The 71,604-nt window shown below is 45.8% G+C and overlaps 1 pseudogene across 1 annotated transcript; it reads left to right on the top strand.

Moving 5' to 3' along the window:
• The first annotated feature begins 13,874 nt into the window (after nucleotides 1-13,874).
• Nucleotides 13,875-52,009, top strand: LOC309585210 (3'-5' RNA helicase YTHDC2-like; annotated as a pseudogene). The gene is made up of 29 exons: nucleotides 13,875-13,935; nucleotides 14,632-14,722; nucleotides 15,083-15,279; nucleotides 16,882-17,081; nucleotides 17,687-17,853; nucleotides 20,304-20,406; nucleotides 21,604-21,760; nucleotides 33,530-33,637; nucleotides 34,736-34,884; nucleotides 35,263-35,398; nucleotides 35,750-35,876; nucleotides 36,887-36,952; nucleotides 37,719-37,907; nucleotides 38,078-38,174; nucleotides 38,251-38,338; nucleotides 38,440-38,520; nucleotides 39,465-39,547; nucleotides 40,857-40,962; nucleotides 41,097-41,216; nucleotides 41,564-41,836; nucleotides 42,357-42,483; nucleotides 42,965-43,170; nucleotides 43,885-44,080; nucleotides 45,203-45,312; nucleotides 46,759-47,048; nucleotides 47,451-47,628; nucleotides 48,634-48,837; nucleotides 50,668-50,850; nucleotides 51,920-52,009. The product of its transcript is annotated as a 3'-5' RNA helicase YTHDC2-like (transcript).
• The last annotated feature ends 19,595 nt before the right edge of the window (nucleotides 52,010-71,604 follow it).

The following is a 71,604-nucleotide window of genomic DNA, read 5'->3' as shown; positions in this document are numbered from 1 at the left end:
GCTATTTGTCCCCTAGCAACATGCATATGGGAGAAAATTCCTTTAACAGGAAAAAAACCTAAGACTAAACTAAAACCCCAACATTATCCACCCCGAATTTTTTCCCATACTAACATGTTACATGAAACTTAACTTTTTTTCTTAACCATATAAATCTATGCATTACCCAAATTATATACAAATATACATGCTGATAGTGATACAAGTACAGAGCCATGGGTAGTTCACCCTAAAACAAGGTCCCCTTGAGGTAAGCATCGGGTCTCTCCATCCTTTTGCATCACCCACCAGGTGCAACCTGGTCCCTGAGCAAAAACGACCCCACGGATGGGTTTGTCTTTGCTCAAGGCAGACTTTACCCAAACAGTTTTTCCAAGCATACCTCTCATGTGCACCACTGGAACCTTATCCCCGTCTGTTGTTTGTAGGGGTTCGGATTGGGCAGGGCTTGCTCGGCTGGTGGAGCCTCGGGTGTTAACTAACCAGGTGGCTCTTGCTAAATGCATCTCCCAGTTTTTGAAAGTCCCCCCACCCAGTGCCTTCAAGGTGGTTTTAAGCAATCCATTACACCGCTCAACCTTCCCAGCTGCTGGTGCATGATAGGGGATGTGGTACACCCACTCTATGCCATGTTCTCTAGCCCAGGTGTTTATAAGGCTGTTCTTGAAATGAGTCCCATTGTCAGACTCGATTCTCTCAGGGGTGCCATGCCTCCAAAGGACTTGCTTTTCCAGGCCCAGGATGGTGTTCCGGGCAGTAGCATGAGGCACAGGATAGGTCTCCAGCCGTCCAGTGGTGGCTTCTACCATTGTGAGCACATAGCGCTTGCCTTGGCGGGTTTGAGGCAGTGTGATGTAATCAATCTGCCAGGCCTCCCCATACTTGTATTTGGACCATCGCCCACCGTACCACAGAGGCTTCACCTGCTTGGCCTGCTTGATCGCAGCGCATGTCTCACAATCATGAATAACCTGGGAGATACTGTCCATGGTTAGATCCACCCCTCGGTCTTGTGCCCACTTATAGGTGGCATCTCTGCCCTGATGACCTGAGGCATCATGGGCCTATCAAGCTAAAAACAGTTCTCCTTTATGTTGCCAATCCAAGTCTATCTGGGACACCTCTATTTTCGCAGCCTGATCTACCTGTTTGTTGTTACGATGTTCTTCATTAGCCCGGCTCTTGGGGATGTGAGCATCTACATGACGGGCCTTCACGGATAGCTTCTCTACCCGAGTGGCAATGTCTTTCCACTCTTCAGCAGCCCAGATTGGTTTTCCTCTGTGCTGCCAGTTTGCCTTATTCCACCTTTCCAGCCAACCCCACAGAGCATTGGCTACCATCCATGAATCAGTGTAGAGGTAGAGCTTTGGCCACTTCTCTCTTTCAGCTATGTCCAGAGCTAATTGGACAGCTTTGAGCTCAGCAAATTGGCTCGATCCACCTTCTCCTTCAGCAGCCTGTGCAACTTGTCGTGTGGGGCTCCATACAGTGGCTTTCCATTTCCGGCTAGCACCTACAATTCGGCAGGAACCATCAGTGAAGAGGGCGTATTGTCTTTCACTCTCTGGTAGCTCGTTATATGGTGGGGCTTCTTCAGCACGTGTCACCTGCTCCTCTTCTTCTTCAGAAGATAACCCAAAAGTCTCACCTTCCGGCCAGTTTGTAATTATTTCCAAGATCCCAGGGCGACTTGGGTTTCCAATTCGGGCGCGCTGCGTGATGAGGGCAATCCATTTGCTCCAAGTAGCGTCGGTGGCGTGATGCGTGGAGGGAACCTTTCCTTTGAACATCCACCCCAGCACCAGTAGTCGGGGTGCCAGGAGGAGTTGTGCCTCTGTGCCGATTACTTCTGAGGCAGCCTGGACTCCTTCATAAGCTGCCAGAATTTCCTTCTCTTTGGGAGTGTAGTTGGCTTCAGACCCTCTGTAGCTTCGGCTCCAGAATCCCAGTGGTCGGCCCCGAGTCTCACCAGGCACCTTCTGCCAGAGGCTCCAGGACAGACCATTGTTCCCGGCTGCAGAGTAGAGCACGTTCTTCACCTCTGGTCCTGTTCTGACTGGGCCAAGGGCTACGGCGTGAGCAATTTCCTGTTTGATCTGGGTGAAGGCTTGCTGCTGTTCAGGGCCCCAGTGGAAATCATTCTTCTTGCGGGTAACCAGGTAGAGAGGGCTCACGATCTGGCTGTACTCGGGAATGTGCATCCTCCAGAAACCTATAGTGCCTAGGAAAGCTTGTGTTTCCTTCTTGTTGGTCGGTGGAGACATTGCTGTGATCTTATTGATGACCTCAGTGGGAATCTGATGTCGTCCATCTTGCCACTTTACTCCCAGGAACTGGATCTCTCGGGCAGGTCCCTTGACCTTGCTCTTCTTGATGGCAAAACCAGCTTGCAGGAGAATTTGAATTATTCTCTCTCCTTTCTCAAACACTTCGGTTGCGGTGTTCCCCCACACAATGATGTCATCAATGTACTGCAGATGTTCTGGAGCCTCACCCTTTTCTAGTGCAGTCTGGATCAGTCCATGACAGATGGTGCGACTGTGCTTCCACCCCTGGGGCAGTCGGTTCCAGGTGTACTGCACGCCCCTCCATGTGAAGGCAAACTGAGGCCTGCACTCTGCTGCCAGAGGAATAGAGAAGAATGCATTGGCAATGTCAATAGTGGCATACCACTTCGCTGCTTTGGACTCCAGCTCGTACTGGAGCTCGAACATGTCCGGCACGGCAGCGCTCAGCGGTGGAGTCACTTCATTCAGGGCACGATAGTCCACAGTCAATCTCCATTCCCCATCAGACTTGCGCACAGGCCAGATGGGGCTGTTGAAGGGTGAGTGGGTCTTGCTGACCACCCCTTGACTCTCCAGCTCACGGATCATCTTGTGGATGAGGATCACAGCATCTCGATTTGTCCGATACTGCCGGCGGTGCACTGTCAAGGTGGCAATTGGCACTCGTTGCTCTTCCACTTTCAGGAGCCCAACTGCAGAAGGATTCTCAGATAGTCCAGGCAGGGTGTTCAATTGCCTAATGCCCTCTGCCTCCACAGCAGCAATCCCAAATGCCCACCTGAGTCCTTTTGGGTCTTTGTAATAGCCATTCCGGAGGAAGCCTATGCCCAGAATACATGGGGCCTCTGGGCCGGTCACAATCAGATGCTTTTGCCACTCCTTCCCAGTCAGGCTCACCTCAGCTTCCAAAAGGGTCAACTGCTGTGATCCCCCGGTCACCCCAGCGATGGATACAGGTTCTGCCCCCACATGTCTTGATGGCATTAAAGTACACTGTGCCCCAGTATCAACCAATGCATCATATTTTTGTGGCTCTGATGTGCCAGGCCATCGGATCCACACCGTCCAGAAAACTCGGTTCTCCCGTGCCTCTTCCTGGCTAGAGGCAGGGCCCCTCTAGCCCTGGTTATCATTCTTCCCCTGGGTGTACATGCTCGAGGTACCTTCAAGGGGATCCGACATATCATCCTCCCTTCTGAAATACCTGGCAGCTCGGTCACGGGAGGCTGAGGCTACCTTCACCTTAGCGGAACCCCCTCGGTTAGTGCCTCCCTCCTTGAGTTCACGCACCCACGCTGCCAGGACAGAGGTGGGTTTCCCATCCCACCTTCTCACGTCTTCCCCATGCTCACACAGGAAAAACCACAGCTCAGCTCGTGGGGTGTACCCTCTCTCTCTAGCAGGGGGACGACGGGCTCTGACTTGGGGGCCTGTGACTCGCACTGGTGCCACACTGACCCTCCTCATCTCCTCCCTCATCTCCTCCCTCATCTCCTCCCTCATTTCCTTCCTCATCTCCTTCATCTCCTCTTTGAGGTCCTGGACCACAGCAGAGACATGAGCTTTCAGGGGGCCATTGATCATGCTGTCATAATGCCTGAGCTTGTTGGCAACAGAGCCCACGGTTTCTCGGCTATTGTCAGCATCAATCGTTGCAATGAAGGTGGTGTATTGCGATGGCCCCAGCCTTGCCAGGTTCCACATCATCTGTCCTGTGCACCTGACCTTATCGGGGTCATTATCATGCTGTCCATCCCTCCCAAAGAGTACCTCTAATATTGCCACCTCTCTTAGCTGTTGGATCCCTTGCTCGAGTGTCTTCCACTGCATTCTATGATGATACTCCTGCATTCTTTCTTTGTGAATGAACCTTTCTCTCACACTCGTTAAGAGCCACTCCCAGAGAGAGAGAGGGGCCCTGGATCCCTCACAAATATCTGGTCCACACCTGGGTCCTGGGTCAATGATCCCAGATACCTTGCCTCACCACTATCCAGTTGCACACTTGTGCCCATAAGGTCCCAAACCCGAAGCAGCCAGGTGGTAAAAGGCTCACGCCCCCTTCGCGCAATGTCGTTTCGCATAGTGCGGAGACTGTCGTACGACAGGGACTCAGTGATGATTTCTGGCTCTGGCTCTCCTGCTGGTTGTGAGGGCCCTGGTTGCCCATCAACATTAACTGGTCGTACTGATTTGGTCTTACACTTCCTCCTTTGCACAGGGGCGACTGCTGCTGGCTGTGGTTGTCCTTGTGGTTCAGCTGAAGCCTGGACGGTTGTAACATCCGTGGGTTCTACTGCTGCACCATCGGACTCACCCTCTTTGGGGCAGGGAGAGGGTTTTTCACTAGCTGAGGAGGTGTATTCCCTTAGCAATTGGCATATCTCCTGGCGCACCTGGCCCATCTCCTGGCATATCCCCTGGCACACCTGGCCCATCTCCTGGCATATCCCCTGGCGCACCTGACCCATCTCTTGGCACATCTCTTGCATCCCTTTTGCCAGTACCCCCACCCAGTTTGGGTAGTCCATTTCTGAGGTGGACTGTTGGGCGGTATCAGTCTGTGGGGCGGGGTCTCTAGTGTCTGGGGCCGTGCCAGGTTCTGGGGCAGGATCAGGCTCTGGGGTAGGAACTCTACTCTCTGGGGCCATGTCAGGTTCTGGGGCAGGATCTCTAGTCTCTGGGGCTGGTGTCCGGGTAGATATCCAAGCCAATCTCAACTTATCCTTGAGTGCTAAATAAAGTAGGCCTATCAGCAGCAGATGGTTAATATTCAGAGGGAATTTAAACCCTTCGAAAATTGATGGGGTGGGCCTGAAGAACTGGTTGAGGGGTTGGGGGAAAACTTCCCCTGGTGTCATTTCCTCACAGAAGGTACCATTGTTAACATAACCCCAAAAACATGTGCTCAGTGTGTGATAGCCGTTTATCCATGTGCCCACATTCCAGAGGAAGCTAAAAACCCATGAATTCCTCACCTTCTCGACCCATAACGCAAGCTGGATAACAGCAATGGTAGCCTTAGTCAGAGGACCCATATTCAAGTAAGGAGCTGCAAAGGGGAAGAATATAGCCACGGCCACATGCTACCCGAACCAGGGTAAACTAGACCACATAGTGCAGCCTAACAAGGTTCCTATATCTGGCACACAAAATAAAGTTATCCAAGAACTGTTATTCCTTTTTTTCACCGCTCTCTCTTAATGCCCTCAGGCCCCACATTGGGCGCCAAGATCTGTCTCGGTTTTGAAAGACAGGTGTCTGCTAAGGAAGGCAGAAGCCCCCCTTGAAGAGGCAGATATAACCCTTTTTCCCTCCAAGTTATTATAGTTTGAAATCAAGGGCCTTTAGGCAAAGATGTGGGAAATAGGAATAACAGTTCTTTACTATATATATATATATATGTATATGTATATAACCAGTCAAACAAAACAACAACAACTATGGCAGTAACAGCACACACAAACCCAGTGCCAGCCCTCTCGGCTGTCGGGCCCTTTCCCCTCGGGTGCAGTTCCGCTCGCAGCCGGCAGGGGCGCTGGCGGCTCCCGGTGAGCAGGGCAGGTGCGATGGTTCCCCCGCGGCTGCAGGGGGCGCTCCGGAGCGAGCTCGGGGAGCACGCGGCAATGGCGCCCTGGAATCCCGGGAAGGGAAGGAACAAAGGCTTCGCAAACCCCTGGGCAGCCGATCCCGGACTCTCAGGAACAGCAGGCTGGAAATGGCAGGCGGGAACAGCAGGCTAAAGCGGCAGGCTAGAGCGGCAGGGACGAACGCAAATCCCGGGTGGCAGGCGAGATGTATCCAGATGGGAGAACCCCACGGATGCCCAGGCAGGCAGGGCGAGCAGGGCTACAGCGTAGCGAAAGCTCGAAGCAGCAGCAGCGGGGCAGGGCAGCCACAGCTCGGCCTCCAGCAGGGCAGGGAAAGCGGCTTTTGGGGTCCCGGCATTGTTTCCAGCAGGAAGAGAAGAACGGCCAAAAAGAAAGGAACAGCAGCTCCTTTCTCTGCAGCTTCTCTCTCCGGATGCTCAGAGCGAACTGCCCCCACACCCAGGTGTAGACAAAAAAAGTAGCCAGGCCCGCCCCACTCCCTTTTTTTGTCTTTCTTAAGTACAGCTATTTGTCCCCTAGCAACATGCATATGGGAGAAAATTCCTTTAACAGAAAAAAAACCTAAGACTAAACTAAAACCCCAACAGTTTCTTACTCCATCACTCTGTGATTAATGTGGGACAACTAATTTTTTTTTCCTAACCTGTTTCTGTATTTGAAAAAAAAGACCCTGTTATTTAAGGACATGCGTTTCTCTCACAGTATCAGGTATTATCCTTCTCCTATTAATTAAGTCTTTGAAGACATCCAGTTCATGCCACAAAACATCTTCCTTGTTGCTGAGAGGGATTAATGAATATATAAATTCAGCAAAGTTATCACACTTGTTGCACAGGCCCTTTCAAGTACGCTAACTGATGGCAACAGTTTTAATTGTTAATATTTATTGTACCTTGATTAAGTAAGTCATTACAAGGTAAAGAGTCCCTCTGGCATTTTATTAACTAGAGCTGCTTGCAAGTGCAAGCACGCATACACTCACTCTCGGATTCTCTCGGTGTCTGCAGATTTCCAAATTGGGTTGCTCACATTAGTTCTTGCTGGATGACCAGGGCACTGTGGTATGGAGCCAACACACTTCCACACTCTTTCAAGGCACCGAGACCAGAGAATACTGGAACTACCCTTTCAGATGTTCCATCTTCTGACCTACAGTGGTCTGACTCTTAGTCTTAGCGCACGCTTTTTCTCAGTCCCAGGTAGGATGTTGCTGATGTGTGATACCAGCTGATTACTGCAGCTACTGGAGAAGATGTGAAGTCACAACACCACTTTGTTCAGCCAGACCCCATAGACCAGCTGTTCAATACCACAGACAAGAATCCGTGCACACATTCTGCAAACACAGTAACTGCTTCTTACTAAGAATGAAAATTCTTAACCACAGGGAGCTGGACGCGATGTATTCGTCTGCGTCCCTGTCATCTTGTGATATTCTTTGATTCTGTGATTCTTTACAGAGTCCTGAAACAGTGTTTCCTGACAAGGCCACCAATATCAATGGAGCAAGATCGGGTCCAAAATACAGCAATGAGAATCTCCAAGAACAACCTCTCTCCATCCTGACGCTATCTGCTAAGCCTCTCAGTTGGCCAGTTCTCAGCTTTTTTTAAACTAGTCTCCCACTTCTCCTCTAATCTAGATAACACTTCATCTTTTGTTCTCATCTTAGCTGCATGCTTCACACAGTAGCTTTCTCTGTGGATGAGGAATTCACCCATTCCTTATCTTCCCCCTGCTCACTGTGAATAATTTCTGAGTTGGTTGAATTGAATTTTTCCTGCTATCTTTTTCGTTTCTGGGGATCAGCTGTAGTTAATTTTTTTGCATTTGCACCAGTCCCAGGCAAACCTGGTGCAGTGGGTTCTGACTTCCCCTGATAACAAATCCCCCATACCAGTTCCTCCTTGCTGATAGGGACAGCTGATATCCTAGCTGTGGTACGGCATGCAAGACTGTAAAACCAGCTGAGCTTACTGGCTTGTACCGTGATGCCCATCTAGTTTTTTAAAAAGATGCATCACATCAGTTGGAAAGCAATGCCCTAAGCTGCAGTTCGCCACATTCCTGTGCCTGCTGTGATTTATGTGGCAGTTCACTCCTACAGCCAAGAATGTGAACTTCAAATGGCAAAACCCCCACATTTAAAACACAGACTGTGCTGTGCAGCAGAAAGTACAATTCTTCCTGAAGTGTCCCTGCTGTGAGGGGTGTGTGGTGCCTAGAAAGTTAGGAAGAGAGAACAAGGAAGGAGGGCAAGGAGTAAGACTTCCAAACTGCTGTGAGTAGCAAAATAGGCTTGATATTTCTCAAAAGAAATTTTTGAAAAGTTTGTATGTTTTCTATTTAAGACTGTGGATTTTAACAGTCAATCCACTGGGTATTTGTTTGTTTGTCTTTTCATATAAGTTAAATGGATCTGTAATTTTTCAATATTAATCTATATTCTACAATATAAATGTTCCATAATGCCCTGATTTCCAAATGCAAATAAACACATACCAGACAGTCGATGCAAACGGTGATAACAATGCTGGAGCACTACTAGCTGCACTTTTTCTCCAACATTTATAGACCCAAAATCTGACATCTCTGAAAGATGGGCAGGAGGCACCCTATTCCCAGAGATGCTGGACTTCTCTGACTTTCCACCAAATCAACAGGACACTTAAGTTCATGTGATCTCCGAAAGTCAAGTCTGCCTCAAATTAGGTGTTGAACAATAGAAAAAGAAAAGCACTGTAAACCTCTCAAAATTTAACTATAAATGCTTTTGCAGTAGAAAACAGCTTAAGTCACTCTGCGTAAAAGCTGCCAAATGACCAAAATCAATCGACCAAAAAAAGAGAAAAATTTCCTTCTAGATAGCATTCAGCCATAGCACTTTTCAATTAACCTCTTTCAAAACCCACCAACAAAACAAACAGTATCTTAATTTGCAAGCAGGAAGTTTTAATTTAGTAATATTCCTTTGAGCAAGATAGCCAGGGTGTGCAATACAGGACTTTCAACTTCCTAGATACTGCATCAGCCCTTTTCACACACTTGCTAAAAAGTTCCCTGTTGCTCCATGAGGTTCTTGGTGAACAGACACTGTTATCTGAGTGACACTGTCACCCAACACAGACGGGGTCTCTTAGGGATATTGGCAGAGTGACGATGGCACTAAACCAGAGGTACAACTAAAGCTTTGCTTTCCTAACAGGATGTTATGATTGACATAGAAGAGAATTTATTATTAGAATGGCACGGGATTTCTACAAGCAGAGTCAGCCTAGTACAGTCTGTAAGTAGCATGGTAGGGAATTTATAATACAATTTAACTTCTAATTTCTAATCCCTTGGACCCTCTGCAGATCAGGTCAGATCCCAATCCATGGTTGCGGGGACTGCCTGGGAAGGCATGGCAGGGCCTGGCAGCCAGGACCCACCCAGCCATCCCAGCCAGGTCAGCCCAGGGTATCAGACACCTCCCTGGGGACAACAAAGGCCAGCCTGGGACATGGGACCAGGGTGGAGCTGGCTTGGCCACTAGGTACTCTCACATCACATGACTTTGCACACGTATACCAAGGTACTAAGATGCGGATGATATGCCCAGACCTAAATCTGTGCCTAGCCTATATAAACCATGCCCAGGCAATATAAGGGCTAAGTAAAAGTTATTTCCTTTTTTTTTTTTTTTAATTAGGGAAGTGAAACTAAAAACCTACTTTATTTTCTATGATGTAACTTAGAAAATGCATACTTCTGATGTTGCTGTAGGGCAGACAGGGGAATTAACTATTCTAATTGCTGCCACTGCTTAGGTATTCGGACTGGAGACTTTGACGTAGGCGATGATCAAAAGCAACGCCTGGTGGTATCAAAGGAGAGATTATCCTGTATTTCAGTCGGCTTCAGATGAAGACCATCTCTGTCTATTGATCTTCACGGTAACAAAATTTAAAGTAACAGACATCTAATGTCAGTTCAAATGAATGTTATTTAAATAACATCATTGTGTACAGCCAACTGCATCTGCTGCTAACAGAGCCATGGGTTAGCTAGGAAATTGCTAGTTCAATTCTCATCAAAATCTTGTGTCTGAAGTCACTGTCTTACCTCCTTCACATTACTTTGTTTAGATCCACTTCACATCACAGACCTGTGATTTAAAGCTCCATCTAGAAATCTAAGTCTTGTGCGGCCTCTACCATGGGATTCTCAGCAAGTAGAGCTGTTTGAAAACTCTTAAAACAGTATATTCAAAAGAAAATAAGAAAATACTTTTTTTTCTTTTTTTGTGAGGCCAATTTTTCTGATTTTTCTCCTCCTGCTCCAAGAGTGATCTGCAAAACTGAGATGTTTTAGTTAGGATTGAAAATATTTTAGATAGAATATGAATTTCTAAATAGACTATTGGTGCCTCTTTTGAGAAGCTTCCTACTCATTCTTCACCTTCATAAATGCTCAACCGCCTCGTAAAGCTGTCCTAAAAAGTGCAACCTTTTTGTGATGATGAATATAAATGAGAACAGGTTTGCCCCTTTTTCCAAAAATATCCTAAACCGCCCTCCTATTCAAACAGGTTGCTACTCCTGGATCTTACATACGGATCCACAATTCGGATACAGAAAGTAAGAAGTTCATTTTCCTTCATTAATTTCTTCTATATAGGTGTAAATAAAGATACTGAATATTTTCACTATCTGTTATTGAGTCTATCATTTGAAGGTGTATCTCTGTTAACAAAATACTACTTTGATCGAAAAAAGTGGGGGCACTTGTAAAGATAACTGGTCTTTTTGTAGACTGTGACCATGAGGTAACCTCAGTAACCTTTTTCTGCAGGCCGCTGATGACTGCGATAGTTAAATGTGTTCTGTGCTCCAGAAAATTTCTGCAACATAGGTATTATTTTAGTCAAAGTATTTCAGTGAAACGGTATTCTAACAGGAAATTACATTCTGGATAAATAAATCTCCCTGGGAAGCACATCAGTTCCACGCAGTTCCAGTTTCAGCAGAGACAAGCACATGAATCACAGGTATGAAATCCTTCTGCCTTCAGTCTATCCCTCAGGCTCACAAGACATGGGATCCCTGCAGTTTTCATGCTGCCTTTGTAACATGTTCTAGACACAGGAAGATCTGTTAGCACAGGATCATTGCACTCTCCCTCCTGGCCTCTGTCATTTGCTCACCCTGGAAACTACAGTTTCTCAATTTAGGAGTGAGGAGTAGTGGAGACAACTGTGGGAAGAACTGGGGTATATTTGACCCTGTTGGGAATCATGCTCTTTCCAGCCTTCATTCTGGAGACATTGCCAAACTCTGTGCATGCCTTGAGCTGCACTGAAGGCTTGCAGTTTTCCCCTGGAAGTTCAACAGCCCAAGCTCTGGACTGCTGCAAGTGAGAACCTGAGAGAGGTTGTTTTACAAGGACAGAACTGATCGAAAGGCTTTTTTTCCTTGATGTCTCAAAAAGAAATTAAAATGGCAGTGAATAAGGGAAGTGGAAAGACAGATAAATAAGAAATGATCTGTCAGTAGATGATAGGAGAGGTTACAGAAATGGGGCAGAGGCAATCACCCACATCGAGCCCACATCAGCAGCCAGAGTTCTGGGGAACTACCAGTGTATACAGTAGTGTGCAGTAAAGCAAGAGATGCCCATTTTCACTGCAGTTCATTTATTAAACAAGTATTGCTCCTTATAATTTGACATTAGTCTTACTTCCCTAAGTGTGTGTAAATACATAACTTATTTGATGGGATCACTAATAATCATAGCAGCCAACAGCTATCTGGTTACAAATTTACTATGATGCTTAAAACCCCCACATACTGCAATACCTTTTACTTTTTGTAGTCAAGGAACTGAAAAGAGAAATAAATCTTCTGCTCTTTCATTAACTTGATCTTAAAGAATAGTATTAGCTCACCAGTAATCCTTGCATCATATTTCAAGAGCTAACAAGCCTTACAACGCTTAAAATCTGTAAAATATCCCAAACAAACAAAACCCAAAAAGACGACCTATTTTGCAGTCAAATCTGACACTATCTAACACAGTATGTAATAGATAATATTGTTTCATAAACTTCCTTTGCAGTTCTTTTTCTCTTCGATCTGACATCTTTTGTGGAATATAGGAGTGTTTGCGAGAGAGGAAATATCCCTCAAACTAAAAAGTCAGCAAAACCTGCTACATAATAGAAGTGCCTCCAGGGAGGGTAAAATAAGGATGCCTAATTGTATTTAAACACGCAGATGTGTTTTTGCACAAAACTGTGCTGCCTCTTAATTCTTCTTATTAAAAAAAATACATGGGCATTTAGCTATATGTTAATAGAAGGAAATAATTCTTATTCCAGGAGTTATTTGTTTTGAGTAAACATTAGAAGGTATTTCTGAGGCCAATCACAAAAACTGAATTTTTAAAGACTTACAGCTTGTTAATTCTAATAAGAAAATCCACAGCTAGTCATTTTTATTAAGAGAATACGTATAAAGAGTCTATATAAACCTCCATGTCTAAGAGCTTGGGCAAGCACAATTCTGTCTTTGCTCATGTTTCTTCATATGCTGAAGTGCAGACTGCAGTTCAGTCTTTAGCAGGAGGGCTGCAGCAGGCAATGCATGGGTGACTACATGCTCCCATTTTTTCACCCTCTGATAGCATCAGGGAGTCAAAAAAGCAGTGAGAGAAGCAAGGCATGTATGAAGAACTTTGTTATGCAGGATGCACTCAGGCTTCACCCCACTCTTAGCCGTATAAATGGACGCTAACCCAACAGACAGTTACCTCTGTGCCCTGCTGTATTTACAGGATTGCAAATTGAGAGCAGAACTGGGCTTGAGGAGTCATTTTTCAGGATCATGGGGGTTTCTTCTGTAGGAAGGCAAGATGATGCTGTTAAGAGGCAGAAACTGGTAACAGGTCTGGGTTCATAATTAAAGATTTCTGATGTGACTCCTTCAAATGAGCTATGAGCTCTCCTTTATTACTGTTGATACCAAAGATGGTAAGAGGAATCCTCCTCTTAGTCAGCTGTTTAATTTTCCGTAATAACTGTGATGTGCTCTGAGGTGACAGAGCACATCAAATGTGCTCTGAATGTCACAGGAGCAGCTATGAGGAGCTAGCATTATGTACTTTGGTTGAAGATGCATTGGCAGATACCTGAACTGGAAAACTGAAAAAAAATTTAAAATAACCTTATAATAGATTGATTGTTCAGCTCCAGTGCGACCTCTCAGTGCAGAATTACGCTGAAGTGAGCCTTGCACACAGCTTTGGTAGACGTCTTTTAAGAGCTATTTTTCAGCCAGCTCCATCAGACAGTGGGTGTTTATTTTCTATTCATTTAATTCTCCAGTTCACAACTGAGGAGTAGTTTGTTCTTCTTCAAAGTACTCTCCCTCTGACTTAATGATGTTTCTAAAGCAGCAGCCTTCAATACCGAGCCCTGTGTCATGCCCAAGAGGTTTGGGTTTCGTTTCTATCTCATGTCAAAGGACAGCAGGAGAAGACGATCCAAAATCGAGGGCGAGTAGCACTGTACAGCATGAGGAGGCTGAGGGCCGAGATGACCCTCGCCACAGCTACGTTCAATGCCATTCAATTAGATCACGTAATTTATGACCAGACAGGGTACCAGTGCCACTTTTTGGTCACCGCCATGCACAGGCCTCGGCACATGGGCGGGCTTCAACACCCAACGGGGGGGGAAAGACCCGATTTCCTTCCGTTCGGGGCCGATTCCGGCTGTGGATACCCCACGCACGCCCGGCCCCGCCCTGCCGCCAGCGTCGCCCCCCGGGCCCGGGAGCAGCGCCCGCCGATCCGTGCCGGTGTCGCGGCGCTGTCGGGGCCGTGTGGCGGCGCTGTCGGGGCCATGTCGCGACACAGGCGGGTCGCGCGGCGGCAGCCCGGCGGGGCCGCGGGGGGCGCCCGGGCCGAGGCCCTCAGGGAGCTCGGCGTGGACGAGGAGGTGGAGATGGCGGTGCAGCTCGCCCTGGAGCGGTTCCGGAGCGGGGACGAGGCGGGTGCGCGGCCCGGCCCGGGGCGACCCTGCGGGTGTCGGGAGGGCGCTGGCAGCGGGTCAGGGAGGGGATCCTGCCCCCCTGCCCTGCCCTAGTGAGGCACAGCTGGGGTGCTGTGTCCAGCTCTGGGCTCCTCAGCACAGAGACAGGGAGCACGGTCAGGGTCCAGCAAAGGCCACAGACGAGATGAGATGAGATATGAGATGATGAGAGGTCTGGAGCATCTCTTCTGTGAGGAGAGTTGTGGGACCTGGACCTGTTTAGCCTAGAGGAGACTGAGTATAAATACGTATAAATATACGTATTGATACGAATGCGTATAGATATCTCCAAGATGAGTCCCAGGAGTGTGGTGCCAGACTTTCTGGTGACAGAACAAGGAGCAGTGGCCATAAACTAAAACCCAGGAAGTTGCACCTCAGCATGAGAAAGACCTTTTAGCCGTGAGGGTGGCAGAGAACTGGAACAGCTGCCCAGGGAGGACGTGGAGTCTCCCCCTCTGGAGACATCCCAAACCCACCTGGGCGTGCTCCTGTGTCACCTGCTCCAGGTGACTCTGCCTTGGCAGGGGGTTGCTCTGGGTGATCTCCGGAGGTCCCTTCCAATCCTAACAATTCTTTGATTCTGTAACACCAAGATAACATGTCAAGAATGCCTGTTGCATTGTTACTGGTTTTTTACTATTATTTATCATTCTAGAGATGGAATTTCCTTCTAGTTTCACTAGTACTGAAAGCACGTTTGTTCACCGGCTCTGTCAGTCTCTTGGACTGGTGTCTAAAAGCAAAGGGTAAGTTGGGGTACAATTTTCATTTCTTGGGTGCAGATGAATGGAATTTCATGACTGATGATAGAGTGATTGATGTTTCCAACATAGCCAACTCTGCTGCAAGGAATAGTATTAAAGAAAAAAGTGTAAAAGTAGGCATAGAAATAAGTATCTTTGTTTGTTTGGAAGAACTTGGGGCATGCTTTTTGAGATGGCTTGCTTTTATACTTCATGGGTTTCACGTGTCCATAAAAGAGGCTTCTCACCATGATCTCTGCTTTTTTAAAAGGTTTTGCATAGAACCTCATACCTTGACAGATAAAAGTTTAACCTAGACTAGGTCACTTATTCCTACGATATGTTTTCTTTTCCCTCCGACAGAAAAGGAGCAAATCGATACCTGACTGTAAGGAAGAAGGATGTCTCAGAACTGACACACGCAGTCATGGCTTGCGACTTGGCTCTCCGTACGAAACACGCCGTTCGGAGCCTCATTCAGAGCTTTCCCGTCACAAACAAGGAACGCACGGAACTCTTGCCAAGGACAGAGCGAGGAAGTGCCCGTGCTATTGAATCTGGTATGTTCAGCGTGTCTTCGGATTTGGACTTGTCCGTCAACACCACTCGGAAAAACAACGTACGACCCGAGTACAAAACAAACCCCTTTCTGTTCTGTCCCCTTGCCTGCCCTACCATACACCTTTAAACAAACACATGGATTTTCTTTACTTTCAAGGTCTTTTATAACTGGTGTTGTGAGGAACTTGGGCAGTCGTATCACACACATTGCAATGTCTACCTTGTGCTGAGTTAATTTAGGATCTTTGAGCCAGTTCCAGCCAAATCTTTTCGGAAGCACATTTGTGAAATGTGGCTTCATACGAGTTCCATGAGGTGGGATTGAAGAGTCAGGTCTTACCGTGATGCCGTGTGAGAACACCCTTATGAAAGAATGAGGTTGGCTGTGCTGCTTACAGAAATTCACGTGCTTGACAAAGCAAGAAGTTTAGTTTTTGTTTCTTGATCTCTACAAAATAGATGTGATCCTTAAGACACTACTGTCCAGACTTCTTGATTTCTAGGATATGAAGGAGTTCACTGAAGACAAACATCTGATAAAATGTTGGGGTTTTTCTGAAAGCAACGCTTTTATCTAGATTACTGCTTTAACAGCTGTGAGTGGAAGAGCTATACTGTGTTTCTGTGTGCAGAGGTGGCTGTAGTGAAGAGAAAACACTTGTACCAATATGCCTTGTTTAATTAAATATTTCTGATATGTGGTGTCTGTTCTTAAAGTGCTTCCTTTGCTGCTTTTTTCAGTTGTTTCAGTTGTTTAATAGGATTGTTTAATGAACAGAGGGCAGCTATAATAAAAGTACTGAAACACAATGTCTTAGAAATGTAAGGGGTAAGCTAATGAAGAGTCTAACCTTTCTCTTTCTCTGCTTTTCAAGCATGTATTTTTAGTTCTCCTAATCTTTTAGTCTGTGTTTGTCTTGGTACAACAGAGCTTGTAATTTAGCATGTGAATCTGTTAATGACGTTAAATATGTATAATTGAGTTTGCAGCAAGCTTTTCATTCTTCTGGAAAATAATGATCAAGGAATTACAGAGTAGCATTTGCAGTGCTGGGTTTGAAGCAGCTCCCTCAGAAGATGTGCACGTTTTTTGGCTACTTACGCACTGCTTTCTAACACACCACGCTGCTGCAGGACCCCCGATACGGCGCGCTTGGATTAGTACGAGTTGGGGCAAATGCATGGAATAGCTTAAAGGTTGAACTCTGTGAGCGTGTATTTCTAGGGAAACTGCAGATGTGAAACGTGCATGCAGATACGAAGGCCACCAAAATACACCAGGCTGGTTTTCTCCGGTTTAGTTTCTCTTTCTCCTTTTGCTCTTTGTGGGCTTTTTTGGCATGGAGCAATGCTCTGGGAGAGTCTGGTTGTGTTTGAAATACCTATGAAAGTAATAACTGTTCTGAAAAATGCCTATTTCAAGCACCGTAACAGGACGTGTTGCTATGAGTCTGACTTCTAAATGTGTGCCGGGTTTGTCACTTTACCCACAGGGGTGCAGAAAAAAGCAGGCAGGTTAATTGTTAAGTATAATTTTTGAGCAGTATTTTAGTGACCTTCCTCTGTGTCTGTATAAGTAAATTCTTAATTTCTCTTCACAGAAAACAAAGAATTGAACAAGACAAACGGTCCACTTAATGACGGTATCCCCCAGGTCCCAGTGAAAAGAGGGGAATCAGAGTTCGATTCCTTCAGGCAATCACTACCAGTTCTTGAAAAACAGGAAGAAATTGTCCAAACAATAAAGGACAATAAAATTGTTTTGATTATAGGAGAGACGGGATCGGGAAAAACTACTCAAGTATGTTTCCTCAATGAAATGAAAAAGATAACAGTATTTATACTAAACTAATGCCAATTTTGTAATATTTGTGGTAAGGGATATTTCTATGCTATTTTAAGGCTTTTGTTTTCCTGTATGATTGAAAATCTTGTGTTCCAGTTCACTTTCTAGCTTTTGAAATACTAAGCCAGCAGATAGGTACTAAAAGCATAAATGGTTCCTCACAGTTTTCTGATAGATATAATTTTTTCATTAAAATATTACAAATTATTGTGGGGAAAGTAGCTGTGATGTTTGTATAACCCTTTTTCTTCTAAGGCTAGTTCTGTTCTTAGTACCCAGAGTAATATATTTTTTGTGTTAAAATGAGAGATTATCTGCAGGGCTTTTTTTCCTATAGATCTCTCTGAAGCAGGAGAGAGACACTTCAACTTTTTTTAAAAAAAACCCCTAAACAGGTTATACTTTGAAATTTATTTTATGCCCATTCAGGTGTATTTGCAGTGATAATCCTATTGAAAAGTCTGTTGCAACGTGTAGTACTGAGATGCAGTTAAATTGTTTCCCTGGGCTGAGAAAGCTGTGACTTTCTCAAAAAGTAAATTTGAACCACTTCTTTCCAGATCCCTCAGTTTATCCTTGATGACTGCTACAAGAATGGAGCTCCCTGTCGTGTGTTTTGCACTCAGCCGAGACGTTTAGCAGCTGTTGCTGTGGCTGAAAGGGTGGCAGCAGAAAGGAGAGAGAAGATTGGCCAGACAATTGGTTACCAGCTCCGGTTGGAAAGCAGGTACTAATGGTGCTTCTAAGTGTCAGTTGATCTCGTGCTGGTATCGTGAATCTTGTGTACCTTTAAACTGCAGTATATTTGGGATGCAGCCCCATAAATCATAGGTGGGGTATGTTATTGCAGGGAAGGAAGACTTAGGAGTGAAAAGGACGGCTTTCTTCCTGTATTTTGCCGTTTCATGTAGTAGCTTGTCATATTGAACTGAATTTCAAGTGCTTTCTATTGGTTTCTTCTAGGGAGAGTGTGCATGTAAATCCTTGTCTGATTTTCAGATCAAGTCTACACTTTCCTCTCTTCATTTTTTTTCCCCTCTCTACTTTTGACATGTGTGGATCCCAAAGTTCTGCAAGCTTTGAAGGTAGGTAGGAAGACCAGCATGCTGTAACAAACATATATAGTGTGAGTTGGTATGGGTCATAAAAGGGAGAACAACAAAATTGGAAAGTGACTGATGAAGCTGAGCATTATTTACCAGTCCAGTTTGGGTTAAGTTTACTGTGCTTCAGCTTTCAAAACATGAAGTGATGTCAAAGTAGAGCTTTCAGTCACTTGATGAATTTGTCTGTGGAGCAGAGTGTGAATGGGTTTTTACATCTTTGCACTGTGTAACCAGTGACATTTCAGGGAAGGGGCGACGGCTGGGATATGAGTGACCAGAAGGTGGCAAAAGGTTGTGTTGCTTGAATGAACGAAGATAACACACGGCGGAGGAAAATGAAAGTGCTTGAACAACAAAGCCAAGACAAGAATTGGAATGTGCATGGGAAAGCTCACGAGGCTATTAAGGGATTAGAAGAGCTAGTGAAGATGTATCACAAATAAGCTGAATGATTAATGTCTGGAATACTGGATACTGTGCTGGCAGAAGAAGAGCAAAGTCAGATGAAAATGGAAGAAAATCCATCTTGAGAAGAATCAATGCATTTGCTCTGGAGAAACACTGAAGGGGAGAGATGACAATATTTCCAGCTGTGCACAGAAAAGATCTGGAGTGGAGGTGTTTAGGGGTGCTTATAGTAAGGAAGAAGTCTTAATTTTTTAAGTTTTCTTAATGGTCTTCTATAAAGAGCTGTGGAGGACAGTACAAAGGAGCTTTTTGGTTCCTTTGGGATGGCAGCACCAGCGAAAGTAGTGACAATTGCTGTTTTTACTGGGGCAGCTGACTCTGCCCCAGGTGTAGAATAGTTACACTTCAGTATTTTGACTTCCTGAAAAACCAAAGGATCAGCTGATTGCTTTGTGATTTAGTCAGCTGTAGTGTATTAGGTTCACGTGACAAGGCTTTGGGAGCTGTGGGGCGGCTTTCTGTGAGAAGATGCCAGAAGCCTTCCCCGTGTGTGACAGAGACAGTGCCAGCCAGGACGGACCTGCCTCTGGCCAAGGCTGAGCCCATCTGTGATGGTGGTAGTGCCTCTGGGACAGCAGGGAATGGGGGAGAAAAACCTGCACAACAGAGGCCGCAGTCCAAGGAGAGCAGTGAGCGCATGTGAGAGGAGCACCTCTGCAGATGGGAAGGTCAGTGCGGGAGGGGAGAAGGTGCTCCAGGTGCCAGAGCAGCCCGGGGTGCAGCCCATGGTGAGGCAGCTGTGCTCCTGCAGCCCATGGAGGTGCATGGTGCAGCGGGGATCCCCCTGCAGCCCGTGCAGGACTCCGTGTTGCAGCAGGTGGGTGCTCGAAAGAGGCCGTGATCCTCTGGGAAGCCTATGTTGGAGCAGGCTCCTGGCAGGACCTGTGGCCCTGTGGAGAGAGCCCCCAGTTTGCTGTCAGGATTGTGACCCTGTGGGGGTCCCACGCTGGAGCAGGCTGTTCCTGAGGGACTGCACCCTGTGGAAAGGGACCTGTGCTGGAGCAGGTCCCTTTTATGAAGACCTGCAGCCCATGGGAAGGACTCATGCCGGAGAAGCTCATGGAGGACTGTTGCCCATGGGAGAGACCCATGTTCTCCTTATCCTGGTCCTGACCCTGTGAGTCTTCCATTGTATTTCCTCTCCCCTGCCCAGCTCAGGAGAGGAGGGATAGAGTGGCTTGGGTGGCACCTGGCATCCAGCCAGGCTCATCCCACCACGTGTAGGCAAATACAAAGGCTATATCCAAGCATATGCTGAGGAGTTGGAACCTGGTTTTCCACATGGGATTTTCTAGTAAATTGAATGACATGGAGAATGACTGTTTCTCATGGTTCTGTTTAACTTTCTTACTTACTAAAATTTGAATCTGATGTTTCCAATTAATCCATTGTTGAAAGTTAGGAGCGCAAGCACTAAGAGTTGTTAGGAAATGTCTGGGAATAGGCACAGTTTGAAAACAAGTGGTATGCAGGAGTTCTTTGGTGAGAGAACTGTAATGCCTCTTCTGGTCAGCAGCTGCTTTAATTTTTGAGCCATGGAAAGCTGCTAGCAGCCTTTAAGTGGTGCAAAACCCCTGAGTCGTCTCTGTGCTCTGTTCCATAGGGTTTCTCCAAAGACACTGGTAACATTCTGCACTAATGACATGCTCCTTCGCACACTGATGGCAGGAGACAGCACCCTCTCCACTGTGACGCATGTGATTGTGGTGAGCATCCTGTGGTCTTTCATGTGTTGCTTGTTAATTGGAAAATGAGGTCCTCGTTTGTTTTATTCAAATTTGCTGAGCGTTTTCGGTGGTTTTGTTTGGTGGAATCTGAATTGACTTTAAAGACTTTCTGAGTCCTTAGTGTAGCGTGCATGTTTTGTGCGCTTTGGTGCTTTTCTGTGTGTTTGCTTGTGTTTTTCCCTGGAAAAACGTCTTATTTTATGTTCATGCCAATAATTAGGTGTGGAATCAGGAGGAGTTGAGGAGGACAGAAGTGTAAATTTTTCTGAAATTCCTCTGTCGGCAGAAAAGCCTTAGGGAGGCTTAGATGTGGTTCGATATGATTGTGTCAGAATTTCTGATATCGTGTATTTGTTTCAGCAATACCAGGTTTTCAGTCCTTTTGTTTGCCCAGTGTTTCCAAGATAATGTGCAATCTAATTGCTAGCAAATTGTTCAGGAGCGTTCATTTGTGATTGTGTTAATATTCCTATTGTGGAATTCCGTAAGTAAGGGGAACCAGAATGTTGATGGCAAGATTTAAGTATTCCACTACTGAAGACAAAAAAGTCACGGTAAGTTGAGGTGCCTACCTGTTTATCAGAGTTAAAAAAGCGTAAGAGTGGTCTATTAATTCTTGATGTCAGCCTACAAACCTTGTATTTGAGTCCTTGTTTCATTCATTCATAATACAAAACAAAACAGAAGAATGACAAAGATGATTAACCAGTTACGTCCTTAATTTATAGGCTTTGTGTATGACTTGTCTAAGCAATGTCTTTTTTTCTGATTATGTGGTGTCATACATTTCTTTAAATGCTCATCAGTTGTGAAGTGAGAATTTATTAAAATAAGATTTGTAGGATTTGTGGTTTGTGACCTTTTCTTGACATTTGGCTTCCAATACAAAATTAGAGAGGTTTCAGACATTAACTTTGGCCTCTGATTAAGGTGTGTGTGGCTTGTGCGTTGCAGTGCGCTCTGCTCTGATAAAAACTTTTTGAAACTTTTTTTTTGCTTGTGGATAGTTTAAAAAAAACCCCTTACCTTAAGCTAGATTTACACATTTTAAGGCCTCTGTATGTACCACCAAATCATGTCTTTTAGTTTTTAAAAAAAAGGGTTGTATTTGTCAGAAGTTATGATCTTGAATCTGTGATGTTTGTTTATCTCTTGTTTTTTTTCCTTTTATTACAGGATGAAGTACATGAGAGGGATAGGTTCAGCGACTTCTTGCTAATAAAACTGAGAGATGTGCTGCAAAACCAGAATAATTTAAAACTAATTATTTCTAGTGCTGCTCTAGATGCAAATCTTTTTATTAGGTATTTTGGAAGCTGCCCAGTAATACACAGTAAGTACTTCTCGTAACTCTTAAATCTGAGTATACCTGCCCCAGACGCACGGATTTCAGTGAACTGTAGCAAACTACTCTGAGTAAAGGCACGTGGTGAATACACTGAGAATTACAGCAGTGCCTGTTCTTTGTGTCTTCAGGTTTCTTGTTTCTTAACTATTTGCGCCTACTTCAGAGGGAAGTGTTTTTATCGCTGGGAGTTCTGTAAATGCAGGAATGTCCTGGCCCTCTCCACGTTTAATTCAAGAAGTAGGAAAAGGTTATTGAAGTGCTGTCTCCATGCTGGTACAGGACTTAGGAGCTACATTAGTGTGATGCATATTAATACATTGCAGCAGATTCTAATTCTTCAGATCTCATAAAGGTTGTTACTGGATAAGTCGCAGATAACTGTACCTGTTCAGTTGAGAAATACAGGAGGCCTAGGCAGGTTTGGTTTCATGCTTCAATCACATGATTCTTTGTTTTAAAGGAAATTAGTAGCTGTTCCTCTGGGTAAATACTCAGAAAAGACGTCCAGTTTCTGTTAGTTTATGGTCAGCCTCGGTTACCTGCAGTTAGATGACTTTCAGATGCAAAGAAAAGTTCCCATTATTGCTGCTTTAATTTCATTTGACTGATCTTTAGGAGAGGCAAAATACAGATGTGTGGGAGATGGGTGTCGCGATAGAGGGGAAACCCAGACGCTCAATATGAGTGATCAGCAGGAATCCGATTTATTGATTGTACCAGAACTCCTTATATACTAACAATAATAGGCTTTATGCATATTCGTAACGGCGCATTCTAAGTGGTTCACGTCGACTAAGCTGATTCTAAACCCCTCCTTAGACCCCCTCTCGTGGTCAGCAGTTCTGCCATTTTCCCTGGCCTTCTAACCACAGATGTCCATTGTTTTGCTGCCAAAACCTAACCTTGCTGGCTCTGCAAATAAACCCACAGTTCAGCAGTAAGGCTCAATGGTGGTTCAGTTACTGAGCAAGATACATGTAATATTCTGTAACTTCAGTTGTTACACAGGAGGTGTGGTGCATTGTCTTATGAGACCTTGCTCAGCTAGCTGCAAGGGTCTATGTGCCCGTTCTCACGTAGCCAGCTTCTCAGATCAGTAAGCTGCAAAGAATCTGTATATCTCGACTCTATATGTCCCTTTTCACGTAACCAACCTCTCACAATTCCCCCGTTTATATTAGTTTGAGCAAGCAAAGCTCCCTGAGTTAGTTGATCTACACGTTTGGCTAAACAAGAAAATACAATGCGTGCTCCAAGCAATAGCAAAAGTATGATGCCGACCCATCTAAGACCTTCTTTTATGAGACTTACGGCCCAAACTCCAAGTCCTCCAAAGGTCCCTTGAAACCATCTATCGCAAGGACTGTCCTGAACAGTGAGCCTTTTGGTATGTTCAGTGAGCCATTGAAGCTGAGAGTGGATTGATTTACTGTGATCTGATAAGTTAAAGCAGCACATTCCTTCTATGTCTTTGCATCCATGTCCATGTGCTAACAGTAGGAAATCAATGGCTGCACGATTTTGCAGTAAGGCGTGGCGTAAGCTGTCCACGTCTGCAACAAGCTCACCTATCAGGTGTGAGGTGACATTTGCTTGCTTGGCTGTCCAACATGCCAACCTTCTAAGCTGAGTGAGGGCACGTGCTGATGCAGCTCCTGGGGCTAAAAGAGAAGCAAAAAAGACAGCAGGAGTTTTCCATAACTGCATATCGTCTCTGCAATTAGGATCTAATGGAAGAGCGCTTCGTCGTGCTCGCTTGTGTGTAATATTTAACAGTTGTTGAATGCTAGGGGCAAATATTGTTAGTTTCCCAAAATAGCACGGTCCTCCCACTGGTTTAGAAGGCACTCCTGGCCATGCCCTGTCCCCACAAATGAGGAAAGTTCCTGAGGGCAAAGCCCTAGGTTCTTGTGGAGGATTATCAACTGGCCATACTGAGCCATTGCAGTACACCGTGATGTTAAAGTACCATGAGGTGGTAGGGCTCAGCCATGTACTGTCTTTGTTTGGCCTTTGGGGGCTGACACTGCTGTCAAAGTGGCTGCCTTTAAACATAAGACAATAGGGACTAGGCTGAGAGCCTAAGAGATCTAGCTCTTGTGGCTCAAACATAGATGTATTAAGGCCTAAGGCAATTGCTCGTGCTTGGGCAGCTAAAGGGTTTTTCTTTATTTTCAGGTCGTTGCAGATGTTAAAAGTAGAGAGGTGAGTATCGAGATAGTTATCAGCGAGGGTGGAATGGCTTGCATTACAAAAGGTTGAGAGTGCAATTTCTGGCTCTGAGTAGCTGAGGGTGTATTTTTTAAGGCTACTAGTTTCTGCTAACGGAACCCCAATAAGGCAAGTGCGGAAAGGGTCAGAAGACGTTGCTAAGGATAAGCAAAAAGAATCTTGGCCTGTTTGGTTGGCCCAGGTAATCCACATGTTTTTTCGGTGGTCTATAACACTAACGTGGTGTGGATCGGTAGCGTGCACGGTCATCAGCAATGTTGCAAGTGCTAAAGCGATGGCACATGCGTTCCCACTCATGGGTATGCACCATCCAGTGGCGTGGTATCTTAATGCCATCTCCGCAAACTCTATGCACTTTTGCAGATTTAAGCTGCAAGCGAATGCGAGCAGCCTCGTGATTAATTCGATAGCGAAACTCAGCAATAGCTTGTTGTTCTACTGATTGATAAAGAGTAAGACCCTGAAAAATTGGTAAACCAGTTTCCCGTTCTAAAGCTCTCTGTAACGTGTCACGTCGCCAAGTTCCCTCACAAATAATACACCATGCTCCCCCTAACAGAAGTGTCTGATGAACCCACCACTCTTTGTTACAACCCCCACATCGGAGAAGAAACCATGCAAAATGCCCTGGCTTCCCGCAAACACCACAGGTTCGACAATTAAGTTTCCCTGGATAATACTGTTCAAGGGCGTCCAGTAGCTGTTCTGCTTCCTCCCAGGATTCAAAGTGCCTAAGTTGGGTAGGCACGATGTTTGCAAGAGGTGCGATCACCGATCAGCTGCTAGATGTAGCCGAAGCAGACTCAGCTCTGGAAGGTGGTATTGTGGAGGCTCCAGGCTTGAGCGGTGTCGGTTTGACCCAGCGGCTGGGTATCCACTGCGGACCTGTAGGAGTAAGCACACAAACATAGCCACGACCAAAATATAACACTTCTGCAGGGCCTTTCCATTCCCCAGTAGCCATGTCCTTAAAGTGAACATAGCTTCCAGTTCTCCTTTGAGCTGGTGGAGTCCCTTCTTCATGTTTTATTGCAGGGGGCTCCTTTTCATCACCAAAAATACAAAGATGGTTTAATACAAACAAAGCTTTTGCTACTCTTTCTTTTGGGTCTGTAATATCTTTAAACTTCTCTAAATATCTCTTTACAGTCCCATTAGCTCTCTCTACAATAGCTTGCCCAGTAGGTGAGTGTGGGGTTCCCGTGGTGTGACTGATGTTCCATGTTTGCAGGAACGTTTGAATGGTCTTGCTAACATTAGCAGGGCCATTGTCCATCTTGATGGCTTTTGGGACTCCCATCACTGCAAAGCAACTAGTTAAGTGTCCGCGCACGTCTCTGGCCTTTTCGCCTGGCTGTGGTATAGCCCAAATGAAGTGGCTATAGGTATCAATAGAGACGTGGAGATATTTCAGGCGGCCTAATGCTGGAACATGCGTAACATCCATCTGCCAAAGTTCATTGGCTTTAAGTCCTCTGGGATTAACTCCACAGCCTATTCCAATTCCACTATTATGGAAACTGCACACCGGACAGGCCTTAACAATTGCTTGCGCTTCGGCTATGGAAATGCCGTAGCTTCGTGCAAGTCCTTTAGCATTCTGGTGGAAGGTGGCATGAGCCTCTCTCGCCTGTTGATGAACCGGTAGTGGGGGCTGGACGATTCCTGCCACTAGCTGATCAGCCCGGTCATTTCCTTCCCCTAGGCCGTCTGTGCTCATGTGGCTTCTAATATGTAGCACTGCATATGCTTCAGTTCGTTTAGCAATTGCTATTTGCATGCTGATAAGGAGTGCTACCAGTCTCTGGTTTTTGATGTCACGCAGTGCTGCATCCTCAATGCGATTCGCAACCCCTACTACGTATAAAGAATCTGAATCAATATTGAGGCGAATGTCCTTCCATCGCACCAAGGCCCAAGCAACAGCATAAAGTTCTAATGTTTGTAATGAATCCAGTGCCTCCAAGTGTTATCCTCTTTCCACGTGACCGCTGCTTTCCGTGACTTTCTTCCAGCATCAGTGAACACAGTAAGTGCATTATCCAGCGGTTCTTGAGCTCTTTTTGGTTTAGAAATCCACCCATGGTTAGTCATCCAGGCTAACACAGGTGTTGGTAGTGGCTTTGCTACCAAATTAGGTCCTTCGCTCAGGAGGGCTCGCTGTAGCTCCGGTGAGTTAAGCAGGAACCATTCTAGATCCGTGGGCGATATAGGTATCCAGATCGTCCCTGGATCTGTTCCATCCACCTGCAAAATTCTGATGCGCGCCTTTTGAATTAAGTCTGCTAGAGTTGCTACTTTCTCTTGAATTGTCCTTCTAGGCTGCAATGGTGGTGCAATCCATTCTAGGACCCGAATATCCTTGGGTGGCTCCCCCATTTCTGTTAATTTGCATTGGGTGATTGCAGCAAGCAGATATATCGGGCCACAAATGATTGTAATGTCCAAAGGTAATGCAGGATCACGTCTTGAAGTGAGGCCTGTAGTGATCTGCTCTGCAATAGTCTGTAGCACAGCCTTCTGTTCAGGCGTCAGTGTAACTGACTGCGCAGGGTTGGTGCCTTTCAAAAGTGGATGAAGCTCATTTAGCAGTTCATTAGGAATGCCAACTACGGGGCGAAGCCACTGCAGATCTCCCATAAGTTTCTGCGCATCATGCAGGTTACGGATGTCTGTATGAATGGTGAGCTTTTGAGGTTGGATAGTGCTGTCAGTGATTTTCCAACCTAGATAAATCCACGGAGCTGAAGTTTGAATTTTCTCGGGAGCTATGTGCAGGCCCCGATCATTCAAAGTCCTGTGCAGTATATCCTTTTGCTGCGTGGTGAACGGATTTTCTTGCGCTAACAGGATATCATCCATGTAATGATAAATGATGGTATCTGGAAACATTTTCCGAATGGGCTGCAGTGCTGAATCAACATAAAGTTGACAAAGGGTAGGTGAGTTGCGCATACCCTGAGGAAGCACTGTCCATTCAAAGCGTTGAGCAGGTGCTTCTCTGTTAATGGCTGGCAGAGTAAAAGCAAATCTCGGCTTGTCATCTTCATGCAGGGAAATGGTGAAAAAACAGTCCTTGAGGTCGACTTTTAGCAGCGACCACCCTGCTGGTAGCATTGAAGGATTTGGTAGGCCTGGTTGAAGGGCCCCCATATCATGCATTTGTCGATTAACAGCTCGTAAATCATGCAACAGTCTATATTTCCCTGATTTCTTTTGAATGACAAAAATTGGAGTATTCCAGGGACTTGTAGAAAGTCGTAAATGTCCTTGATTAAATTGCTCTTGAACCAGAATATGTGCTTGTTCAAGACTTTCCCTCTTTAGGGATCATTGCTCAACCCAAATCGGCTGTTCTGTCTTCCACCGAATAGGGATGGGGAAAGTCCAAGCAATGGCCACTCCTAAAAATTTTGGTCTGTGGTAAGAACCATGCCCATTTGAGCGAGTATGTCCCATCCCACCAGAGCAGCAACACCAAGTGGCAATGGGATGATAGACACACTGCAATTTACCACTTGATCAGCTATAGTCCATTGCAATGGGGGGGACTTGCGAGCGAGGGTAAGTCCTCCCACTCCAGTGACTGTAGCGTCAGATTCAAAGGTGGGCCAATGCTGAGGCCAGTGGTGACTGCTGATGATGGATACATCAGCGCCAGTGTCCAAGAGTGCTGTCAGGGTAACAGTCTCTTCTTGGTATGTTACTGTCACCTGGCGGCGTGGCCGACTTTTCAAGCTCACAGTGAGCATGGCTGCCGGCCCTGTGGATCCGAAGGCTCCCTCACCCCTGGGGTCGGAGTGTATGGGCAATAGTCCTTCAGTGAGAACCGGCAAAGGCACCAATTGGGCTAGTTGAGTGCCCTTTTCTATGAACATAGGTGGAAAAAGAGCCTGTACCATAATTTGAATTTCTCCAGTATAATCCACATCAATTAGTCCTGTAAGTATTTGTAATCCTTCCATAGTAGCTGATGAGCGTCCGATTAAAAGTGCTCCGACCGCTTTCCCATTTATAATTATAGGTCCTTCGATCCCAGTGGGGACACGCTGCGGTCGATTGTCCATAAGAGTACAGTTTATTGAGATTGCCAAGTCCAATCCGAGGCTCCCCCGGGTTGCGGGCTGGAGACGAAAGTGCTGCTCAGAGTCGGTAGAGGCACGCAGGTGTTGATTTCCTGGGTCACTGGGTATGCTGCTGCTTTTGGTGTCATCGCGGGGCGGGCCTTCCCGCTCGACTTCCCGTTTCCCGACCTCCGGCAGGCAGTGCTGGCATGGGTGTCCGATCGGCAATGCTGACACCAGACGTTACCGGCGTTACAATCCCGTCTCATGTGACCGGAGACTCCACAGCGAAAACATCGCAGTCAGGTGGTCTGTCGTCGAGACCCGCTCCGGTGATTTTGCAAAGGTGCAAGGGCAGCTAAAACCTGACTCTGATTTGCCTCAATCTGCCTCTGAGCTACCTCAGCCTGCTGTTTCATCCCCATTCCCAGTTCCTTTCCGAGTTCCTTTATTGCATTAACAATCATAGCTTGGGGACCTACAGGGACCTGTGACATTCTCTCTAGTGCCTCCTCAATAGTCCAAGTAGCAGGCAGAGTAACTAACACGCTACGTGCAGTGGGGTTACAATTCTGAATAGCACATTGTTTAAGCAAAATACCATGCATATAGTCTGGAAGCCCAGTTGCTACAATAGCATTTGCTACGCAATCTATAAAGGTACCAAATGGCTCATCTCTTCCCTGTCTGATACTCATATATGATGGTAATCCCCCTGGTTGCTTAATCTGATCTATTGCTCGTTGTGCTAAATTCATGCTTTCCCGAACTTTATCAGGACCTACGAGAGCCTGTGCTTCTGTCCGGGTGTAATTTCCCAGACCCATTAATTCCTCTAAAGTTACCCCATGTAAAGGATCTCCTGCTCCCCGCTGCGTTGCTACCGACTGCTGGCATAAAGTCTGACAGTAAGCTCCAAACAGCCTACGCTGGTGCTGTGTTAGTATTAGCTTAGTGATATTTTTAATATCATTCGGTAGCAAGAGCATAGAGCCCCATAAATAATCAAGCATTTGACGAGTTGGTTCCCCTTTTAACCCAGATTCATTAACAGTGGCTCGCAGTTGGGTAAGCACTTTCCAATCTAAAGGTCTGATATTAACAGTGATCTGTCCTTGAGCATTAGGAGGTGAAAATTCAACTGGAAAAGCCTGTACAAACTCTCTGGCAGAATCTATGTCTCCCTCAGCAGCAATATTTTTAGCAACCTCTCTCCAAAATTCCTCTCGTTCCTTAGCTATCTCTTGAATTCCTGAGTCTGTGTTTGCACTAAGCGAACTATTAGCTTGCTCAGAAGGGAGTGAAAGTGCTGCCGACCGGCTCTCAGGCGGTGGCGGTTGAGGGGGGGCTGTGGGGGATTGTTCAAAAGGTGGGGCTGTAGGCAATAACTCATGCTCTAACGATGCAGAGGGGGCACTAACAGCTTGGGGAGATGCAGGAGGCAAAAACACAGAATCTGAGACTACTATTCCTGTCTGCATAGTAAAAGTATTCATTGTGGGAGGTAACAGGCAGCTATCACCCATGTCCTTCTCCTGAGTAAGCGGCGTTCCTAAGCACTGCGCAGCAGCTGCTGCAGCCTTCTGCTCTGCCTCATACTGTGCCAAAGCATTACTCACTGCCCGCCACGGCTTCATCAACTTTTTAGCCACCTTATCATCCTGCGTAGCTGCATCAAATATCTTATCCCCAAACACTTTCCACTGCTCCCTCTCAAAAACTTCATTCAGATCAATAAAACAACCCTTAGCAACCCCATAATCTAAAAGTCCAGGGAGATCCTTTTTACAATCTATCCCTGGCGTGCTCCGCTTTTCTAAAAAGCATTTGAGCAATTGATACACCGCTTGTCTCTTAGCCATACCTAAACGTCAGCGCGCTGTTGCAGCCTTTGCAAGACCCGGCGGTGCGTGGCCAGCAGGACTCCTGTAGGTGCTCCTGGGCTCGGAGGTGTGGACTTTTCACCACCTCTGCAGCCTCCCGCGCTGCTTACGGGACCGACGCAGACTCTCTATCGTGCCGTGGCCCCAGGTTATCCATCTCTATGGTCCCTTATTCTCCGCAGGCTGACGGACGTAGGCTATCCATTTCTACGGTCCCTTTTTCCGTCCTCTGTTCGAGCGCCAGAATGTCGCGATAGAGGGGAAACTCAGACGCTCAATATGAGTGATCAGCAGGAATCCGATTTATTGATTGTACCAGAACTCCTTATATACTAACAATAATAGGCTTTATGCATATTCGTAACGGCGCATTCTAAGTGGTTCACGTCGACTAAGCTGATTCTAAACCCCTCCTTAGACCCCCTCTCGTGGTCAGCAGTTCTGCCATTTTCCCTGGCCTTCTAACCACAGATGTCCATTGTTTTGCTGCCAAAACCTAACCTTGCTGGCTCTGCAAATAAACCCACAGTTCAGCAGTAAGGCTCAATGGTGGTTCAGTTACTGAGCAAGATACATGTAATATTCTGTAACTTCAGTTGTTACACAGGAGGTGTGGTGCATTGTCTTATGAGACCTTGCTCAGCTAGCTGCAAGGGTCTATGTGCCCGTTCTCACGTAGCCAGCTTCTCAGATCAGTAAGCTGCAAAGAATCTGTATATCTCGACTCTATATGTCCCTTTTCACGTAACCAACCTCTCACAGATGGGGGGTTTGCGTGGGCTTGTTTTGTTTTTCCCACCCTCCTGGCTTGCAGGTTTTCTGCATGGGTGACCTCCTCTGGCAGCTTGCAGTCCTCTTCCTTTTTCAACAATGATGTCCAAGTTTATTGTCTTTTCAACAGTAGCTTTTAAGAGAAATGCTTTATTTGACAATCAGGTAGACTCTCTGCATGTCAGCCTGTTTTTTTAAAAATCTCAACAGTTCTAGGAAATGGGTGGCATCAGTTATTGGTTTGTTTTAGCAAATGTTCGTGACAAGGAAACCTCGTTGGTTTTTTTACAGATAGAAGTGTTTCTTTCTAGTGCCCAGTCCTGAACTTCTGCCTAGTAAAATAAGGCTTGCAACTTGTTTGAGACAGGAATCTGTCTCAATTACACATGATTTCATGTTCTCTGAATTTTTTTTTGCAAGGGAGAGCCTCAGCTGTGATTGCTGTGTGGCTTTCCAGTTTCCTCTTCTTGCAGCTTCCTATTCTTTTAGATGAGAGTATATTTGTTTTGGAAATTCTGCTGAGAGTCGCTCCAGTTTACCACAGTGGTTATGCTGGTTGTGTAGCAGGCCAGTAGCAATTGGAAAGATGTTTTTTCCTTTTTTGTTTTTGAGAATTTAAGAATTAAAAGAAGCAGCTTTAGACTTCTGTCTGTTAATGTAATGAAAAAGGTTTGCTTCTCCTTCAGCAATATGGCTGACAAAATCCTGACCACAGAAACCAACATTTTGTAGTTGTGGATTGCTGTAGTACACAGAGTTTGTGATGGGTGTTGGAAGGCTTCCTCTATGACAGCTTCTCGAAGTATGTGAACTGTAGATGGTTCTTTCTGAAGGAAAGTCCTGAGTGATCTAAAGTCATCTTAAGGGACCAGAAATCAAAATGTTGAGATTTGAATTCTTCATGTGAAAAGCATCCTTTAATGTTCACAGATAAGGTTTAGAAAAGAGTCATGTTGAAAAAGAAGTAAGGATAAATTATTAGGAGGTAAAGACCACTGGGATGTCTCATCTGTCCAGAAGTATTCAGTAAAGAAAGCCCAGCTTTGCTGAATCAGTTGAGGACGCTGAGAAAAGTCTTATCTCCTCACACACTTCTCATGAGAGAAAGTAGTTCAACACAAAGATGTACTGTCTCCTTGAGGAGTCTTGCACAAAGCTGTATTAATTGCTTGTTAAATAATTGCATTTTTACTCCAGGTGGCAGGCTTACGTGGTGAGTTCTTGTTTGTAACCCTAAACAAAAATGGCTGTTTTCTTCTTCTCATTTTAAAAAATTGCAGTTAATAACTCTGAATCTTATGAACATCTCTTGCTATAACAGCTGATATAATTGAAGAGGTGTATTGGGTTGACCCTGAGTTGATGGACAGTCTTTAAGACCAATTACGCTTCTCACAATTTACATATTTAAACTGCACAGAAAGGCGGGACTTCCCCTTTTTTTGTCAGAGCTCGCCTGCTGGGAGGTGGGGGCAGCTCGGGGCCTGCCGGGCCCGGCCAGGCCGGGGCCACTGCCCCTTTCCCCCTTTCCCAACGCTGTGGCACGGACCCTGGGTGGCTGGGGGGGATTGCCTCAGAGCCACAGGCAGCTAAAACCAGCCATGGACTGCTCACAGCTAAACCCATCCAGCGCGGCTTCTGGGGACCGGCGGGTCCCTCTCCTCTCCATGCGGAGCCGGCGGAGTCAACGGGAGCTGGCAGAGCCTCCTGTCTGCAGCCAGCACACTTCGTGTTGAACTGAAGAAGACACCATGCAGCCAGCAGCACAAAGGGAGCGAGGCTTTCCCCACCGTAAAGGCCGAACAAGAACACTCTTCAGCATGGCGGCGTCAGAGTCAGAGAGAAAGAGAAGTGAGTCACGTGGGACGGAGCTGGAAATGGCGACGGGAGAAAAGAGGGCGGTGCCACGATTCTGGCGGGCAGCTTAAAAGAAACCTTCTTGCATGCCGTGGTAAGAAACTGTAATACCACAAACTGTTTGTCTCTTTAATCCATTTGAAGAACATGGGGGGATGGAGTATCTTCGTGTGCCTGTGAAGATTGTGAAGAATGCCGATGCCAGGCTTTATAGTAGTAAAAGGCTGCTAGAGACTTGTGGCGAAGAAGAGCCTTTGTGTGCAGGCCAAAAGAACTTATCCTTAAAAAGATGAATAACCCCATGTGATGGCCCATGTTTTGCAGTGTGAAGGAACTGTGAGATTTTTCATGGGAGAGATGTTCTACACACAGCAGATTGTTTGTTTCCGGGCGGATCTGCTGTTGGTGGCAGTTTGGGAACCACGTGCAACTGAAGGAAAAACCCATTTTTTTCCCTTAAGCATAAGAGAGAGACTTTTCAAGAACTGGAACGCTGACTAACATCCCATGTTCTGTTATCCCTTGTGTGAGTTGGGTAAAAGGAGAGAAGTGCTGGGGGGGGGGGGGATTTGCTTTAATTTTGTTTTGTTATTGTCTCTTTACTTTTAATTCTATTAGTAATAAAACTCTTTCATTGTACTGCAACTGTTTAAGGTTTGTGCCTGCTTTGCTTTTCTCCTAATTCTTATCTCACAGAAGAAAAATAAGTAAGTAATGAATATTCTGAACCAAAACCACTACATTTAATTGTTGTTTTCTGCCCGGTTTCGAACTCAACCCGCTACAAGAGGTTAATGAGAAACAAGATAGCATTTGACTTTGGAAATGTTTTGTTTTGTATAATTTTAAGAGAAATGAACTCCATTGAAGATAATTTTTTTAAAAAAATAATGCTCTAAGTGAAGCTGGGGAATATCTCGTCTTTTATGGAATTTTTGTACTTTCAGTCCAAGGAAGACCTTTTGAAGTTAAAGAGATGTTTCTGGAGGACATTTTGCGAAGCACTGGGTATACAAACAAAGGGATGGTAAAGTACAAAAAAGAGAAGCAGCAAGGTTGGTGACCTAGTTAATCGTAAGGGTTGGCAATGAGAAGCATTGCTTGATTGAACAAACGATTAACAGGATGATTTTCTGTTAAAATTCCAAAGTCAAGAGATGAAGTGAGATGTGATTAGATGACAGCAAGTGTCTTTAAGCTCTCAGCATTTGCATTATTGAAATGTAATGTTCATGGAAGTTCTTGCAATTAAAGAAGAAAATTCACTTTGATTGAGTGGTTGCATTCTTTTTACTTTCAGTTGATAAATGTCTTATTTTTTCTAATTGTTATGGTGTAGAATTACATATAATTGGGGGCTCTGCCCACATGAAAACTACAGGAGCAGAGGATGCTCTGTACCTTTGGGTGCAAATGCAAGTGCAGCTGTTAAAGGAGGCAGGATTTTGTACATCTTGCACAAAATGTACAAGTTGTTCCTATTAGTATTTTTCACTGCATTCTTCAGACATGGATGTATTTTTTAATAAATATTCACACTCTTAAACTAAGTATAATTGGTTTTCAGTTGATTAAGTAGCTATTACTTCAGCAGTTTTTCTGGCAACTGAAAGTAATGATCGTAATGATCATTTAAAGAAAATTTTAAAAAAAGGCAAACCCCAAACTATAACATACAGTCCTGACTGGATGTTTATCCCGGTGCTCGGTTGTGATCCCTGTGGATAGAAAAGTTCAGTTAAGACACTGGTGTCTTCTACTGTTTCTTCCACTTGCATACAAAAATAAGTTGTTACGTGCAGGGGCTGTATCACTTGTCTCCAGAATTCCACTTCTGGAGAAAGATCTGGGCTGAGATTGTGTAGAAGGTAATTCCTTAGGAAGCTCCTTTGACTGCAGTAATTTGGAATAATGGAGGCTTAGGGGGTTAAACACCAGAATGGTGGGGTTTACCTTCTTCTCGCAGCACTTGTTTGCAGTGGTGCCCTTTGGGTACCCTTAAACACGTCATTTATGTTGGACTGGTAGCAGCATTGTAGATTAAATAAAGCTGATTAGGTAAAACTTTGAGCTGCTGTAATTATTTTTTAATAGAAAACAATGGATAATAAAGATGACTCTAAAAATTTCTTGGGAAATACTTTGCATTCTAGAAGAGAAACAGAAAACCACTCTTGCTGAGTGGTGTTCCGCTCAAGAAAACACCAACAAACTGGCATGTCGGAGACAAAAATCAGTTCCAAGGGCAAATGAAGAGTACAGTCTGTTGGATGATGGTGGTGACACAGTATTTAATCAACTGGTAAGATTTTCCTTTTGTTGCGAGAGAAGTTTATATTTGTGTTCCATTACTAGCCGTTTAAAGTGTGTTATCTGAAGCGCCGTAGGCTCTCAGGTATTAACGCGTTTTAAGGGTCGCTTTACTAGGACGAGCTGCTCTGGCTGAAGTGGGCTTTTCGGTTACGGTGGTGGTACGCAGCTTTTCCTCAGATCAAATGGCTCGACTGCCCCTGTGTGAGTCCTTGCATAGGACACAGTCAGTGCTTTAACTGATGCCTGAGTGGTGGATTTCTGATTGCTGCTGGGAAAACGAGCTGTTCAAATTCTTTGTGGGTAATGTGTGAGAATAGAGACACCTCTTGGAAGAGATTCATCTTTCAGTGTTGTTTTGTCTCATCAGACTGAAAAAGATGTGAATTGCCTTGAACCGTGGATAGTAAAAGAAATGGATTCCTGTCTGTCTGACATCTGGTTGCATAAAGATATTGATTCCTTTGCTCAGGTGTTCCGTCTAATTTTAACTGAAAATGTCAGTGGTAAGTTTTGTATGTTATTACATAACAAAAAAGCAACCACAAATTCATTTAAATTTCTATGGCTACTTTCATCTTCAGTTTCAAATGTTGTTACTTTTGCATTCTGATGCCTACTGAAAAAATGAATAGGGCTAGCAGAATTAATGAGTTGTTTAGTTCATTGTTGTTGTTTCGAAGTATTGGCAGAAGTGTGCTTCTAAAACAATGTGGAATTCCCATGAGCTGGCTGCAGAGATGAGTGAGGAAACAAATTCTCTTTGGGCTGGAATTTGAAAGCAATATTTGTAGAATATTTGGAAAAAAAAATAACATTTCTCTTGGGTTTGCTGATTTTTTTTTTTTACTTCTCAGTTGATTATAGGCACAGTGAGACCGGTGCGACTGCTCTGATGATTTCTTCAGGGAGAGGCTTTTTGAGTCAAGTAGAACAGCTGATCAGTATGGGAGCAAGTATCCACTGCAAATCATCCAATGGCTGGTAACAAACAAACAGAGAAACCAAAAGATAGATTTATTTGTCAACATAGGAGAGAGAAAGAAAATTGTGTAACATCTGAATTAATTTGCTAACTTACCAGACTGCTGTAAGAGCTATAGATTTTGACAGCCTAAACTGTTTCTAACTTCTGTTGAAGCACATTGTTTTCTGTAAATTCTACATGGAATTCTTAATTACGCGGTCTTGATTATGGGCTATAAGCTTGGTTTCAGTATGTCTTATTTAAGACACTGGTTAGTGGAAAGACTGTAATCTGCTGAATTCCACCAGAATGTTTGGTGATTCTTATTTTCATGGAGTTACCTGTGTAAGAAGATCTTTGTGTTAGGTTTCTAAATATGCTGTAGCATGTAAAAATATTTGTGAATCTGTCAAGACTCAAGCTTTGTGGTCATGAAGTGTGTCTTCATATAAACAGGAAGTACGGAAAGTAATTGTAGTATGGAAGGCTAAGAATTAGGATTCCAGGGCTCTGATATTTGGTACCAACACTTGAAAAACTTGGGAAGGAATGCAGTTTAAAGGTAAACCAGTGAACTGCACTGTGAGGAGGACAACTTCTGAAAGGCATGAAATAGCCCAGTCTTTTCCCACATTTTGATGAAAAACGCCTGGGGTGTGACTTTTTGGGACGACTTAAAGGGTACTGCAAACAGGCAGGTCTGATCTCTGCACACTGGTGTGGGCTTTTTAAAGGAATGGCACACTGTTCCTTGTTCCACGTTTCCTTGTGCGTGTTTGTGTTGTCCTCCTGTGTAAAACTGACACTCTTGTGTGGTAAGGAGCTGAGTTACCTGAAAATCGGGTCGCTGTTACACGTGTTCATGCACTTCAGAATGGGAAGTCGCAGATCCAGCAATAACAGCATTGCTAGCAATACAGAAGTGGACACAAAAGTGTGGTGTCAGCTGTCTCCTCGCATGATGTGCTATTCATAGTCGTCTTTTGAAGTGGAAAATCTGGTCAGAATACCTGTGCCACTCTTTCAGGACGGCTGTGGACTGGGCTAGGCGCTTCAGACAGACAGAGGTTGTTGATCTGTTGGAATCCTACAGGTGAGCTGTAACTGCTTTGCAGAAGGAGTTGTGGTGAAAGGAAGTTTGAGGTTTGTGTTCTTTTAATCGGAACAGGTTTTAGCTTTTTATGCTTTAAAATCTGGGCTAAATAGCAATACCTTTTTTTTGAGAATAGGAATATATCAAAAGCAAAGAACAAAAACGTTTGTAGTCAGTGTCATGTTGTTTAGGCTAGCACAACTTGCTGATTCTATACTATGAACCATTTTATCTTCACATGCTTATTTTGGAAACAAATCTGTCATGTGTTTTTATCTGTGTATTGTTGATACACAATAGACATAGTAAAGAAACTTTATCGAAGTAACGTGTACACTAGGCCATTCAAGAATGCTTCTTTGATTGACTTACAGCTATCAGAGTTGAGGTAGTGTTTTGTAAAGGTTACATTATTCTGATTTCTCTTCGTGTAGTTTCTGCTAGTGGGAAATTTTTGGAAACTACGTATCTTTTAAATATTTTTCCTTGAACTGATAAACGAGAAATGTCTTCAAACTTTCATTCACTTACGGTTGTGTCTCAATGAAGTTTAAGAAAACTAAAGTTAACACTGAAAATTGGAAGTTGCATGCTTTGTTGGGTTAACATTTAAGTCAGTGAACAGTACTAGTACTGTGATTCTCTTCTGCTACACTTAAAAATAAAAATTCAAGACCGGTGGTCATGTTGGTCTTGATCTAAGTTTGAGTTGATGGCTGAATGCAAACCTGAAGGGAACAGCCTTCTGCGTATTTTTTTATTACAGTGTTTCATTCGGATTTGGAAATCTGGATGAAAGTTCCCTGGTCCAAAAAAGTGGTAGTGACCTTAGTGCAGAGGACAGACAGAGAGCTACTGACAGCTTATCATCACAGCTTTGATGATGAAAAAGTGGATGTGGATCTGGATCTGACCATGCACTTACTCCACAGCATCTGTCGTAGCTGCGATGCGGGTAGGTAAATACCCACACTCCCAGTGAATTGTTGTGGATTCAGCTTCTGATGAATCCTGCTCGCTCTTTGGAAATCCCCAAAAGTTAAAACCTTCCGAGTGCTGGTCTGCGTGGCGCTGACGTATGTTTGAATCTTCTGTTTAACTCTGCAAACCCACTTCCTTCTTTAGGAGCCATTTTAATATTTCTTCCTGGATATGATGAGATAGTGAGCCTGAGGGACCGCATTCTTTTTGATGACAAGAGGTTTGCTGATAACGCTCCCAGGTAAAACCTTTAGTTTCTGTGGCTTTCCATTGCTTCTTTAAAGGATCCTTGAAACGTGCTTTTTGTCTTGCATTAGATACCAAGTTTTCATGCTTCATTCGAGTGTGCAGACTTTGGATCAGAAAAAAGTGCTTGAAACTCCACCTTCTGGCATCCGCAAAATCCCAAGTATCAGAGGGCTTGGTCAGATGCAACAGTGATCTATTTTGCCTTTGCTTCTACAGTTACTATAGTTTTGGTTGTTTGGTTGGTTTTTTCATTGCAGATTCTTTCTACTAATATTGCAGAAACCAGCGTAACAGTCAGTGATGTTGTATTTGTCATTGACTCGGGCAAGGTGAAAGAGGTACGGCTGCCTTAAATTGTCTTTGGGAAGTGAACTTCCTAGTGCCATTCTAAAACACACGGTGCATGAATTTTGGAGAGCTTTTTTTTTTAACTTATCAGTAGGCTGAGAGCTAGTGCCTGTCAGGCAACAGACCTCACTGAGAAGTTTCAACATCCATTTGTTCTATGACAAACACTGTAAATAGCTAGCTGTCTAAAAGCCCTGTAAAAACTAACGTAGGTTGAGGTGTTGATGGATCTTTCTTTTTTTTTGTAATTTGGTATTTCGGTTTGATTTTTAAAACAAGTCCTCCGTTTAGAGCACCACCTTCTGAGACTTGGAGGACACTGGGAGTTCCTTTTGTCCTACTATTGTATCAAGTCCAAAAAGAACCCATTAAGCTTTTAAGCACTTTTTTGGGTGTGTTGCATGCCTATTCCTAAGTTACTTGTTCAAGAAAAGTGAGATAACATAACGAGGCAATTTAAGACCTAGTGTATGGCTTTGAAAATGGAGTTGGATTTCGTAGGAGATACACACACCAAATTTCTGAAGTTCTTATAATACAGTTTCTTTTGGTAATTTTACATCAAATCTAGGAAAATAAGGAGGTAATTTCCAAGTGAGATAAAGAGGAAAACTTTATTTGGTATAATAATGTATTTTTGCTTGCTTTGTGATATTTCAGGACGCAGACCTGACATATCTTTTACTGACTTGCAATTACCTGTTGACTAGAAAAAGTTTAATTTTGAAAACTGTGTAGCACAAAGATACTGCAAAGGAGGTACCATCATAAATTCACGGGAAACTGAGACGATATCTTTGTGCCAGAAGCTGCTGTATATATTACTATGTCATACTTTTTAGAGAACTTCTGTTGGTAATCTAAATAACTAGTAACTTCTATTTCATGTGCCCTATTCAGTCTTGGGCTTATGTTCCTTTCTTTGTTTTTATAGAAGTCTTTTGATGCACTGAGCTGTGTTACAGTGCTAAAAATGGGGTGTATTTCAAAAGCCAGTGCTATCCAGAGAAAAGGCAGGTAATAAATGCCTCATAATGGTTCTTATTTCGCAGATCTCCACCGTCCTGTGTGTTAAGAATAAAGCACACAGCATAATAACTGTTTCTAGCCTAGTCCAGTGTCGTGTTGGACAATGGCCAGCACTCATTCTCTGCAGATGAGTAGGGGTCAGCATGTATTTCCTTGGAATCATTTCCCAAGTTGTAGAAAAGTGATGCTCAGGCATTTCCCAAAGGTCTAGGTTGTTTTCCACCCCATTAATTTTTAGCGGGGGGGGGGGGTCCCACGTGCAGGAGAGGCAGCCTGAGACACGACACGAACACCGATACGATTTGAGCATCGTGCTCCCGTTTTATTGTTTACCTTCACCAAGTTAGACTTTTTCAAAGTTCACGCCCCTTTCCCATGAGAAAGCCTCTAAGCAGCGGGGCAGCTGACCAGTGTATGCCTTTTCCCAAGGCTGTTCAAGGCTGCCGGCTAGCAGGTGCCTTGCAAGCCTATCTTCAGCCTGAGGCCCCGTCAGGGGTACTTCTGCAACAGCCCTGGGATGCCCAAGCTCTCCTGGGGTATCTCCTGCCCCTGTTCCACAAGGAATTCCTCTACATTAATTTGTTCTCCTTCCTCTTTCTCCCACGTAGCACCAGCAGTCACAGTGTCCACCTGTTTTCACACCTTGTCTTTGGGCAGAGGACTGCCTATTTCACTTTCTCCAAACTATCCATGACTTAACAGGCCATGATCATATTCTTCCCAACACTGTGGGTGAGGGCTTGGAAGTTTTGTAGCAACAAATGCCCATCAATTGCCAGCAAATGCCCAAACAAATGTTTCATCAATTCTGTTGGCATTAAGCTTCAAGTATTTGTGTGTGAATGTGAGAATTTGCTGTCTCTGTCCCTTCAGTCACAAGCTATTTAATCTTTATTCTACCTTTTACTCCAAGAGTAACTTGAGTTTGGGGGATGCGCAGGGAAGAAACGAAGTTCGCAGCTTAGATTCCTTACAGCAAAGGATGATTGAGATTTGGACTGGTCTTAGGTTAGCAAAAAACCCACAGCCTTTACTTAGATGAGCCTTGTTTTTGTTTCTCCAGATTTCTCAGTGTTGGGTTAAAATTACAATAAAAAATTTCCATGCCATCAAAAATAATCCACGCTTGGAAAACTCACACTCTGTGTGTGACTTACACTTAGCAACACCTTCTTCACAGAACTGCTTCTGCTTTTCCGTTCTAAGTTTCTGTGTCTGTTTGCTGGCTTTTGGTTGGTTGGTTTTGTTTTTAGAAAAAAATCCTAATTTTCACAACTTCCCATACTTTATTTTCAAGGGCTGGGCGCTGTCAGCCTGGAGTCTGTTTTCGTCTCTTCAGCAGGCTCCGATTTCAGAATATGTTGGAATTTCAGTCTCCAGAACTTCTAAGAATGCCACTTCAGGTGCATGTTCAGTTTGAAATTGTAACTTCAAAAAATTTAATGTCATCAAACCATACTATTAATTGCAAAAAATCGTGTGTTGGGTTTGTTTCCAAGTCTTAGTAACCTTTTTTCTTCTGCCTTTGAACTTGCAGGAGATTTGTTTATACACAAAGCTTCTGGCTCCAATTAATTGTCCAGTTGTGGACTTCCTTATGAAAGCTCCTGATCCTCCGCCTGCTCTAACTGTCAGAAATGCTGTGCACATGCTTAAGGTCAGGAAAGGAATAGGTTTAGGTGGGAATTTCATTTGATTCCATATTTGTGGTGTAGCAGCCTATCTTACTGGCTTCTGTTTGTACTGAAGCTGTTTTTAATTACTTCAGGATGTTTTGAATTTTTGCTTATTACCTGTTTTCATTTTGTGTGTGGGGATGTGTTTTTCCATGTCGGGGAAGAGAGTGATTCAAAGTCGTCTCTGTTAATAGTTGGACTTGCTGTTTTAGTGTTTGGGAAGAAGTCTGGTTAATGCCCAGTATTCACATCCTTTCTGCTTTCACTGTAAACTGATTTAGTCCACTGTCCCTGTCCCCCTCTCCTTTGTTTGTTTGTTTATAAACAGACCATAGATGCCATGGACCCTTGGGAAGATCTCACTGAGCTTGGTTACCACCTCACTGAATTACCTGTAGAGCCACACCTGGGTAAAATGGTGTTGTATGCTGTTGTGCTGAAGTGCCTGGATCCTGTTCTGACCATTGCCTGTGCTCTTGCTGGCCAAGACCCTTTTGTGCTGCCCACGCTGGCCTCCCAAAAGCGTGCAGCCATGCTGTGCAGGAAGCGTTTTGCTGCAGGGACGTTCAGTGACCACATGGCCCTGCTCAGGGCTTTCCAGGTAGGATTTCAGTTCAGAGAGTACTCATCACAGGAGATCACCCATCAAGGCAAATAATGTACCAGTCTGCTTGGATGTAGAGTGGTGGACTGTGATTAAGGCCTTGGAGAAGACGTTATTTTTGCCTAGTGGCTTTCCTGTGTGTTGGACTCATCAATGTGTGAGGGAACACTTTCTGTGGTATGTTTTGTTGATGTTTCCAAACCTTACAAGATTGTGAGCGTTCCAGCCATGTGCCAACAGTGTGGCTCTTTACATCCTACTACACTGATAACTTCAAATCATGATCTTAATGTAATGATCTTTATTGAATTAATCATTTTAACTTGACGTAATGATCACTGGAGTGAACAGGTAAAGAGAATCTAATTCTTGAAATTAGAAAAAAAATCTAGTTTGATGCATTTACTTCCAGAGTGGGTTTTGCCTTCATTTTATTGACATAAATGTAATTTTTTTAAAATGCACTTTTTAGTTTTAGCTAGTCAAAGTGATAGGCAAATGTGAAAAACGTTTTCAGGCGTGGCAGAAGGCGCGCGCTGATGGCTGGGAGAGAGCCTTCTGTGAAAAGAACTTCCTATCCCAAGCCACGATGGAAATCATCGTAGGAATGAGAACACAGCTGCTCGGCCAGCTTAGAGCCTCGGGTAAACAGCTTGGAAGAAATTTTAACCTCGTTTTAAAGTCCAGCCTATAGAAATTGTAACAGAAATAATGTTCACTGGTGTCATTTTTCTTACTTAATTTGAATCAGACCTTCACGTACACGTTGATGCGGGGTATGGTGTAGATGAGGAACTGTGGCTGATCTAACCAGAGGCATCCTCATCTCAGCTCCACATGGCACCGCATTTCAGTGTCGAGATGAATTTCTTTGGGTCATTATGTTTTAGTAAATTATTCCCATAGGAAATGTCTTTGTATTGTAGAAAGTAATTGTATTCTGTGTTAGTGTGCAACCCCTTATCGGGAGGGATTTCAGTGTAATGGTTTCTTCTTGATGCTGTTAAGGTTGGCAGTGGTGAAAGATGCAACAAATTAGTAGTTTATTTCACCTTTGTTTTCAAATTCCTTTTGGGAACCAAACACAAGCTAACATGGCACCGTTTTGTCCTGTTCTTCTGACAGGTTTTGTGAGAGCCAGAGGAGGAGCTGCTATTAGAGATGTTAATACTAACTCTGAGAACTGGGCTGTAATTAAAGCTGCCTTAGTGGCTGGGATGTATCCCGATCTTGTGCACGTAGACAGAGAAAGCCTGGTGTTGACTGAACCAAAGGAGAAGAAAGTGCGATTTCATCCTACCTCTGTTCTTGGTCAATCTCAGTATAACAAGGTAAAATCACTTTGAATTTATAGCTCACAAAATAGAGCACTAGAATCTATCAGATGTTTTAGAAACGTCTTTTCCTAGTTGTCAGTACTTTAAAAGCAGCAAGGGCATTAAACACTGCAGCTTTAGAAAATACTTTTCCTACCAGTTGGTAGAATTGGAGTTGGTTCATTTTTCCATTGTTTCAATTAGTCCTTTCTCCAGATGGAACAAGGCAAAATGACAAAAAACCACCCCTAGTTGTAAAATTGTTGTAAAGATATAATCTCTTAAAAGCAAGAAGTTCTGCTCTGAAACTTTTCTTCTTTAACATCTCTTTTTAAAGCAAAGTATTTTGTTTCATGGTGGTAGGATAATTTGTGCATCTGGTTGAATTCTCTCATGCTTTTTTATTTGCATGTATATTTTTATTTTTATTTTTATATAGGTATATATTATATATGTATATAATTATATACGTATTTCTTCCTAAAGATACAGAATCACAGAAGGGTTTGGGTTGGAAGGGACCTTAAAGCTTATCTCGTTCCAGCCCCCTGCCATGGGCAGGGACACCTTCCACTAGTCCAGGTTGCTCAGAGCCCCACGCAGCCTGGCCTTGAACACTGCCAGGTTGAGGCATCCACAATGTCTCTGGATAAAATGAGAAAGATGTTAAAATGTATGTTAACTACAGGTAGAGGGTATAATAGCCCAGTCTTACCTGCTCTTGCACAGGTTCCCCCAGCAGATGGACAAGCTGCAGCCATCCAGGCCCTCCCTACAGACTGGCTTATCTATGACGAAATGACGAGAGCTCGCAAGACAGCAAACGTCAGGTGCTGCTCTGTTGTGACACCTGTCACCGTGTCCCTCTTCTGTGGACCAGCCAGACTGCCAAGTAATGCCTTGCAGGCATCTTCAGCCTTCCGAGGTACACTGGAGTGTGGATTTGGAATGTTTCCATTGGCATGCACCAGTGTGTGATGTGCAAAGCTTCTTTTTCAGTCATTTTTAATGCATATGGTGGTGACTTCTGAAATAACAGTGTAATGATTCTTGTAGCTATTCAGGAATAGTTTGTAGGTTCTGTAACAAATGTCTCAGTTTTGGGATTCCTTACAGATCCATATCCATAATTGACACAGTTCTGGGGTCTCAGAAACTACAGTGCAGTTTGTAAGGAGAGAATGCAGCCACAATGTCTAATGATAATACTAGTACTGAGAAGTGTAGCATGTGTGTTCTTTTTCTCCAGACTGCTTTATTTGATACTTCAGACCAGATTATTCAAACTGAATAATTTAGAAACAATCAATGTGGCAAACAAGACATACTGCTTCTAGCTGACACATGCATTTTCAAGATATTTTCCACTGATGATTTCTAATGTCAATTAGCTGTGCTGTTAACTAGAAGTAATGGAGAATATATAGAAATTTCCTTTTTTTTCTTATTTAAATGGAGTGCTGTAGGAATGGAGGCAAAAATAACTGCTGCTATTTCTCATAGGTTGAATCAAACTGAAAGTCCAACTTATTTGTGAAGCTTTTCTGTCTTGCTTTTAAACTGTTGACCTTAGAATAGTGTTCATGCTGATTGAATTGCGCTCTAGGAAATAAGGATTCCTAATTAATAGCCATACGTATCTATAATTTTCTTTTTCTTACTAGGTCTTTATCTAGTAATCTAGTAAAAAAATCTGCTCTTTTACTAGGAAATAGAGCCACGTGTGGTTTTACAAACAGCTTCAGGCAACAGCTGGATTGTGGCTTGTGAATACTGGTGAAGGTACATGAGTTGAGTCAGACCACGTCAGTACAGGTTTTTACACAGTAGGATCTTCAGCAGGTCTGGCTACTTGATTGCTCCTATCTGGAGCAAAGACTCTGCAGTGTATTTGCAGAAAAGAAGAAGTAGTTTTACAACAGTTTACATTGTAAAGTCAGTTTTAGAAGGAAAAGGATTTATTGCTGGTAATGCGGTAGTGTTCAGGTTTTTGTATATAAGTAGAAATAATACAGAAATGCTAATGCACCTTTTCTCTTTAATTCAGGGGGAGGGGTATCTAACGATAGCAGTGACAGTGAGATGGAGGACAAAACAACTGCTGATCTGGCACTACTGAAGCTGGATGAATGGCTTCATCTCAAACTGGACCCTGAAGTACGTAAGAAATCACTCCTGTGTTTGCTTCATGTAGAAGGATTATAAAAAGATGTAAAAAGGTTTTTGTAACGTTTGAGTAGCCAGGAATTTTCTCTAAGAATGTCATGGTCCGTTGGGGTCTGTCAAACTAAGTACTCTGTGATTTAACCCATATTTCGTGAGCTCATCAAGAGTTAAAGGGCTTCAATCCCCTTTGGCCCAGAGCTGTCACATGAATTCACGTATTCAACGTGCAAGTCGCAAGGTTTTGTAACCTACCACCCATACCTTTCAAACCTTGTACCTATGAGCAAAAAGACAAAAAATAATTGGTCACCTAATCCAACAGTGAGAGTGCTCTTCCCTCTTCCTCCATCATGGGGTGTGGGTGTCTTGTCTCTCACATGAGGGAGCAGGAAAGCCTCAGCAGTCCAGATGCTGTTGGATCTGCTTCAGAAACTTTCTGGGCAATATGATGTTTTATGTGTCTGAGCTTGGCAGTTTTGTCTGTTTCCACAAGTGAGCACATTCTGAAGAGGCTGCCAGACAAAAGATAAGGGCTGCAGGGGACAGCAGGCTGCAGGTGACAGTGGCTGCATAATGGCCCTTTTGCTCCTTCTGGCCTCCTGTCCTGCCTGTGTGGTGCTCCATCAGGCCACAGCATGAGCTGGGATAGCCAAAATCTGAGCAGGAGCTGAGAGAACAGCCACATTGGCATATTGTGTTTTTCTTTCTCTGGGAGCATAACCACAATCGGATCGAAAAAGGAGCACTTGAAGCTGGAGCTGCTGAAAGAAAGTTGCTATCAGATTTCGGAAGGAGAAATAAAAACCTCTTTGAAACAGAAGGCTTTAGGTCATTGAAGAGCTGTGGCTGTGGTAGGAGGTAGTTTATGGATCATGAAACCCTGGAACTTACCAGCTCTAATAATAATGCTGTCTGTCCTAGACATGTCCAGAAGAGTGATTTTTAAAAATTCTTTTTTCAATGGAAGCATTTCTGATAACATGGGAATTAGACTCTAGTCTTCTGAATTTAGTCATTGCGTTTGAGCAGAAGTCTGTGTAAGAAAAATGCCGCTTAGAGCTCTTTTCCCTCAGGTATGACTGAAGAGTGCATGAGTACAGATTGATTTGATAGGAAGGGCATAAAGCATGAAAAAAGTGGGTTTTCTGGAAAGATAAAAAGGAAAAAAATTCTGTGGATTTACAATGCAATGTTAAGTTTAGTACAGAGCTAAAGGAAATGTTCCAAAAATTACCTTGCGTCCAAGGAGAAAAATGTAAATTAACATCTTACTTTAAGTAAGAGTTATTCCCCCTCCCCAAGACCTTGGTCTTGCCTTTCAGTTTGGACCTTGTTCTCACTGGAATGTGAGGTGCTGCCTGATAGGAAGGAGTAGGGTACTCTCACCTGCCTGATGTAATTTTCATCAGTCTGTAACAGAATTGGAATTCATTACGGGCTGCTGGGATGCTGTTGCAACTCAGGCAGAAGTGGCACAGTTTGTTCCTGCGTCGTATGCGAGCTCCTTCTAAACCGTGGTCTCAAGTTGATGAAACAACTGTAAGAGCAATTACAGCTGTTCTGAGTGCTGAAGAGCAGTCTGCAGGTCTGCAGCAGCCTTCAGGAATTGGCCAGAGACCGAGACCTGTGACTTGTGAAGAGCTTCCTTTGGCATCTACATGGAAGTCAACCAACAGTAGAAAAAGCTCAACAGAAACTGAATTCTCTGACTCCTCTAGTGCTGAAAAGTAAGATGTTGAGGTCTTCTAGACACTGTAGGTTGCAATTTATGTATGCAAGCATCACTTAAATTTCTGCTAGTAATAAGGAGGTGGAAATAGTGGCAGTACAGTTGAAAGGTGTGATACTGTCCTATGCTGCATTGTAGTTTCACTGAGAAGTATTTCATACATGGGCCTGCTGTTTGAGAGAGCAGTCAGGAATATTGTCCATGATTTGTGATCTTGGAGAAGTAGCAGATGAGGTTTAGCAGTAACATTAAAAAACAATGCATGACCGGTATGGGTTTTTAGTTAGTGTTTAATATGTGTTGTAGTTGCTGTAATACATGTGGTCATGCAGTAGGCTGACAGGTATGTACGTAAATTGTTCAGTGAGTGCTTGTGAAACTCAAGGCATGTCCTTTTTAGAGTTTCGGTGAAATCTACATCTCCTGCACTCCACCAGCCAAAGAAGTACAAAGAAAAAGACATTTTGCTCTCCAAACGATCCTCAGATGACAGATCAGCTCAGTCCTCAGTGAAGCCTGCAGACAGCAGTAGCTGTCCCAGCCCCTGTGCTAGTCCTTCTTCTCCAGTATCTGCAAAGGTAGAGTTCTCCAAAGTACCACCCTGCTCTTCGAAAGTAAAGGGATGTCTTGCTGATACCATTCTGCAACAATTAGGTATTTTACTGCTAAATTAGGAACCTGACTTAACTTTTCATTTGTAACAGCTGCATAATGCTTCCTTCTGGAACTTAAAATCTAGACTAAATATCCTTGTTACGCTAGTTTAATACAGCAAAGATGGTATTTGTGGACTGCTGAGGTAAAGCTATCCAAAGTAAAAAAATGAGATTGTTTTTTTTTTAATAAATGGTGAAGGTGTATTAATTTTTTTCAACTAAATTAGTACATTGTACACACACTTCTGAAGGTTTTGGATTCTGCCTTTCTGTTTCTGTAACAGCATCCATTGATACAGATTCTCTTTAAATATTGTGTTATCTGTGTTACCTGCCTTATTATGACTGCTTGGGGGGTTTTGTGAGGGTTATTTTAACAAAGCACACATTTAACGAGCTTATTGTCATAATTGTCCCCGTATACTTGAATGGTAAACTGCAGTGATACTAAACAGATCACTGAAAGGAAACCTCATGGACTCGCTGGAGGATTTAGTAATTCCTCTTGAGTTTTTCAGCTTTTAGGTTGAGCCAGTGTAAAAGGAAGAAAACATGTTTCCCGAAGGTAGAAATGGGAGTGGTGTGCTGTAGGCTGCAGTCTAGGATGATTCATTTTGGTGCCATCTCAAGGCATGTCAGGCTTAAACAAATCGTAATTAATCACTAAGCTTTTTACTCCTATTCTGCTCTACTTGTTTTCGGCCCCTCGTGGAGGAATTGTTGAGAAGTGCTATCAAAATGTAAAATAGATGTCGGATACATTTTAAAGCCGTTTCAGACAGGACCAGCTGATTTTACGTTTCTTCTAGAAGCTGGAGGAGGAAGGGAGGAGCACAGTCAAGGATTTCCATGTTCGTGTGTGTAAAGCTTCAGAAATAAAGCCTGGTTTATTTTGTTGTCTTTATTAATTTAATTTATTTTTTCCAGGGTTGCAGATCTCCTTCACCAAGACAAAATAGGCCAGTTCGGTACTTTATAATGAAAAGTAGCAACTTGCAAAACATTGATATTTCTCAACAGAAGGGAATATGGTCCACTACGCCAAGTAATGAAGGGAAACTGAATGGAGCCTTTTGGGAGAGCAGCCTGGTTTACTTAATATTTTCTGCTCAAGGGTCTGGATGCTTTCAGGTGAGTCCTAATCTAAAACTAAGTATTAGCAGCGGTTGGTGGTTTAGGAGGCTGCAGCAGATGACTGTGTGTAGTGTGGACAGCTTTGCTTATGACTCCTGGCCTTCTGAGAAGCAGAGCAGTGTGCAAATGTCTGTGCTTGCTGAAGAAAGAGCATTTAATTCTTCTCTGAAACATGCTCTTCTAGTTAGCTCAGTTTGTCCCTCGAAGGCGGAGACAGAATTGCCTCCAAACATCATGAGTCAGAATAATGTTTATACCCTACATTAATCCTCTAAAACAACAAAAAGCGCCCCAAAAATCCTGACAAAGTCAGGGATTGCTACTCTTTGCATGCCAAAGTGTGTATTGTAAGTGAGCAAGGAGTTACAGGCAAGTCATAGCTTTCTAAAGCCAGGAAACTCATACATTTCTTTATTAAAATCTTAATAAAAACTGGTTTTATTCACTTCCAGTTAGGAAGCTGGCCGTGATTCTTCCAGAGCTGTGTCTTGACTTCATGTTCAGTGAGATATATGTCAACAGTTTGTTGGTCAAATCTCTGGTCAGTTTGAAGTTAAAAACTTGACCTGGTAGTGCAAAGTTGCGCATTAGCTTTGAGCCAGCTAAATTCAGTTGTTCCAGGTAAAGAAAGGCCCACTTACTTCTTCATATATAAGCTCTTTGTAAAAATCAGCTGAACTGAAAATCTAAGGAACCAACCAAAACACAGCTGTCTTGGCAATACCACTGAAGGACTGCAGTGGCATACTGTGTACGATGATTTGGCAAACGCAGGTGTAATACTGGCAAGTAATTTTCAGCAAGCCAGTTGATACCGAAAATGGGCGGTTGCATTGGTGCTCTCAGGCAGGGAAGCGGGGGAGGGAAGACACGCCGACGTCAGGAGTGCAGGTGATTGACCTTGCCCTGCCCTTCCAGTTGTGACAGGGCACTGCACCCTCATGGGAATGTGGGATTAACTTCCCTATTAATCTTCTGTTGTCCCAACTGTCTCTTTCTAGTCCACATTTATTTTTTTTCCACTGTTCCTTTCATTAACTCTCATGTAAGTCTGCCTTGAGCTATGTAGGACTGCATGTCTTACATCAGCAGTGAGTGCTGCTAATTTACACAGTGAACTGCATCTTTTGGACTGCTACATCCTAACTGGCATCAATTCACCTGAATAGTTGATACGTTGTCTGTGGGGTTGGGTTCACTTCTGGTTTGGTTGGGGCGTGGGCAAATCAGGGTGTCCTGAAGTAAGTTAAATGCTATCTCGGGTTTGGGGTTCCTTTCATTTTCTTTCTGAATACTCGTCATGGTGGAATTTTGTCCAGCTTCACTAAAGAAGGAAATAAAAGCAACTTTGACTTCTTTCTTGGAAGAACAGCTACACTCTCCTGATTCTATGTGAAAGTTAATGTAGAGGGAACACGAGAAGGAACAAATGGATTTCTGCAAAAATAACCTACAGCTGACGAGGAATGTGAATGTCTAACGGACTATTCTGTACTGGAATATTCATCTTGATTTCCTTCTGCTTCAGGTGGTTTTGCAACAGCTTTTTAATCTGTTACGAAGCTCAAAAAACCTTCAGTGATAATTTTGTCATTGAGAGACATTCCTTACGGTCAAACCCTACAAGGCATATTTGAAGTGGAAAAAGAAGTGCTACCTCTAACTTTCTAGATGTAAAACATTTTGGAAGCTCCAGCTTCATGGTGGAGAGTGTGTTAATCACTTTGAAACTATTTTGAAAGTTTCACAGGAAGTTGAGTTATTTATCTCGTTCTGCCACAGACAGATGTGGTCCCATTATGTCTGTTCTTTCCATTTTTGTCCCAGGGGTTTGCTAGAATGGGTTCAGCAATTGGGCGTGAGAAAAGTCAAGACTGGGGATCTGCTGGTTTCGGAGGTGTGTTTAAGGTGGACTGGATCCGAAAAGAAAGCATTCCTTTTCAGTTTGCACACCATTTGCTCAACCCGTGGAACGACAGTAAGAAAGTACAGATAAGTAGAGATGGCCAGGTAATGTTACTCTCTTCTAAAGTTTTCTTTACTTGGTAGAACTGTGTATTTTTTATTGGCTTGTTCAGTTTATCGCCACTTGTTCGTGTGTCTGCTAATCTGAATCCCAGTTCATTGGTGCATTGTACCTTCAGCGAATGCAGAATTACCGCTGAAGTAATGGAGACATTTTGATAAGATCAAAACAGTTTCTTGCTTATGTGTTTAAAAAATTATTTAAAGGTGGATGCTTCCAAAAAGAAGTTGTTGGGGTTTTTTTGTAATTTAGTTCTGGAGGTTTGTGCCGTGTTTGGTTGAGATGTATTCTCTTAGACAGTCTGTTACACCCAAATAACTGTTCATAATTAAAAGGTTTTTTCTGTAAAGCCTGAAGAGAATCCCGAGTTTTGAGGTAGAGTAAAGCTTAGGACCGTTCTCAAATCTGTTAAAGCTCTAACTGCAACTACAAAAAGCCAGAGAATTGGCACAGAATTTCTCTGTGGCAGTTTCTGCCCTCTCTCCATCCCCTCCCAAAACATCTTGATGACTCAAGAGCTGAAGTTTTTGTTTCACCTTCTCTTCTCCAAAACTCTCTCCAGTTGTAAGAAACTGGAGGAAAGAAGTACAAGGAAAGGACAGCCACTGTATTTCCTGTGACCTCTCTTTCCACATTCTCCACCACGCTTGATGGAATTCAACTTAAAAGATGTGGAAAATAATGATCTTGAGTTAGTAAGTGAGTGACCTGTGGGAGGTACAAAGTATCTGGTGCGTCTGTTCTTGTGTATGGAGGTAGTGTGTTCACTGGAATGATCTTTGTGAGAACTGACATCTCACTGGGAATGGAAACACCCCAAACACCCTCTAGGCTAGGGTGGCTTATGAAAGTTTTTATCTCCTGCTGAGCCCTAGTAAGAAAACCTTGCTCTGCTGGGAGTTCTAATGTTTGTCCCAATAGCAAAAGGGATGAGCTCTTGTAGAAGGTTTGAAAGCAATCACCGGCAACCTCACCTAATTCAGTAATAAATCGTTTCTGTATGCTCAATAGTAGCAGTGCAGATAACTTCCCGGATTTCCTGATCCTTTCTAGGAGCTGGAACCACAAGTTGGAGAGCAGTTGCTGCAGCTTTGGGACCATATTCCTTTGGCAGGAAAAAACCTGCCTGAGCGTGCCAAGTAGTATGGCAGAGGTAGTTACTCCTGCATTGCTTCCTGGTTTTGTGGTAGAGGAAAAGCTGTCCACACACAGTGTATCATCACTGTCCAGTCTTTGTAGCTTGTGGAAGGACAGGTACACTTGGTACTAAATAGTCTATTCATTTTGATTTTTTTCCAGCTGGTTTAGGTTGTTGAAACATCAGCCACGAGAACCAGCAGCATGTCTACAGTAAAGATGAGGAAGAAGGCGGCGCAACAACCTCCTGACGTTCTTAGTCATGCTGTGCAGCTAGAAGTGGAAAAATAAGAGGGAATTGTGTTGTTTTCAGTGTTTCCTTGCCAGCCTGGTTTTTGGCTGAGTTGGTTTTTTTACAGTAGTGTGCAGCTGATACTTAAAAATACAGTGAAGTTCAAAACAAAGTTTGAAACAACGGACCCCTTGTAAGTTGTCTGTGGGTTTAAAATAGCATAGCAGACAGTTGAGATATGCAGTTTACAGTTAAAGCTTTCTCAGCCCAGTACAAGGTATGAGAATGTAAATGTTAATTAATCGGTCTTGCAGTTGAGTTAAAAAAATAATAACTCCAAATATGTTGAAAGGCTCCATAAGTGTTGGTTGAACTTCTGCATCCACAGTGCAAGAGAGAAGAATGTAGTCATACAAACACCTAAGCAGCTGGAGATGTGAATTTTGAAGTTATTTAAATGTAATTTTTTTATAGTTTAAATTTATTTTATTTATTAATTATTTAATTGTTATTGGATTTGATTATTTTAATTAAATTTCATTTAAATAAAGAAGAAGGAGCATGAGACTTGTGAGATTGGGTGCGTCCACTGATGTTTCGATTATTTTTCACCTTTAAGATGGGACTCACACCTTGACAAGCTGAAACAGTCTTTCAGAGGCCTGTGGCCAAGTGGCACTTCAATAGTTCACTAACTTAGGCACTGGTAGAAGAGTTGTATTTCTTTAAAAGAATATAAAAAATAATTACCAGTACCATTTCCTTGATCATTTAACATAGTCTTCATGCTTGCTTTCAAGTTGTTTCTTCTTCTTCCATACCACTACTGTCTTGGTTTATTTGGCTTTTTCTTAGTCCTTAACGTACTGTACTGTAAGGCTGGTATAAATTCAGTGTGATCACTGTCAGCACTGTTTGTGGTCATTCTTTGGCTAAACCAAAACTTTTTTCTGCTGCTGAGCATCTACCTATTTTCTCATGTCTGTTCAGGATATTACCCTGTGCATCCATTTTGCCTTCTGTGTAGCGACCTCCATACATGAACCATCAGTTTTACCTTTGCCAGGACTAACTGGGTGCATGTAAGGCTCTACTGCCTAATACACTGTGTCTCAAGACAGTGCATGAGGCTCTTGCTGCCTTTTACAGTACTTCCAGGCCTGTGCCCACGCAGGAATGCGGGGCAGTAGTGCCTTGTACAGATCTACAGGGCCCTGTGCACTCCAGGGACGGAGCTGGCCCAGAGAGGGAGCACAGGTGGGGTGTAATGTTTGGTTAACCAGCCCAGGTAGGACTTCTGCAGCTTGATGATAAAAAGGACAGTCCAGCCATGGAATTTGCATTCCACAAGGCCACTGGCCAGTCTAGAACACTTGAGTGGAGAAGAGATTGTACCCTCCTTGCCTGCCTGACAGAGACGTGGTCATGGTAAGTCTTTGTATGGCCAGATGTTAGATCTAGCTCAGTCATGGTGAAGTACATGATACTATTATTATTATTACCCAAGTAACTGTGCTACTGATCTGTATTTTCTCGTGCACTGTATTTAGAGGTGGACTGTTTATCCCTTAAGCTGTTGGTCTGGTGTCTGTAACCATCTCCTTTTAGCAGGGCTGCCTAAAGCCCTTTCACTCCAGTAGCACAAGTGGACTGCCACTTTCTGTGATGATACCAACAGCATCATCAGCCTGCAGAAGAACTCCAGCACTGCAGCATAGTTTTTAGACACCTCACCTGCCTGATCATGACTGAGTGTGATCATCGTACCTGAAGTGAAAACTAAAGCAGGAAGAAGGGCAAGGACCTGAACCTATCTGAAAAGTAATAGGGCAGCAACAGCCAGCAGTTCAACACAATCCTTGCATTGGTGATGACAAACGGGGGAAATGGCCTGTGACCATCCCCTCAGCAACAGTAAAAATCCCAGATTGGAGGTTGTTCTGTGTTAAAGAGTAAATTAAGTTCTTGCAAGCTAGACCCTTGTCCAAACTAGAGTGTGGAGGAAGGGAACATAAATAGGGTTCTGAAGGATAGTCAAGAGTTTTGCCAAGTTTGTTCATACATGAACAAAACTTGGCTGAGAAGTGCTGGTTCAGGACAACTCCAGTCATGTTCCTCAACACAGAAGGTACGAACTTTGCCAGTGTCTCATGGGAAAATGCTGAGCTGTGCTGCCTCCTCAGGAACATATTCCTGCAAACAGGTAAAGGTGGCAAGCTGTTTAGCCATAGACTATTTTTTTTGTTGCTAAATACTGTGTAGCGTGAAATCGCTAATCTGTCGCAACTATTTGCTTCAGTATTTGCTTTCTTGCATTTTCTTTTTCCCACTATTGAACTGGTGTAATTTCTGCTCCGTCATCACAGCATCTACAAAGACATGGTGGGCTTAATTGTAGTGAGGGATTTTTTGAAGCTTCCATTTTAAATGCTTGGCACTGGCTGTTGTAGAAATGAAATCACAGCTCCTACCTGGCAGGCCCACCACAGGCTTGTGGTTGGATTAGTCCATAGTTATTCCCAGGCACTTTGTCTTTAGAGCGAGTTAAGAGTGGTTTTTGCAGCTACTAATTCTAACTTTTGTTTCTGTGAAATGATGCTGTAGTGATTGTTCAGAGCAGCCACTTCTCCAGATGTATTCAGTCGTGGTGTTCACTATCTGGAAAACATTAGCAGTTAGTCTCGTGTTCTCTGCATCTTCCTGTTGCCACTTAGCTGCTCTGTTTTCCTTCCCTGTGGATCACGCTGCGTTGCTTTCAGCCGTCACCCCCGCTGCCTTTGTTGCATCTTCTAACAGGAACCGCAGTGCACAAAGCAGGTGATGCTGCTGGATTAAAAGCTTTATTTGCTGTTTTGTTTCTTTTGGCAGATGTTGAAATGTGTCACCTAAACAGGAAGGGTAAGTCTGGGTTTGAAAGCAAATTGGTTCTAAGGAAAGCAGATTGGGGGTTGTATTACATTAGAGAACAGTCCTGAAAACACTAAAAGCCATGCCTCATTGCCAAATCAGGCAGTCTAGAGAGGAGGCTCTATTTTATTTGTGTCAAGCCAAGAAGCAATTTTAAAGCTGATTTGACACCATGTGGGTGTAAATTTACTAATTTTTGCCTTGTGCTGTATAGTGCACAGCTCTGAGATTTATGGCCTCGTCTCTTTTAAGTTTGCAGACATGAGCGATCGTACTGCATTTGGTACTGCTGGGCTGTGAGTAAAGGTTGTAGCACAAAGCTCCTAAATCATGTACCACTTCCTTCTATCCACAGGGAATGTCTGGTGAATCCTGGCAGCAGTCATATAAGACCAAGGAATAGGGAACAAAACACAGCTGCCAAAGTTGCTTCGCTGTGAGGGCAAAACGCAGTCCAGTGGAGACCACCAGGCCAGCGCAGCCTGCCCTGCCCTGCCTTCAGCACCGCGCGGAGCCGTGCGGCACCCCTGGCAGGCAGCCGGCAGCCGCAGGTGGGGCTGTGGCACGGGGGCTCCTGAGAGCTGGCGCGGCGCTGGGACAAGCCGCCCCAGCCCTGGCCCTGCCCTTCTCCAGGCTGCGGGCAGCAGCACAGGCTCTCTGTCCCTGCTCAGTTGGCTGCAGTGGCCACCGCCCCGAAGGGGCCCTTGCCCGTCCAGGGGATGTCCTCGCTCAGGGTGCCACAGCTGCACAGCCGCACTCGGGGGACGAGCGAGCGCAGCTCGGCCAGAGCAGAAGCTCGCCTTACCTTCCCAAGCTCACCTGGGAAGTGAGCGGCCAGGTCATCCTCCCTGGTCGGACGGGGCTACGGCAGGACCGTGCTCGGGATCAGCCTGCAAGAAGCCAGGTGCGCTCGCAGAACAGCACAAAGGGCCGGCGGCCGGGTGCCAGCCAGCCCTGGCAGCCTGAGCGTGGCACACAGCTGGCAGCCTCTGGCCCACCGGCCTCTCTGCCCTGCGCAACAGCAGTCCTGCCACTGGCCACAGCAAGGACGTGCCAGTGGCGCCAGTGGCTCCCCAGTGCCTCTGCGTGCTGAGTAGCACCACAGACAATTCCTCCCTCCTAGCCACACATGCCTGGCACGGCAGCGCAGCCAGACGTGGGTGAAAGGCAGCCATTCTCACATTTGCCAGGTCCTCAGTCAGCCTCTCCACCCTCCTGGCACTCAGTGTCCTCCTCGGGGCAAGAGAGAAGTGGAAGGAGGTGAGCGGTGATGTCTCTGCAGCTCGGCTGGGGGAGCGGTGCTCAGGCACAGAGCCCAGAGCAGGGAGACACTCACTGCACAGCCCGGCTCAACTCCTTCTCCAGGGCTTTCATGGATGGGACACAGGTCACTCGGGCTCCCTTGGTCCTGTGAAGAGGGAGAGAGCTGGGTGACCCCCAAGCTGCCTCTCCTCTCTTTGTCAGGCAGCTCTGCCTGAGAGCTGCCCACAGCTGCAGGGGCAGCTCTCCCCAGCTGGCGAGCTGTGTTCCACTGTCCGGCTGCTCCTGAAGCCCTCCCCAGCTTACCCCTGTGGGGTGCCCACCCACAGCTCCTTCAGCACCTGGGAGCCTCAAAAAGAGGCGAGCACAGGCCCTGCTGCTCCCCAGCCCGAGGGCAGACGTGCACCTGCTTGGTCCTGCGGGAAGGACACAGGAGCAGGACGAAGCCCCATGGTGGGGGTAGGACAGAGTTGCTGCCCAAGTCCTGGTTCCCTCTGACATGCCCCAAGCAGAGGCTTTCACCCCTCCCTTCTGGGGACCAAAGAGTGCCTGGGGGATGCAGGACGTGGAAATACCCACATCCACTCCCTGCCCAGCCTCGGCATGAAGGGCAGAGGTCATTCCCAGGCTGGTGTGTGCATGGCTGGAAACCTCTCCTGCCCTGCCACGGGCAGTTTTGTAGGGTGTTAACGTAGAAGCCAATGGGGACACAGCACGAGTGCCAAGAAACTGTATAAAAGAGGCTTTGTAGAATTAAAGATGCTGTTTGCCTTCTGAACGGAGTTGGTGTGATTGAGTCGTGAGTGTCACATCCGTCTCAACTGTGACACTGCTGCTTTTGGCTCTCTTATGGATGCATTCTTCTCCTTCAGCCTTGTTTTTTTTTTCCTAGGCCTGAGATAATTTAAAAATGGGGTTTCTCTTTATCTAATCTTAGTGGTTTAACTTACAGTCCAAAGTCCCAGTCAGGTACCTTCAGGGAGGCTTCTTTGGTTGTAGCTTCTTTATACAGTTCTTCTTGTAGTGGGCAAAACTCTTTTCTATCAATGTTTGAGGCATGAACTCTTTCAGTCTCTGAAAAGGGGTTCTAGAGATGGAGCACAACTCACAGATAAATAACCTCAGACAATGTTTCATAGACGAGACAGGTTCTATTACCCACAGATTGACAGACCTGTGAGGAATTGGGTGCCACAGCCTGTCACAGACTCGCCAAAGCGTAAGGATCAGTGAAGAAATAGGGACAAACATCAGTGCGGTCACTAATCCTGGAAATGAGAAGGGCCCCAAAGCCAATGTCAGTTTAAAAGGAAAATTTATTACAGATTGCTATGACTGCACTGCTTATATAGAATGACCAATTTCAGTTAAAAGCTGGCTGCAGAATGGTACAACTCTGCTGACTACAGATAAAGATACAAATGTCCATTTCAGTTCCTACAATCAAGTATGTTACAGGTTACAAAGTAGTTCCTCTATATTTATAGATATATATGTATATGTATGTATATATATAAAGAGCCAAATGATCTCAATATCCTCAGAGCAGAAACTAAACTGTACAATACTACACGTGTGTACACTGGACTTTATACATGTATAAATATAACAATCTATGGTATATAAATATATTGATACCTGTATAAAAATAACTCTACACAGAGTGAACTTTTACATAACTATCCAAACACCAGTGTCCCCATCTAAACTTCCATACAACTGTAACTCAAGAAATAGGACCGTGTAGCTATCGAGCTCTGCACGTACAGAAACAGACCTCGAGACATACAGAAACATAACTATGTACAGACACAAAGGTAACTGGGTACACGGATGGGTGGGACAAGATAGAGAGGGAACGCGGCCGGCCCATTTCCCCCCGCTCCACCTCGGTCGCTCGGTCCCGCGCAGAGCTGCCCTTCTGGAAACGCAGAGCAGACGCAGATGTGGGAAGCAAAGGGAATGCTGAGTCACTTGCAGCGTGCCCTCAGCCCCGCCACAGCCTCAGCACACCCGCAGCCCCCCCAGTCCCTTCAGACCCTCCAAGCCCATCGGCCCCCCAGTGCTGCCATCGCCCTCAGTGTCCGGGGTGCCCTGAGCCCCGCCGGCCCTCTCAGCCCGTGCCTTTTCCCTGTCCTCTCAGCCCCCACCATCGCCCTCAGCTCCCGCAGAGCTCCGCTGCTTCCCCTCAGCCCCCCCCGCCTCACCGTCCTCTCGGTGCCGTAGGCACCAGCAGCAGCTCAGCAGCACGGGGCCTTGGGCGGCGCTGTCCCTGCGGCAGCCCCGGTGCCCTCCGCCTTCCCGGCCCTTCAGCGGCTCCCCGGTGCCTTGAGCCCCGCGGCCCCTGAGGGGGACGGTGCCCGGTGCCACCGGCGGTTCCCGCCGCTCCCGTCAGCTGCGGCCAGCCGGGACCTGGGGCTGAAAGCGCTGCTCGGCCCGGCCCCGCTGCCAGCACGGACCCCAGCACGGAATAGTGCAATTTACTGTAATGCAGCACTGCCAAAAAATGATCCCAAAAGGATAAGTTAAGCACTATACCCAATCATTACTACAAAAGGTTGCCTCTAGTGATTAAGAGAGATACATCTCCAGATACCCTAATCCTTTCTCCTTCATCCAGATCCACACATCGGCTGGGGGAAGCTGTCCCAGCAAAGCCCTGCAGAGCCACGGCGGGGAACAGGGACATCCTGCGGTGCCTCCACCTTTGCCGGCCACGAGGCTTCCGAGGGCGCTGTGAGAGTAGCCCGGCTTGGACAGTGCTGCAGGAGCATCTGACAGAACTTCTAGGGCAGGGACACCTGATTTCATTCTCCTCTTGGTTTTCTCCCCAAGCCTGCCCAGGCCTCAAGGAGGAAGCAAAGGAGTTGTCTTGGATCCTACACCCCCAGACAGGCCCAGGTGTGGCCTTGTCCAGATTCTAAATGCCAAAGGTAAAACACCTGTTTCCCCAAGGAGCGGATACGTAGATCCTATTGCTACTAGTACTTGATTAATGTGTGGATACATAGATCCAACTGCTGCCTGTGTCCTTACAAAGTTGATGCCAAGGCAACAAGATACTGCTTGAGCTCTGCAAAAAGCTGTAGCTATGCGGAAAGAAGTAGTTAGTCTGTAACAGGGTATGTGCATGAAGCACTTGTAGAAATCAGCACATTTAGCAGAACAGGCTAACTGCAAAAGCTAACCACTGCCTATTTGAGCAGACAATCTTAGAGAGCATGCACAGGGAACAGGAGTGAGAAGTTCAAGCCCGAGGAAGACTTATGAGCCTTCACCAGAAACGACCACCAGGAGGCTGATGACCACCTCATGCAGAAACCACGCGTGTGCTGCAAGGGCTTGCATAACCATGTGATTAGAAAATGTGTTGCAATGTGAAGGATAGGAAAGTAGAATGTGCACATTAAGGAAAAAAGTATAAAACCTACTACTGTGTGAAGAATGGACAAGTGAGTTTGTGGTGGAGTTATCCCCCTCACTCCTGCCACTGAATAAACAAATACCTGCTCTGTAGGCCTTATACTATGGAGTACTGTTTTCTGGCCTAGTTTTTGGGCATCAAAGTGCACCAGTAGGGTGGAGTTGTTGAGCGCGTGCACCGTTCCCTGCAGTGCTTCCTGTTCCTGGTAGCTGTACATTCCATTGTCTCCCCTGCAGAAGACACAGCCCATGAAAACAAGGCCAAGTTCTTACCTACTTTTCTTTTCCCACAAGACTTGTTTGTCCCAATGTTTTCTGAGAGGACTGCATTTTCCTCTCCTCAGCTTTCTTACTCCTCATTCCACAAAATAAGAGAGCTGAAGGAGTTTCAGGCATGTGAGTGCCTCATCTCTCTTTCCCTCTAAAGGCTCTGCCTCACGGAGCCCTGGTGACCTGCCAGTGCTTTGGCACGGGAGTCATTCATTCCCTAAACACGAGGGCAGTGACTTCAGCTGCAAAGCCTCTCTTTGGAACGACATTGCTGTTACCCTGCAGGCTCCATGGGCACGGCGTTTGTGTGAGCAGGGCGATCACAGCCTGTGTCCTGGAAACAGATCCAGCAAAATGAGCAGCTCCTGCTGTCTCCTGGTACTGCTGATCCCAGCAGCAAGTCCCCTGCGAGTTCCTTCAGGGAACTTCACTCCAAGGGCTTCCATCATTTCAGCGCTTGTGAGAACTTGCTGCTTCCCAGTTCTCCAGCATCCTTCTGGATTTTGGAGCATGTCAGCACTTGGGTCAATGGCCCTTCCCTCATCCCTGCCCTGCAGCAGTTACAGTCACTGTTCCCTCGCCCTTGCTCCAGACCCTTTGCCAAAGTGCTGCCAAAGGCAGCGCAGCTGGCTCGGGATCCCTGGGTGCTGCTGCTCTCCAGGATGACCTTCAGAGGGGCACTGGGAGCGCTCCCTAAAGAGCTCCCGGTGGGACGGGGGTGGATTTCTCCTCCCCGGGTGGCTCCTGGCTGCAGTTCTACGCTCAGGGGAGTCCCGTTTTCTCAGCAGGCCTCTGCAGCGAGCCTGTAGCCAACGTGTGGCTCTGCTGCCATCCCAAATGTGCCGTTCCCTTGCCCAGCCTGGCTGCAGCTGGGGGATCTGCTGGGCATGGCTGGGGATTTTCATGGCCAAAATCCTCCAGCATCATCCCATTTACATCTGCTCCTTCCTTTGGAGAGCACAAATCAGAGAACACTCAGCTGACAAATGTCATTTATCGCCGGTTGCTGCAGCCGCACCGCTGAGCTACAAACACACAAGAATCAATTTCAGTTGAAAAATGTAATTTATTACAAATTGCTACACCCGCGCTGACAATAGATAACTATACAGATCTCAGTTAAGGTACAAAACTGTCATTTATTTGATTATTACAACAATGCTATGTAAAAATATAGAAACATCAACTTCCAGGAACAAAAATTAATTTATTGCCAACCTCTACAACAACTCACTATACACAAAGATCAACTGAAGTTTAACAACTTAATTTATTCCATGTTACTATAACTGTACTAGCCCATATAGAAACACTAAAATATCAACATCTCTCTCTAAATAGCCCTATAGCAAGAACTGAATAAACAGAATTACACAACTATACAACTCCATCTATATTTAAATAGAAATAAATACATATATAACCACCACAATACACAGATGTAAATATAATTACTCATATTACCTACAACACATACATAAATAGATAGATAAAACAACTGCATCTATACAAATACACAGCTAAACATCTCGACACGTGTAAATATAATTACAGAAATAGATCAATATGCATACAAAAATATAAAAATAGACATATATACCGATACAAATACCAATGTACCTATTTAAAGAGCCAAATACCTACAACAACATCACTAGAAATAGATACCTAGACAACTGTATAAACAGGAAATAGAACTGGACAGAGATATAACAACATACATATATACTTAGATACATATATACACATACATGTAACGAGAAATCTGTATGTATATATCTACACATGCATATATACATACTACATCCATTCATGTAACAACATACACATAGAAATATACCTATGCAAATAGCAGATACGTAAATATCAATATAATTATCACGCTCTACATGCAAGTCCATTCATCTATAAGCAGAACTATAAGCAGAGGGATTTCAGCCGCTCCATCTTCAAAGCCTCTCCCTCTGTCGCTTCCTCCCGCGCAGAGCAGCTCTCCTGGACGGGGACAGCAGATGGGACATCTGGGAAGCAAAGGGAACACTGAGTCAGGATCAGGACGTTTCCCTTGGCAGCACCTTCACTTCCATCAGGGAAGAGAAATCTCAGAGCCTCCCCAGGAGGCTTAGAAAGAAAAAGCAGGCCCAGCGGGCCAGGCTGTGGCGAGCGCAGCCCCGGCGGGACTGTCCCGCAGCCCCGGCAGCGCGGCACAGCCGGCACCGCTCCCGGGCCCTGCCGCCACAGCTGCCTTGCCCAAGGACCGCCCCTGTGCCGCCCGGGGCAGCCGCGCTCAGCGGCCCCAGCACGGGCAGGGCCCGCTCCTGCCCAGCCGGCCAGTGCCCGCGGCCAAAGCCCACGCCAGCCTCACGCCCACCCTGCCTCAGCGGCCCTGGGGCCTCACCCAGCGTCTCGGGCGGCAGCAGCAGGTCCCCGTTCACTGCTCTTGCTGGCGGCCTTCAGCTTCTCCCTGCTGGCTCCCGTCACTCTCCGGCTCTTCTCAAGGTCTTCAGGGCAGCTGGGGCAAAAGTGGAGGCTCTGGAATTGGTTCCAAGGGCTGGCAGAGCCACAGGCCTGGACCCCACTGTGCTCCCTGCTGGCCCCCTCCAGCCCCTCAGCAAACCCCCAGTCCTGCCAGTTCCTCAAATTTTTCTCACCCCCCCCTCACTCCCTTCAGACCCATCGAGTCCCCTTAGACCTGCCACCCCCCTCAGCCTGTGCCACTTCCCTTGCGGAACTTCTACCCCTCAGTCCCACCATTCATTCCCCACTTTTCCCAGTTCCCTCAGCCCCACTGTTCCCCTCAGCTCGCTCTAGAGCCCTCGGTTCCTGCCACCCTGCTCAGTCCTCCCAGTTCCCTCAGTCCTAACGCCCCCCTTAGCCCGTGCCACTTCCCTGTCCCCTCAGTCCCCACCATCCCCACCCAGCAGCTCCTCCACACCTCTCTGCTCTACCATTCCCTTCAGCTCTCCCAGTCCCTTCAATCCCCACCATTCTCCTCTGTTCCCCGACACCCCTCAGCCCCACCAGCACCTCAGGTGCTTCAGACCCCCACAGTCCTCTCACCCCTCTCAGTCCCTTCTGACCCACTGAGTGCCCTTAGACCTGGCATCCTCCTCAGCCTGTGCCACTTCCCTGTCACCTCAGCACGCCCACACCCCTCAGCCCCACCATCCCCCTCAGCTCTCCCAGTTCCCTCATTCCCACCACCCTCCTTAGCCTGTGCCACTTCTCTGTCACCGCAGCCCCCACCATTCCCCTCTGCTCCCCACACCCCTCAGCCCCACCAGCACCTCAATATCAGTGTCACCTTCAGTGTCACCTCTCCCCAGCCCCCTCTGGCTCACCGTCCTCCAGCAGCTCCTCAGGGCACAGTGCCTGCGGCCACCGGCAGCTCCCACCGCTCCAGGGACACCGGGGCTGCAGCTGCTGCTCCGCCCGGCCCGGCCGCCAGCTCGGAGCCAGCACAGGAAGAGGGGACAGAGGGGCACAGGGGCAAAAGCAAGAGGTGAGAGACGAAGCAGAGTAGAGAAAGAGCTTAAAAAGCAGCCTATATTTATTCAAATATCTATCAATCTATCTAAAGCTCCATATACCTATAGCTATATAAATATAACTATGCTCATTTATAACTATATACATATATAAATGTAACTTCACATCCTTAAATGCAACTACATATATAAAAAATAACTTTATACATCTACAACTACAAATATATATTTAACTACTCAGATCTGTAACTACAACTATCTAGACATTTAAATACAACTACATAATCTATAAATATAACTACCCCTCTATAAATGCAACTAGAGACAGAGGGATTGCACCTGCCTAGTGATCACAGGCTCTCCCTCTGTCTCTTCCTCCCATGCAGGACAGCCCTCTTGGAGAGGTCGATCAGATGGAATCTGGGAAGCAAAGGCAACACTGAGTCAATACCGGCCCTCATGCGCGTTTCCCTTGGGCAGCAATTGTCCTTCTATCAGGGACTGTAAAAGATGGCCTGAAAGGGCCATCACTTGGGAATTCACTTGGGAATTTGAAGGTTGCTCTTTAAAGAACAGGGATCCTTTCAAGTTTTCAAAACCTCCAAAGCTTTGAAGTCTCCCAATAAAGTCTCAGCGCCCGCAGTGCAAATGGCACCCACGACAGCCTGAAGCACAGACAGGCCCAGCTCCCACACAGAAGCCCAGCCTTGCTCTTTCTCTGTGCTGACAGAGACACCTCAGTCCTCACTGAAATGGCTGAAGCTGAAGGGTGCTGTGAGCTATGAACCAGCTCCATTACCTGGGACCTACAAACTGCCCTCTGCAGTGAGCAACAGCGGCTCCAACTCGACCATCAGCTCTGGCAGAAAGAGCTGGGAGGGAAAGAGCTCCCCATGAGGCCTGCAGGCTGCACCAGCTTGGCTAAGGAATGGATCCAAAGTGCTCCCTCTCTCCTCTTAGGTCCTGCTGATCTGGACTCATTCAGGCTTTTCCTTTTGTGACTGGATTTGTGATTTTTCAATGGGTTGGCCTCTGATGTTCAGCTCCTTGTTTTTCTTGTGTCTCAGGACAGATACCAGCAGACTGGTACTACCTTCAGTCAGTGATTTGAGACCAAACGTTTGGACTTTTAGCCTGATGTTTTGCCCTTTTATTTCCCCTGTTCCTTCAAGAGTCCTTCGGCCCGGCCTCCACCGTGCAGCAAATTCATCCAAGGACTTCACAAAATTGGGACAGCCAGGTTGGTGACACAACTCCCACAGGTCAGGTTTATTCACTGCTCTCTGGCCACAGCACAGCACTCGGTGTCAGTGTCTCTGGAGAAGCGTGGAGGGCAGGGCTCGGGGAGGCTGTGCCAGGGCAGGATTTGACCTAAAGGCACCAGGAAGCACCAGCCCTGCAGACAAGAACTCAACTCTTCTCATCTCCCTTCCTGCCAGAGGCAGGCTCAGAGCAGCCGCCTCAGAGCTCTCTAAAGCAGTGTGGGCTCTCTCCTTACCAGGCTCCTCGGGCTCTGGGGAACTGTTCCCGCTGCTCTCGGTGCCGGGCGAAGCTCCCTCGGCTGCAGCCCTGTTCCCGGCCTCCCCTCCTGAAGACTCGGCAGCAACATTAGCATTCCCCTTGAAAGAAAACCAGAAAGAAAGAAACCCAAAGATCACTCTGTATTTTCTTGGAATCACATCAGGGATACAACAAATCTTCTCCACTCCAACAGGAGGGGAACGCTGCCCAAACCATTCACGTGACAATTGTTTGAAACTCAGGATTTGTGTGACCAAGGTGCAACTGAAGCTCTTACAAAATGACCTTGGAGGCAAACCATGAACTCGGAAAACCAGGAGACACCAAGGGAGGGGACGTGCCCTCACACTCTGAGCCTGGCTTCTCCCACCAGCTGTAAGAAATCAGCCAGCAGAAAGCCTGGGGCCCTCCTGCTTCCCAGCACGGCCATCGACAGGGGCAGAGCTCGCTGCCAGCACTGCCCAGGGCTGGGTGCTGCAAACCTGCACACAAAGCACACGTTTCTGCCTGGCACTCTCACCACCCCCCACCCAGCCGCTCAGACCATCAGCCACAAGGCGGTGCTTTTTGGAGCCCTCTGCTGCTGCCCCATATGGATGATCTGGGCAAACGTTTATGGACCTAGGGTATTTCTAGCATCAAATTTTCCAGTGCCAAAAGTCTGTAAATCTGGAGGGTACCAAAAAAACCAACCCAAAAGACATGAAAAGCCAGACAACCAAGTTGTGTTTCCTAATTCCACTGAGGAAGGAAATGCCCAAGATTAAGCACCTGCAAGTTACCTTTAAACAGAAAGATATTCTCACTATGACCACTTCCAGAATATTCATCTCCTCTGCAACAGCCTGTGCATCAGAATCCTAAAGATTCTGAAGATGGTTCAGGGCTTGCAATATTTCCTTTTATTAGGGAATAAAATGCCTTTAAAAACTGCTGTGTGGGGGTTTACAGAAGACATCACACTTGAGAACAACATATTGGTAAATCCAAAAAGCCCCACTCCCCACCTTGAGTCTGCCCTTCCTCAACCACAAACGTACTGCAGGCAATGGGGCTGCACACGAATAGAAAGAGAGACATTCTCTGGCCAACATGTAGAACAACCTGCAAAAAGGCCGGTGCCAACACAGACACTCCAGGCAAGTCTGGGAAGAGGCAAGAGTTAAGAGAAATGGGATTCCTAATCCCAAGACTGCATCTGTCAAACAGAAGGAGCAGAAAGCTGCAGCTCCAGCCCATCCCCAAGCACGGCTCTGGCAGCGCCTGCACGCTCGGCACGGCTCACACAGCAGCAGCAGCAGCAGCAGCTGCAGCCCAGCCCTTGCTTTGCCTTGGCCTTCCCACCCAAAACAGGCAGAGCCCACGTCTGCTGCTGCTGTCAGGGAGGCACCTCTCGCATGCCCCTCCCTGCAAGGGACACTTTGCCTTCAGTGGCAATTCTCCCCACACTCTTCTCTTCTGTCCCATCAAACAAAGCCTCATAGAACCTACAGAGCATCACCACAAATGCCCCTGCACCAGGGATTCTTCCCAGCAAAAGGAGCACCCAAACGTGGCCACCACAGGATCACACCTCTCATCCTCACTAAGGGGGGAGACTTTGTCATCCCTCTTCTTTTAGAAATCTTGCTTGACCAACAAGAATTCAATCACTAAATAATCATGAAATCAACTAAAGAAGCCTTTGCAGCAACGTTCAAAAGCTCTCAGCCCAGCCCCTTCATTCCCATCCAGTGGGGTTACCTGAGCAAAGGGAGACCTTTCAGCCACGGATCTCCTGATCTCCCGAATCATTGCCTCGACCTGAAGGCCCAGATCCGCTGAAGGCAACTCCTCTTGCCCAGGTGCATTCCCTGTCTTGCTGGAGGCCGTCGATGCTGCCCAGCCAGCACTGCCAGGTGGAGCACTGGAGGCTGAAGTGTCCGGTGTGGCTGCAAGAATCCAAACACATTGGTCAGACTCCAGAATGTGGCTTTGGGACACAGAGCTCTATTGCTGCCTTGCAGCAAACATCACAGGAAGCACACAGGAAAACCAGACAGAGATTCTTCTGGCTTTCCAGGTCCCCCGTCCTAGCAGGTTTGACAACTTCTGTCTGGGAATGACAGAGCGTTGTGGGGAAATACTTCAAACGGTCACTTTTCACGACCTTTTGGAACACTTTTCCTACCTGATGGCTTGCAGGCTGGGGACTGCTGCTCCGTTTGGAGCTGCTGGAAGCTGCACGGCGGGATCCTGAGCAGCTCCCGCCCGGCCGGAGGCGGCCGCTCCCTGTGGGGCTGCTGGAAAGCCCAGGGCGGCAGCCCGGCCGGCGGCGGCTGCAGCCCGTACAGCTTCTGGAGGCGGCTCAGCCCCTCCCGCCTGACCGGCAGCAGCGGCTCCCCGTAGAGCCCGAGGAGCTCGCAGGGCGGGATCCTGGGCACCTCCCGCTCGGCAGGCAGCGGCCGCTCCCCGTACAGCTCCTGGAAGCGGCTGGGCCCGTCCCGCCGGGCCGGCTGCGGCCGGTCCCTGTGGAGGAGGTGGAAGCCACAGGGCGGGCGCCGGGCCAGGAGCGGCCGCTCTCTGGGGGGCTGCTGGAAGCGGCTGGGCCGCCGACTGCGCAGCTCCCGCCCGTCCGGCAGCGTCCGCTCCCTGTGCAGGAGCAAGAAGCCGCTGGGCGGCCGCCCCGCCGGCAGCGGCGGCCGCTCCCGACGCAGCGGCTGGAACCGCCCGCGCCCCTCCGGCCCCGCCGGCCGCGGCCGCTGCCGGGGGCGCTGCTGGGAGCCGCAGGGCGAGTGCCTGCGCCGCTCCGGCCGGGGTGCCAGGCGGTGCTTGCTGGCCGTGCTCCGGCGCCTGACGCGCAGCAGGAGGTGGGGGCGGTCGCGGCGAAACCAGGGGTTCCCATAGTGGACGATGGCCCCGGCATCGCCCGGCACAGCCGCGCCAGCCCGGCCCGGCACCTTGTAGAAGCCGTAGCGGTTCAGCTGGCGCACGATGCTGCGGAACTGCGTGGCTCTGAAGGTGCGCGGGGCCGGCCCCTGGGCGCCGGCCGGGCTGAGCAGCTCCTGCTCAAAGAGGGCGCGGTCGATGAGCAGCCCCTGGCCCTGGCTGTCCCAGCGCACGGAGCGGACGCGGGGGCTGTTCGCCAGCCGCCACAGCTTGGCGGGGAAGGTGCGGGCGTCGAGCCCGGCGGGCAGCGGCAGCTCGGCCATCGCGCCTGTCGCCCACTGGCGCCGCAACGGCCGCAGCCAACGGCCTGAGGGGGGCGCTGCGCTCGGCCCCGCGCGGGAACGAGCGGCACAAAGCCGGGGCTGCGGGCACAGCGCGGGCGGGGCGGCTCCCGGGGCGCTGCCCGGGCACGGCACGGACCGGCACGGGGCAAACCCTTTCTTCCTCTGCGTGGAATCGGCCTTCTGGCTTTGGTGTGCAGCACGACCCCAAACCACCAAGGCATGCGCAGAGGGGAACTTTCGGAGAGGGGTCCAAACTGAGGAATCCCGTGGGAAACTCGGGTTCCTCTTTGTCCAGTGAAAGCAAAACCGCTCTGTGTTCAGCATAGCTGAAGTGAGGAAAAAGGTCTTCGACTGAGTAGCTTCACTATTTAGGTTGGGGTTGCAAACAGAGTTCTCCAAAGCACATGGGTCAAATGGGACAAGGATGTCAATGATGACAAGGAGAGACTTGAAGACATTCTTTTTGCGTCTTTTCCAGCCAGCTGGCTGGTTCTTTCTCACTGTCTCTGCCTGTCTTAGCAGATTTGGCACATTTCTCTTTCTTTGGAATCAGAAGGGGCAACAGGAAGGGGCAGCAATTTTGTCAGCGTTGCCATCAAAGTTAAAATCCTGCCTCGTGGAAGGATGTTGCTTTCCCCAAGGGATTAATGGCCTAGAGTTGTAGTCAACTCACGCTGGTGTCTTCAGCAAGATGTTTTGCCTTTTTCTTTCCTCAGGAATCACCTCTTCTCTTCTTTATTTTCCCCATTTTGGGGCGAGTTCCAATGCAAAATCCCTCCTGTAGCCAAGTCTTTTCAATGGAGACTGAAAAAGGAGATCTTGCAAAGATCTGTGCTTAGTGTCACTTGTTCTTTTTATTTTAAATTCTCTCTTGACTCTTGAACTGGAAACACTTTTCAGTCATAGCTGGGGAAAAAATAGACTTATTTCCCCCCTCTTTTTAAATTTATGCCTTTTTTTTTAATGTCTTTGCATCGTTTAACCCCAAGGGCTCATGTGAGTATGTTTGGTGCTATGGCATAAGCTCATCCCACACACAGAGCAGATGTTCTCCTTACATCCAGCTTGTCTTGAGTTCCAGCTAACACTGCCTTCTCTTGCCCTCCTTCCAGGTCCCTTTGTGAGGAGCCCTGCCCTGTCACTTCAGTCCCTGCTCTGTGGGTGACATGCTGACCCAAGGATTGTTGGTCTCATCACATTCTGGAATAGTCTTTTGCACTGAGTGGTTTAAAGATGCCCTGTCATCTCTTCCTCTGTGTGCTGGCTTTCTCAGAAAAATTGAAACCCACTACCTAGAAAACCTCTTCCCAATCCCTCTTAAATATCTTCAAACAGTACCTGAATTATGAATGATCCACCTCGGTGGGATGGGGTTTGTCTTTCTTTAAAAGCAGTGTAACAACTCTTGTAAAAATTATCCCAGCGACTGAATTGCAACAACATTTCTAATGAATAGGCAAAAAGGAGGAGACAGGAGTTCAGAAAAGAAGGGACATCTTTCCCCATGTTTCGTGGCCCTTATTTCCCACACATTTGTCTATGTGCTGCTTCATCCAGAAAAGCCTCTTTGGACATCTCCTCTGTAATCTCTGTGAGTCATGAGAAACACACGATCACTGGACCTGTGCCCTACTAGAGATGAGGAAGCAGGTGGCTGAAAAGCGGATTGTCCATTGGAATGTTTACTCACCCCTGTAGTATGGTTATGGTTGCATTGACTTTTCCACAGTACTCTGTGGCTAAGAATGAGAAGTTACCCTTAGCTGTGTTTTAAGGATGCTGAAACTTGAAAAGAAGTGGGTTTATCTTGTGTCTGGCAGCACAACTCTTTCCCAATTTTCTACCCCACTGGTAGAATTTAATGTCGGTTACAGACACCACAAGGCAAATAATGGGTATTACATTTCAGTGTTTGGGCCAAAAATTGGCTTAAAAATTAACAACAGAAAAGGTTATTAAGTTTTAGGAAAGAAACATCCTTAAAACTGTGGTATATGATTTTAGATTTTTTCCTAAAAATTACTCCTTGCCCCTGTAAAAATAATTTGTAGAGAACATAACTCAGTGTGCAGGCCTGATCACTTTAAGTATTATTGCTGTTCCATGTCTTTCCTTTTCCCCTACATGGCACTGTAGCTTTTGAATCACAATTTTTACCACTTTGAAAATGCAGTTTTAGTGTTTTTCCTACTGCTGAATACTTACCAGTTCCAAGTTAAAGAGCAGTCAGTTCTGAAAGCAAAATATGCTGTATGTAAATATATTTTTTCACTGCTCTCCTGGTATTATGTGCAACAGGGGCAACGTTCAAACAGTCTATACTGACTTATTTTTGAGAAGCTGTTAGAAATGATAAATATTTTCAGTATATCTGCAATACTTTAGTGTGTGTTTCAGGTGAAACTGTCCTTTGTGCTCTTCTGCTAGCATGTAGGATCTCCTTGCAGCGTAGGAAGACACAATTTTCACTTTCTGATTGGCATACAGCTGTGTCACTGCCTTCACCGTTCCATCTCAGATGTTCAGACGGTTTTTCCTCCAACACCTGCGATAGCAATGTCCCTTAAGGTGATGCAGACATGGTGGGCATGCAGCACCCAAGCTGTTCCTGATCTTCTGGGAACTAACTGCTGGTCCTGAACCCATCCTTTGCTGTTTACTTCTATACTGTACTTGTGGCAAAGGCTGTTCCTGCCAGTGTTGTCGGTTACTTGGTCGAACCACAGCACCATGAAGAGTAGAAGCTGAAGAAATAAATGTACATTTTTCTGACCAATTTACCTGGAGTCTCTATTTGGACTTACATTGCTGATAAAAGTGAGAAATTCCTGGCAAACGATTCCTGGGAAACAAGTAATAAGTCATTGAATTTAGCATGTATTTCTTGGGTTCCTTGGCTACAGAATGGGGAAGAGAATCTTCATCACTATCTTCCTCCTTACAGATGTGGTTTTAACCCAGTATGGGAACACCTAGACCCCAAGTTTTACATAACTAAAAATATTTGCATAGGAGGTAGAATCCCATCAGGCAAAGTGACTCTTGCTGCAGCAGCAGGTACAGAGCATCCACGCTTTTGAGTCCAGTGAATTCAAAACACAGGTTTTGAAACCTGCTCACCAACACTTAGGGGGCCACCTTAGTCCCTGGACTTTAGAGGGTAAGAAGAGAGAACATGAAGTCTTTTATACAAAAAACAGAACCACAAAGCAAAAATTCATGGTAACTGCCCTGAAACTGCACCTCAGTTTTGGGATGAACTTGGTCTGAAATGGCTCTTTGTTGCAG

Source organism: Coloeus monedula (genome assembly GCF_965178545.1).
Source record: "Coloeus monedula genome assembly, chromosome: Z".
Lineage (NCBI taxonomy): Eukaryota > Metazoa > Chordata > Aves > Passeriformes > Corvidae > Coloeus > Coloeus monedula.
This window is presented reverse-complemented; position numbering and strand designations above follow the sequence as displayed.